The sequence below is a fragment of the Vigna umbellata genome, chromosome 5 (genome assembly GCF_029865625.1).
Source record: "Vigna umbellata cultivar VRB3 chromosome 5, Vumbellata_1.0, whole genome shotgun sequence".
Taxonomy (NCBI): Eukaryota; Viridiplantae; Streptophyta; class Magnoliopsida; order Fabales; family Fabaceae; genus Vigna; species Vigna umbellata.
Genome location: NC_142169.1, coordinates 32,969,211 through 33,040,710, shown reverse-complemented (window position 1 = coordinate 33,040,710; position 71,500 = coordinate 32,969,211). Strand labels below are relative to the sequence as shown.

The following is a 71,500-nucleotide window of genomic DNA, read 5'->3' as shown; positions in this document are numbered from 1 at the left end:
AAAGGTTTTTTTTTTTTTATGCTGTAATTGTTTTCTGTTTTTACACAAAATAAATATTATTCAAGCAAATTAATTTCAAATACAGTCACCGTAATTTTTCTTTTACTTTCAAGCACTGCTGATTTGGTTGCATGCAACCCAAATTAAGAGCATATAGAAAGTAAAAACTCAAATTAAAAATGCGCATAATGTACAATAACATGTTTAACTCAAATTGATTGGTGCAATTTGGAAATAACCCTTATTTTAGTGTGATAATATATCAAAACCATAGTGATAGAGAAACCTAGAAAGAAGTAGCAATCTTAAAATGGAGACACTTTCTGGGAAGGCAGCACCTGAGAGGGTTGATTTGCTAAGAAAGGGGTTAGAATGGAACACTCGTAGAAGCTTTTGGAACTATCCTCCTCGTGATATATGCAATGGGACATGCTAAATTAGGTTTAATGAATTGTCTTTTTTTATCAATTTCTTGTGTTTCGGAAAAAGACATTTTTCATTTTGTTTATTGTTTTACTTGTGTATTAGTAGTTTATATAAGTCAAAAAACTGTATTTTTTAAAGAAAATGAACAAAAAAGAGATAAAAAAGTATTGTAATATTTATTGTATTTTTAAAAAAGAAAGTATAAAGAGAGATAATTGATATGGGTATTTGGCCCATTCCTCGAAAAGAGAATAATAAATGCAAAGGGCCCGAAGCATACAGTGGTTGTTTGGCAGAAGAGAAATGGAAGTGGTGATGTGAGAGGTGAGGAAATGATTTTGTAATCGATTGCTTTATGATTGATGAAGATTGAAAAAGTGTGCAATTGACAGTGAGATAGAGATAGAAAGAGAGAGACAATAGTGGGGTGGAAAAAGTTCCTTTTTTTTTAATCCAAACAAAGCTCTTCCATTTTACCTTTCACTTTTTCAACTCTGACATATCAAGAAAAGTGATCAGAGAAGGGAGCAATTAATTATGAGGTTATCATGACTCTATGATCAACATTGCAGGCCATGCATCGTGTAGTTGGCTCCTTTAAATGCACCACCCTTCTTTCTTCCATATTTGCCACTAAAGGACACCATGCTCTCTGCTTTCTATTTACATTTTCTTTTTTCTATAAACTCTTTACTTTTACCACTTTATTAACAAATCATATTACTGTAAAAATTTCTTAGACTTGGTAAAAATCATTCAAACAAACATTGGATGCACAACTCCCAACTCTCATACCTTTTCCTTTTCTCTTTTATTTTCTACTAATAATATATTTCTTTCGCTTTTCAAGATTCAAACGTAAAAACAAATCAGACTTGCATTAAGTAAAAGGTATCTGACAAACAAGTGTGTTTGTTTGCCCGTTACTTTCAAGGAACATGAATCCCTCCTTTCCCTTCTACGTTCCTGTCTTCAAGAGTCAACACAAAAACGTTCACGGAACAAAAGAAAAAACAAACACCCTCCAGAAAAGAAAGATATATATATAGCCATAGTTTTTAAAAGTTTTGTATAGATTGTAAATTTCATTACTCGTTTGAATTTCTTTTAGGGATGTCCACTGTTTTTTAGTTCATCTCTTTTGTTCTATACCTGAGGTCACATTCACGAGGTGCAAAGAAAGTCGCATTTCCTATTCTTTTCTTTCCACATTTGGAACTGATAATTTGCAATCCGAGTCTGATACGAGACACTTTCTTAAACCATCATTTACACATCGTTTACTGCTACAAAGATTAACATTAATCATCACTTTCATCATTAAAATTTGTATGATTTCAAAATTTATATAACAGTTTACTAATGTTTCAAGAGTGAAAAAAGGTGTGCAAGAAAAGTGGTGTCTGTGACAGATTTTGTCATGCTAACTCAGTGTCTTACATTGGTTTAAAATTGCGTGGTTAACAGAAACAGGAGCATGCCCAGCAAAATAAAACGCAGTTATGCAATGTTTAACCACCTTAGGAGAACATTTTGCACTTATTTAATCAGCATCCATGCATTTAGAGGTAGTTTTTGAAGCTACATATGTATAAAGTTATGTTGGATATAGTTTTGTACTTACAGTAAAAAACTGTGGTTTGTATATGTTGGGAAGAGGAATGGGAAAAATGTGAGCTGAGTTCAGTTATGTGTCATCTGGGATTTGTCCTAGGGGTGGATGGGACTGCTTACAACATGAAACAAAAGGTTACTAGTTTTGATCTGTCATTAAGGTTGACACCATAGTAGTAGCTCTTCTCTTGGAACTTGGAACTTGGAACTTGGGTTTCATAGCTTCCTCTTCCAACTCTTTGTCCTTTTTCTTTAATGCATTGCACTTCACTTGTTTCTGATACTTGGAAATTATTTTAACTAAGTCTCCAGATTTAAGTACATTCCATGATGCACCCTTTGATGTGGTCCTTTATGGCATACTGGTTTACATTTCAGAAGAATTTAAATTAACAAACTTTAAAGATATGTTGATGGGGACCAAGATGGGGTGGTCCAATATTTTTGTTGGACTGTGATCCAACAAAATTAACGGACTTGGAATATTTCTCGTAGAAGGTTTGTTGAGGCAGCCACAGTTATGCATAGTAAGTTCTATCTATATTGCAGGTTGATCTTAAATAGAGTGAGATTTGTCCTTGGTAATAGAATATACCAATTAGGGGTATATATCTAATAAAATGCCTATGGACAGTGTCATGACCTTCAAGTTGTTGGGAAATTAAAGATGAACAATGAACAATACTACCATGTTAGGTAAAGTGAGGGACTACAATGCATGGACACAGATCAGAGAGAATGGAATAAGGCATAAAGCAATTGACCCAACTCTGTTACATATTTGTTTTATAGGGTGTAGGAACTATAGGGTATACCACAAGAAATGGTCCTCAATAGAAACCCTATTACTAGGTCAGGTTTTGGTCATAAGAAACCACCCTGATCAGTCCTTCTCACCATAATTGCATTTTTTGTTTTTCTAGGAATCTACCACTTTTAATTCATTTCCTTTCCAACGTGTCTCACTTTCATAATTATCTCTTCAATTATTCAACTACTAATGAGGTGCACCAATAACCAAATCAAAATAAACTATATATATATTACTACAGATGAAAAAAAACTTGACCATATTACCGTGAATAAAACTCACTGATCGAAAGAAAATAATGTCCGTACATGAAACATGTTTTTCCGTTCTAACCTTTGTGTTCTACAGCAACACAGTACTGAGTATGGTAAATCAAACAGCTTTGAACTTCGAAGAAATTAAGAATGTGTCCTTTTAGAATTCAGAGACACTTGTAGGAACACTAATTTCGATTTTGGTATTTTATACCCTTCAAACAACCTTTGCATTCTAGCTTCCAGTTACCTGGCCCAGAAAGAATTGATAACTGGATACAATTTATGGCTACGTATATGATTTCTTCGTAGGCCTATGAGTCCAAGAAATAAAGGGTATTTCTTGCATACCCCATTAAACTCTTCCTACACCTCCTTTTTCCACTTCCTGATGAAAAAACACTTCAGAAATCTGAAAAAAGAGCTGCACGTGAGGTTTTTTGGTTGAGTGAAAGTCAAACCCAATTAATAAGAAAAATACCTTAAATGGTACATTTTTTATTTGAATTCAAAACATACAACAAAATAATGGTTATTTCCATTCCATTGTGTTAATTGTTTTTGAAAATTTTAATATTATAGGTACTTGTTTCTACTTTGTTAATTTTTAAATTTGTAATGGAAATAAGATTTTTCTATTGAAAATAAATTTATGGAAACAAAAATTTGTTTCTGTTGTGTTAAATTTAATCAATGGAAACATTTCCATAGGATACTTTTTTAACTAATTACCAAAAAGGATAGCTTAGTGTTTAAACAGTAACTTTCCAGTGGCAATAGCAGGGCCCATGAACTTTTAATGTTGGATCTTTATTTAGTGAAAAGTAGAAACTGGACAAAAAAAAGAGCAGTGTTGCTCTCTCCACCACCACACCTTTCTTTCTACACCTCCCCAATTTTTTTTAATTCCAATTATATCCTGAGATTAAAATTTTTTACTTTTACTATTTTACTACTTTAATTTATTTCAAACCTAGTTCTCATACTTTACTCCCTGCACCCAATCTTTCCATCTCTCATTTTCGTTTAACAATTTGTCTTCCGTTTTACTCTGCAACCCCATTTGTCTTCTCCGTTTCACTTCTCCTCCTCCATTTCTTTCTTCTTCATTTTCCTTACATTATTAAAATACACTAAAAATATATTCAAAAATAATAAATCAAAACATTTAAATTAAATTATTAAAATATTTCCAAAATAAAGAATAAACTAATCAAACAAACCCTAAAATAAAAAAGTAACCTTTAAATGGAGGTGACATCCTTCAACGGATGTCAACATCTGGTTAAGGAAAAACGGATGTCGACATCCGTTTTTACCTTAAATGGATGTCGACATCCGTTGAAGGATGTCACCTTCGTTTAAAGGTTACATTTTTTATTTTATGGTTTTATTTGAAGGTTTATTCGAATATGCATCTGGAGGAAGCAACACACGCACTGCACCACTCCACACACACTGCACCACGAGAGCGACACTGCTTGATAATTCTTTCCACTACCACCAACCTTTGCAACTTGTAGTATCTCATAGCTACGAAAGAAAGAGAGGAAGAAATATAATGTTAAAATGAAAGAAAAATATTTTTCTCATGTACGAGGGACTATAATAGATTATTAGTGGAATAGGTTGTGAATGGGTAAAATTAAAAAATAATAACCCTAAAAATAAAATTTTACTTAGGAGCAAAATAGTAAAAGGGAGGTGGAGTGAAAAAGGTGTGGTGGTGGAGGGAGGAACACCCAAAAAAGAGTTAGGAAGTTTCTTTCCACACCTCCATAAATTTCTCCCTGTACCTCTTGTAAAAAAAATTCTACTTTTCTGTTTTTAAATTGTACAATTTTAAAATTATTTTTAGAAGTAAAAAATGACTTTTATACTATGTAATTTAAAAACATTTATTTTTTTGAAAAAATAATTTCAAATTGTATAATCTAAAAGCAAAAAAATCACTTACAAATTATGTAATCCAATTTTTTTAACCCTCTTGAACTTTTGGAAGTCATTTTTTTCTTCTAAATTTAAAATTATTTTTGGCTTTCAAATTCTAGAATAGAATTAAAAAAAAAACGATTTTAAATTACACTATCCATTTTTTTTATTAACTTTTAAATTACACAATTAAAAAAGATAACATATTTTTTTTACATATATTGATGCAGGGGAAAATTTATGAACGTAAAGGGAGAAATTTGTAGAGCAGAAAGAAAAAAAAGGTGAAGGTTGCAATAAGGTGAGAATTGGACTATACCAAAGTATTATAGATTTCTTAAAAAATATTATGTAAAATATCTTTTAATATTAAAATAATTACTTATGAAACGACATTTTTTTATTATCAGATCTCCCTTCTTTTATTACAAAGGAGTTATATTAGATTCCTTTCATAAAATCAAATTATAGTTTTAAAAATAAGAGACTAAGTAAAATAACGTGATATTTATTATCTAACATAATTAAAATATTATTGTTGTTTTGATGTTAAGTATGTGGAGATTGTACTATTAAAATTAATTATCATATTTAAAGTAATGTGATATTTAAAGATTGTAATATTTAAATTAATTATCCTATCTTAACTCTTTTCCAAGACACAAAATCGTGTTGAAACTTGTAATCTCGTAATAAGGAAGATATGGTGATTGAACAAAACTATCTCCACAATATTATATATGTGAAGTAACTAATTCCACGTTGCTCACATATATATATATATATATATATATATACACACACACACGGGGTTTGCTAAGACGTGTATCCCTGTTTTTTCAGTTGATACATTTTATCAATGTGTACTGGATTTTAGTACACAAAAATACGATCTCTTCAATTTTACCATTTTCATTAACCTTTCTAATTTCATCATTATTTGTATATGTTAAAAACCCTGCAACCAATTCTTTCGGATGTCATTATGTTTGTGAAAATTAGATAAAATTATATATTACAAAAATTATAAAATAAAAACTCATTATAAAATATTTTTTTTTAAGAAATTGTTTAACAACGAGTGTTTCTGAGTCAGTTACCAATTCCTTCATTATACTTATGAAAATTAGATAAAATTAGATAAGACAAAAATTATAAAATGAAAACTCATTATAAAATCATTTTTTTATATTTCCTATCTTTTCCAAGTCAATTATCAATTTCTTTATGTTTGTGAAAATTGGATAAGACAAAAATTACAAAATAAAAATTCGTTATAAAATTATTTTTTGTAGATTGTTTAAGATTTATCTTTGTAAAAAGTTATTATCGTTATTTTATATATAATCCAAAAACCACGCTAATTATCTAAAATAAAGTTTTCAAAATTTCCCAACCCAATAGAGTGAAGGGGAAAAGAAGGTCTATTCAATCCATAGCTTGGATTTCCCAGCAGGCACGGTGATTCTGATTGTTGTTATCCTCAAAGGCTTCAGCTTTGGTCCTCCCCTCTCAACAACCTCATCAATTTCGGTGTAACACTTCTGCTCTCATCCTCGCACTTTCACAATTTTACTACATTTCTAAAAAAATTATGTTTTGTCTCGATTCTTGATTTGGCTGATGAAATATGTGGATTGGGTTCACTTATGTTTTGGGTCTGATTTTGATTTTGCGTTTGCGGGGTTATGCTTCCCAGCGGAGCAAGTATTGTGGTGCACTAATTTTGTTCGATGGAATGTCTCACTGAACTAATGTTTTTTTAATGGCTGACCCTTCACTTTGGAATACTTAACCCCTTTCTAACTTCTGTTTTCTTTTAATATTCTAGCTTCGGTATTGTTCTCTGTGGCTGCTTATGCTTGTTTGAGCTACGTGCTTCTTTACCTATTGAATCACAACTTACGTGTGTGTTGAAAGCATCGTGCTCTGTTAGTTTATGTTGGGAATTTCATGTTTTTGCTTGGAATTAGGGAGAGTAGTCGAAAGAAACCTGATTCAAAGAAAAGGAGGATTTTCCTCCTCTTCCTTGGGTCCATGTTAATGTTATTTGGATCATGCTTGGTCCGTTTTGTGTAGTTTTATTCTTTTATTGTTTATTATCATTAAGACAAGAGTATAAACTTAGTCAAGTAAAATGGTTTGGGGGAAATTTAGTGACACTTTTTGACTTGATTTGATGATCATTTCCTTCACAGGAGCTGTCTGTCCTTTTGCCGTGCCAGATTTTAGTGTACTGTTATTGTGGCTTGTTTTTGTTATTAAATTTCAATTTTTTATTAACTTGTGAGTTTGTTGTTGACATTGTAGTTTTTGTTAATAGCTCTACATAATGCATGGATGGAAATTTTCATGCAATCTGATTACAAACAAAAATATTTTTCTTATTGACAAGCATATAGAAAATTTTGTCATAGAACTGAATTTTTAGGAAAACAAATTCTCTTATACCACTGTTTGTGAGAATGTATTGACATTTTGATTCTTTTTCCTAATTGCTAATGTTGAAAAAGGTTCGTTCATGTATTTTGGTCCTTGATCAAACCATACATATAACTCGGTATTAAAAAGTTGTTTTTATCCGTGATCAATTTTCCAACACTCAAACATTTCTATAGATGATTCACTTAAGTTTATACTTATTTTCTTTTCTTGCAGTTAGCACTTAATGTCCTGTTATTGTAGGGACGTAAGTCTTGCTAAACATGATATGTTCAAGGCTAAGTAGGAGAACTCATCCCTTGCCATATCTTAGGGCACTGCAAACCAACTCTCTTGAATCCAGGTTATACTATGTTGCACCAATTCCTATGGTTTTGTTATTTTTATCTCAGGTTATAGATTAATTTTCTAATGGTAATGGGGATTATTTGAAACATGTTTGTCATAGAATGAAATAAGTTATATTTTACTACTTAAGCATCCTTCTCAAACCAATTGTTCTCTCCAATTAGTTTTTGCCTCTCTAAAATCTGACTTCCAGAAAGAAATTAGTTTATACTTTAATCACTTATTTGTAGATGATTTTGTTTTTTATACAGATGCCTATCTATCCTTTCTAAAAGAACAAGTTACAGGTTCATTAATCCTAAAACCAGCTTCCAACACAATTTCTCTTGTAATATTCCGGTATCAAAGTTTAACCAAGAATTGTACCATCTGAGTTACCGTTCTTCAGCTCTTGCTTCACAGAATGTTGGAAAGTCATGTTCCATTCCTGGTTTGCGACACTTCTCATCTCATGCATCCAAAGAGCAGAAATCACAAAAAATGCTTTTATACTTGACGGGCTTAGTTTTTGCTATGGTTGGCTGCACGTATGCTGCAGTTCCCCTTTACAGGAGATTCTGCCAAGCCACTGGCTACGGGGGAACTGTCACCCGGCGTGAGGTGTGTCTGTGTTGGTTTTCAATGGCTTTGAATATTCATCAAAACTTGGTATTTTTTTCTTATTTTAACTGGTAATTATGAAATTTCACATTTTTACAGACGGTTGAAGAAAAGATTGCTCGACATGATAGCAATAATACAGTCTCCACAAGGTTTTATTTTTTTTTTCTTATTGGATGTTACCTTTTTACCATCACTCATCATAGGATTAGTGTTTTCTTCAGGTTCATGGTTATTAGAAATAGCTGTTGAATTCCCCAGCACTTTTGAAAGAAAAAAAAAATCATCATTTCACTGTTCCTAATATGGTGGTTCAAATTATTGGAGCTGCTTTGTGTTCCTTCATTTATACTGGGAATATGTATGCGATAGTACTTAGACAAAAGACTAAGCAAAGGAAGGTTAAGATAAAAATATATTTATTCAGCTGTTGTACATGAAGATTTCTCCATAGAACTTGCCTATTATGTGTACCATAACAGTAGTACCTCTAGTGCTCTTTTGACATGTCATGGGAAATTGTATGTAATGGTTCAATAAGAGCTATGCTTATGAGGAATTATTCAATACTCCTCATTTTGGAAGCTAGCTTTTTTGCAGTCATAACTGATAATTTTTTTTTTGTTCAGGGAAATAGTGGTGCAGTTCAATGCTGATGTTGCTGATGGGATGCAATGGAAGTTTATTCCCACACAGAGAGAGGTCAATATAACTTACCCTCTTGTACCTTAAAAAAAATATTGCTTTCCATCACACAGGATTTATTTACTTACATGTGAAAGTATTGTTTGTGATTGTGGTCAATTTATTTCCTGGAGCTGTTAGTTTTATTTATATTAGTCATCTAATTTAAGAATGGCAACTCAAAGAACTACTAATAACGAAGTCAAGTTAAAGTCTGAGCTTTTGTTTGAAAAGCCAGGTTATCATAGTTTAAATATGTGGGGTAGAAGTGGTATTTTTAAATCTAAATCTAGTTGTATGCTTACTTAAACACTTTCACATTTGCTGCGTTTGACTGCTCGATAGTGTTTCATGTCATTAAAAAAGTTGAATGTTGTAGTACACATCCCCTGGAACACTCGGGGAATCGGAGAATGAAAAAATAAGAACTAAAATGTGGCATTGTTCATTTATTGTACCAGGTTAGGGTCAAGCCCGGTGAAAGTGCCCTCGCATTTTATACTGCGGAAAACAAAAGTTCTACTCCAATAACAGGTGTTTCTACGTATAATGTGACTCCAATGAAGGTACTAACTATTGATGAATACTCTGTTCTATTCATAACAAACGATGTCCGTGAACTTTGATACTTTAAAATTTTGGAAGTTTATGATATGAATATCACTATGATTAAAACCTTGGCATATGGCTAAGAACTTAATATCTTTTGAAGTCTTCCTGTTGCAAGTCTTTTTTTTTTTTTAAATCTCTTTTATGCTTTACTTATTGAAGAATGTTGTTTTTGTTTCTTCCATTTTCTCTCCTTCCTAGTCCTCCAAAATAGTATTTTGAAAAAATTTCCGATTATAAATTTTCTTATTCAGGCTGCAGTGTACTTCAATAAAATACAATGCTTCTGCTTTGAAGAGCAGCGACTTCTTCCCGGAGAGCAGATTGACATGCCTGTAAGTGTTTTCGAATTGAACTCCACTTTGTGCATAATGCACTTACATCTAAATTCTATGCTGCTTGGACAATGTAGGTATTTTTTTATATTGACCCGGAATTTGAGACGGATCCTAAAATGAATGGTATCAATAACATCATGTTATCATATACCTTCTTCAAGGTTCCTGAGGAATAAGACCAACATGAATGTTCACGTGAAATTCAAATAAAATCTCCTTCCAATTCAAAGTACAAAGAGGCAGAGCACATTGATGAAGCTTGAGTTTTCGTTACTTATGATAACCTTGTGATCAAGTTTTGAAGGTTCAAGGTACAATGCCATGACATCAGTGAATTATGCTGATTTTCTGGTGCTTCTAAGTTAAAACAGCATTTGGAGTACCTCCTGAAGTTAGCCATTTAGATTAATTATTTTGCTTTAAAAGTTATTGAAATTCATGTTGGCAAAAAAGGTATGTTAGAATAACGTGTATGGTCAATGGAAACTAGGAAGGTTTGAGTTTTGGTGTAAGTCTAATGAGGCATTTATTTTATACTTTTATAAAACTCAATTATTTATAGATGATTATAGAGTTTGTTTCTTTTCGAAAATGTTCTAAAATAATTATTTTCTTGAACAGTGCTAGAAACAAATCTCTTAACTATTAGTTAATACTTATTTAAAACCACAAAATCGTTAGTATGACTAGTTAAGTAATAAGACTCCGCAATTTTTTAAAATAAACTTTAGTTCAAGTGTAAGTTAAATAGTAAAGAAAATATTATTATTTAGATTGTGGGGTCAAGGTCAACATTCATGATTGTATTGTGTTGTTTGAAGTCCAAATGTTGTCCAATAAATGGTCTTTTGTGTGATCAAATTAGTTTGATGGTACTTGCAAAAGGTATTTGAATAACAAAGTTAGAACGTTTGATAGATAACAATTAATGCAATAGTTAATACAAGTAATTTATCTTATTTCAAATCTTTATATATAGATTTTGTGATAAACTTTTGATTAAAGTTGGCTTAATTACATCTAATTGTGACTAATTATATTTTATTCTTAATTTAATTAATTTTAAGGTTAATCTATTTGAGATTATTCATCTCAATCTATTCAACTCAAGGTTGAATAATTTGTTTAGTGATCAGCCAAGCTCGATTTGTTATCTACGCTAATTTTGACTCATCCGAACTAATTCATGGTCAACTAACCTATTTGGTGACCGATCAGACGTAGTGTTCTGTTCACCCTGATTATTGGTATCTGGGTTAGTATGGTTGGTCGGCCTGATTAGTGAAAGGCCGGACTTGGTGGCTTGTGCTTTAGGTTGTGGGATGTCTCTCTAAACTAGTGTATGATCAATCGGTCTTTTTGGTGTTCGATTGAGTTCGTCGATTAGTTTTCCAAGCTGTAAGTTAATTATTTGAGTTTATTCATGACTAGCCTGATTGTTTAGTGATTGACCAAACTTGTTAGTTAATTACCTAGACTATAGTTGATTATCTAAAGGGTAGCTGACTAAATAATCATACATTATAATTATAAACCATTTCACTTCATCAATTTTCAATTCAACAAAGGGTAATCAAACTATAGATATAAGTATAACAATTGTCTACTTACATGAGCACGGGTAATTTTGCTTTATTATGTTATTAATATTACATGTAGTCTAGGTTTACAAATGAAAAAAAGAAAACTGCTTTGACCATAACACATAATATAAACATTTTATTAGTCAACTATTTTATAACGAAGGAGATGGTATTTACTTTTTCTTTTTTATTTATTTAAATCAATGTTACGATTAAATATACAGTTAGAAACAGCGGTAAAATTTTGGTAAATGTTCTGCAGCAAGAAAAATCCCTTTTTTCTTTCTATTTGTATTAGGATAAAATTTAAGTGCAGTATTTTAATATGCTCTTCCCCGTTTTAATATCTTTACTAGTTCTAATGCGCTCTTTGTTGTAATTTATTTTAATAAAACGTTAAGTTAATTTAAATACTTATCTGAATAATTGTTTTTAAGCTCCACTTTTTAACTCTGTTACATTTTTGTAAGTTCTATTTTAACCCGTGAAAATATATCATTTAGTTCATCCTTAATGGTTGAAATTTGGAACTGAATATAGCACTGACAAAAAAAAAATACTCCATCCTGTTATTTGATGGAAAAAAGAAATCCCATTGGGCTCGGTTTTCCTTTCGGCATCTTCTTCCTCGCCTTCATAATTTCTTCTTGCACTCTTATACGAAAATTTCAATTTTATCCTCTTTTCATTTTAAGTTCTGAAACGCACAATTGAGATACGTTTCGAAATTTATAATCGAAAATGCAAAAGTTGTATTCCAGATCATACATTCCAAAATACAAAAATATTGTGTTTTGAATTATATAATTTAAAGTGCATTTTTTATTTTGTATTTAGATTTCACAGTCTGAAACATCTTTTTAATAAAGAAGAAGGTGAAGAGTAGTCCCAAGAAATTGTCTCTTATTCTCCTTTTCCCAAAGGGAACCAATGCAAAAATAACCAAATAGTTAATTTTCTATATTTTAATAAAAATTAATTCAAGTTAGTTTTCTTGTTTTTTTTTTTGTTTTATAACTTTTAATCATTTTTTACGTATTATTTAACATAAATATTTTTTATACGTAATTTTTTTTAAAATGTGGGGTTGAAAAATAAAAGTCAAATCTTGTGGGGATGGATTCTCAAGATTCCTACTGAATTTAGTATCAAAATTTCATCATTAGAAAAAGATATAAATGACCTTTTGGAAATGCAGTCACCCACCCATACCCCACCACCATGTTATCTATCTCAAAACCTATTAAAGTTTATCAAATTAGTTTGAGAGATAAGATTCTCAATATTTTATCTTGTCCATCAAATATACTTTACAAACTATTGATTTACTTTCATTATTTGAGTGGAAAGAAAAATAAAATAAAATTCTGAACTTATCAGATCATTAAAATCAATCTGTTTGAGAACAGAGTATGTGTTTTTTTAGAACTAGTTTTTTTTTTCTTAGTCTTAAAAACTCAGTTACAGTGATTAATTAAGGTTACATATTTAATTAATTATAATAAAACTTAACATAATATAAAAACTTTCCTGTTTAGATTAACTTAATAGCTTAAGGAGAATGTGCACGTTATTATATATTTTTTTATATTTATTTAATTCCAACGGAATATAAAAGGAACCTTCATAACATAAGATTTAGTTTTCGTCTTATTACATTATAATTATAACATGTCGATCATATGAATCTGAGTACATTATGCTTAATCTCTTACAACATAACTTTGTTTTACAAAGGAATAGAAATAATTATGTGTGATTGAATATAAAAACATGTGCGTTGAAATTAATTTGTATAGTAAGTCATACATGAAATGAAACGTGTTATGGTTTGGAGAACTTCATTATGACATGTAGGCTCTCCAATTACTTATAACAATTCAGTGTTTCATTTTTTTTGCTTTCTTTCCTTTCTTTAAGGACAAATATAACAAATAACTGCTTTTTTTTTTCAACGTTTGATTTTATTCTTTAGTAAAAGCTGGAAGTTAATGTATGTAACATCCCAAATTCTCACATTGGATAATTCATAATTTATATATTGTAACATTACATTTACGGTAACATCCCGTAATCTCACCCTTTAAAATTTCCTAGTTGATATAAGTCTATACATGTAAAAATGTTCTAATTATAGTTCTTCTACTTCTCCCTTCCTTGGCACTGAGTGAGGCAACATTCCTTCATCTGCTCCCGTATAACGAATTATACGATCATCGCACATACCCAAACACAAACAAGTAGGGTGAGCTAACATGCAACCAATCATTTATGAAACATGCATGCAAACCTCATATAATAATTATGTCATACATACTCATACCATCATACAACAATCACATCATACAAACACAAACAAGTAGGGTGAGCTAACATGCAACAAATCATTTATAAAACATATATAATTACCTTGATATAAACATCATATAATAATTATGTTCGACACTCTCATACCACAATTCCTATTAGACACTCGTCTCACAATACCCAATAGACACCACAATACCCAATAGACACTCATCCGGATGATACGTTGATGAGCGGTCACGGGAAGTTATGCACTTGTAATGACTTCTACTTCTTTTTTTTAATATACTTTCAAAATACTTCATACCATTTACAAGGTTAATCCCCTCACTATGTCCAAAACCGGCACATAGACCAGGACCTCCTGCTCCTCTCACCACATAATTCATCCCTCTCTACTTGAGACTAGATGATTATTAGAGTATCAGGATAACCTCCAACTACGGGACCCTCAACATCAACATATACACAAATACCATAACATTTATTTAATCTCTCCACAAGACTCATACCATACTAATATTCCTCAACTCACATTATACCCTTACAAAATCTCCCCATACTACCCATAACATGTTCAGATGCATAAATTCAAATGCAGTATAATAAAATGCAATTATCACAATTATAATTCATAATTCCATATCTACCACAAAAATGAATTCATCAGACATTTCCATTCCAACAAGATATATTGCACAATATTTTAATAGTACAAAATCTGTTCAATAAGATTTAAGTTAAAAACTTGTCGAGTAGACTTCCAGGAAAGAGAGGTGCGTCACAATGGACAACTTAAGTACCAAATCTTTCCTTAGCCAAAGTGTTCCTCAACTAGTTTTTAACAAATTTCTTATTTACAGATTCAAAACAACAGCATATAATATTAACACCGAATTTCAATATAGATAAACATACAGTAAGCATTAACAGTATTCATACATAATTTCAAGATATGAATAGTAATAAAACAATACTAAGTCATAATATAAAAGCATAGAAATACTAAATCATAATATAAAAGCATAGAAAAGTTAGCTCCCCTACCTCTATTCCAGACGTCTCTTGCTCTGAATTTATTTCTCCGAAACCTTTCAGAACCTCTACCCTTCTTGCAACTAAAAATTTCTCTCTAACTTTCTCTCACTTGATTTCTCTTCTCTTGGTGCAGAATAATCTTCCCTCCCATGGTTATTTATAGTAAAAAAAATTTACTATTCATTAATATTTTAATATTATTTATTATTTTAATATTATTTAAAAATAATATTTCAATCATTTTCTCACCAAATCTGATCCTAATTTCTACCTACTACTTTCTTCCATGCTAAGAAATCCAAATGCTGAAAATTTATTTTTACTATTCACTTTTTACTATTTACTATTTACTTTTTACTATTTACTATTTACTTTTTACTATTCAATTTTTTAAAAAAGTTTACTAAATAAGTTACCAAAAATTTGAACCTCTCCTTCTAAAATTACTATAATTTTATATCCAAAATTTACATTTTTCTATCCATTAAAATTATTATTACTAATAAAATACTAAAATTTACTACTATAAATATATATATATATATATATATATATAGATTTTTTTTATGGGTCTTACATTCTCCCCAACAACAAAAATTTTCGTCCTCGAAAATTCAAAAATAAAAATTTTTAATTTAATACTCATCTGAACGCATTCAACTAGAAAAGTCTCACACTCATAACCTGAATCATTTCTCTACTTATTTTGTGCATAAAATTTCTAGCATCTCAAATTGAAATGTACTCACAAAAATTAAAATCATAAACCTTCCAAACACTCTTACTTTAGCCCTATCACAACCATCATTAAACCTTCCTCACTAGTCTCAAAATAATCTATTAATGTTTTAAAAGAACTCATCACTCATAAACTATAAATCACAAGATTAGAGAAAACTTTTCATTCCTACTATAATCAGAAAGTGATTCTCCTTAGAGATCCTTATTTAAGACTTCCATGACGCTCTAAAACTCTAAGAATCATTCTTTTTCCGTAACAACTTTCCATTATATTTTCTCAACACAGTTTCCACTCCTAGAAATCGTACGCCTCCAAAAGCCACTTATGTTTACCAAAATTTTATACTAGATTGCTCCACCTTACCCTATACTTCTATTTTCCGTAAAATTTCTAATTACTCTGATGATTACACGGAGTCCAAAACACTATTACTAAACAATTCATCCTTATGTTTTCTTTTCTATACCCATTTAACAAGGACTTGTCCAAAAATAATACTTATATTGAGTATGCTTTATAACATCCATAGAAACTATTCCACACTTAAGATTATGCATCATTTCCTTCACTCGTCCTTGATGAACTTATCTGATTCTCGATAATATTGCATTCACCCTTAACTACACTTAATGTTCAACAATCAACTCACAATTCTTGAAGACCATAAACTTCTAAAAACATATTGTAACATGACCAAACTATCCTTTCGATCATACCCTAGACTGCAATATCTATCCTTCACTTGCATTGGTCAGACATCCCTAAAATACTCATCCTCATCCTTTACATCACCATTGAGGTTTGAATACTACCACATAACTATACCTGATGAAATTTCTCCAATCACAACCTACAACTTCTTAATTATTCCAAATTCCCTAATCACATTGCAACCCTCCTTTTTATCTATTTCCAAACTCTTCTTCTTCCTTATCTTGTCATGTTCATAATAATATCAATTCAACCTACACTACCTCAACTAACTTTAATATTCCAAAATCAATAAAATTTACAACCATAAATCATGACATTTTAATCCTATCATAAAAATACCAAATATTTGCATAAGCCGAAAGCCAAAATTTTCGTACCTGGATTTTCTCCACTACTCCTCATACCAAATTCACATATTCTCAAATCTTATCTCTAATGCATTTACTGAAAAAAATCTAACCATCTCCTTTTAATCATCCATTTAGCTTAGAATCCTTCCAATACTTCATTCTTCTCTAAAGACCTCGTGTTCTCTTAACTTATAAATTTCTCCTCCTATTAAACTTTCTCTCAATCCTCTTTATGCCTTATACAACTTCTTATTTACTCTTCTTCGTCTAATATTTGATTTATTCTTAATCTACTTCAGTATTCCTATCCCTTTTTATTTTAAACTTTATCTTCAAATCTTCCACCATTTTCTTTCTTCAGATTCCAATCATCGCTGATACATCAATCCATGTTACCAATCTCACACAATGCCACTCTGTTTCTCATCAATACTTCCTTCTCTTCTGACTTCTAACGTTACTGATATACTAAACCAAACTGATTTCTCAAACCTTGCTACATTCATGCTTATCCAAAGCTTCTCTTAATCTAGCCTTTGAACTCAACTCCTTTTTGTGAAACTTAAGATATCTCATCTATTAATTTGTTCTAGAAACTTCTAAAAAATTTACTTCTAAACACCAACATCTTCACTCATCCTTTGAAACTTAAACTCTAATATTATATCTCCTATCAAGGCTTTAACTAATTCTAATATCTTTCCTTAAACCCTCAGAATTAAGAAAGAAAAATCATCTATGGTAAAAGTCATGGTAATTAGACACAATACTCTACTATCTAGATTTAGAGGAAATGGTAAATTATACCATTTAGACTCAATTCTTCACAGAGAAGACACGGAAGACCCACAACACAGAGGTCATCCTAAGGACGAACTGCTCTGATACCATTAATGTAACATCCCAAATTCTCACATTGGATAATTCATAATTTATATATTGTAACATTACATTTACGGTAACATCCCGTAATCTCACCCTTTAAAATTTCCTAGTTGATATAAGTCTATACATGTAAAAATGTTCTAATTATAGTTCTTCTACTTCTCCCTTCCTTGGCACTGAGTGAGGCAACATTCCTTCATCTGCTCCCGTATAACGAATTATACGATCATCGCACATACCCAAACACAAACAAGTAGGGTGAGCTAACATGCAACCAATCATTTATGAAACATGCATGCAAACCTCATATAATAATTATGTCATACATACTCATACCATCATACAACAATCACATCATACAAACACAAACAAGTAGGGTGAGCTAACATGCAACAAATCATTTATAAAACATATATAATTACCTTGATATAAACATCATATAATAATTATGTTCGACACTCTCATACCACAATTCCTATTAGACACTCGTCTCACAATACCCAATAGACACCACAATACCCAATAGACACTCATCCGGATGATACGTTGATGAGCGGTCACGGGAAGTTATGCACTTGTAATGACTTCTACTTCTTTTTTTTTAATATACTTTCAAAATACTTCATACCATTTACAAGGTTAATCCCCTCACTATGTCCAAAACCGGCACATAGACCAGGACCTCCTGCTCCTCTCACCACATAATTCATCCCTCTCTACTTGAGACTAGATGATTATTAGAGTATCAGGATAACCTCCAACTACGGGACCCTCAACATCAACATATACACAAATACCATAACATTTATTTAATCTCTCCACAAGACTCATACCATACTAATATTCCTCAACTCACATTATACCCTTACAAAATCTCCCCATACTACCCATAACATGTTCAGATGCATAAATTCAAATGCAGTATAATAAAATGCAATTATCACAATTATAATTCATAATTCCATATCTACCACAAAAATGAATTCATCAGACATTTCCATTCCAACAAGATATATTGCACAATATTTTAATAGTACAAAATCTGTTCAATAAGATTTAAGTTAAAAACTTGTCGAGTAGACTTCCAGGAAAGAGAGGTGCGTCACAATGGACAACTTAAGTACCAAATCTTTCCTTAGCCAAAGTGTTCCTCAACTAGTTTTTAACAAATTTCTTATTTACAGATTCAAAACAACAGCATATAATATTAACACCGAATTTCAATATAGATAAACATACAGTAAGCATTAACAGTATTCATACATAATTTCAAGATATGAATAGTAATAAAACAATACTAAGTCATAATATAAAAGCATAGAAATACTAAATCATAATATAAAAGCATAGAAAAGTTAGCTCCCCTACCTCTATTCCAGACGTCTCTTGCTCTGAATTTATTTCTCCGAAACCTTTCAGAACCTCTACCCTTCTTGCAACTAAAAATTTCTCTCTAACTTTCTCTCACTTGATTTCTCTTCTCTTGGTGCAGAATAATCTTCCCTCCCATGGTTATTTATAGTAAAAAAAATTTACTATTCATTAATATTTTAATATTATTTATTATTTTAATATTATTTAAAAATAATATTTCAATCATTTTCTCACCAAATCTGATCCTAATTTCTACCTACTACTTTCTTCCATGCTAAGAAATCCAAATGCTGAAAATTTATTTTTACTATTCACTTTTTACTATTTACTATTTACTTTTTACTATTTACTATTTACTTTTTACTATTCAATTTTTAAAAAAGTTTACTAAATAAGTTACCAAAAATTTGAACCTCTCCTTCTAAAATTACTATAATTTTATATCCAAAATTTACATTTTTCTATCCATTAAAATTATTATTACTAATAAAATACTAAAATTTACTACTATAAATATATATATATATATATATATATATATAGATTTTTTTTATGGGTCTTACAATGTCAACCAATAATTTAATTAGGACATTTGTTTTATTTGATTCTTTTTGATAAATTTATTGAAAAGTAATTTTATGATTATTTTTTAATACAATAAAAGTTAGTTTCTTAACCAAAAAAGAGTATATATGAAGTTAAAGAAAAAATCAAAAAATAGTAACGAACTAAAAATTATCAAATTCACAAAAAGGGTTGTTTTTCAAAGAAATTTATGAATTTTAACTACTTTAACAACTGTACCCTTAAAATTATAAACATTTTTCCTAAAAGAAAACACACTGAAATATTACAAAATAACATTTTCTAACCATATCATAAAATAATAAAATATATTGAGTTGGTTAAAGATAAAACTAATTTATAATATACAATATTCGATGTATGATAAGAAAATTATTTGCTGATGTATGATAGATTTCTTATACCGGTTAAAAAAATATCAATTTTGAAACTGACATAAATACAGTTGGTATAAAAAGTTTTCACTTTCTATGTCAATTACAGTACAACATGCATAGAAAGTCTTACTTCTAATTTTATCTCAAATTCTCCATGAAAGCCTAATTCCATCGTCAGAGGCACCCTAGCCTTATGTTCATTGTCGCTATCATTCATTCCTTGCTCTATTTCCTCTGCCTCTTCGTTTACATCCATGAGATTTGTGTTGTCACTATACATTTTTTCACTTTCAATCTCATCACGCACTTTTTCGCCAAAGAGGTTTGGGATTCTGATGCCGACATAATTGTCACTCATTCACTTTCTATGTCACTTATGAGGTATAATTATAGGTATGGCAACGGATCGGGTCGGGTACGGGTAGTGCCTATCCGCAACTCGACTCGCCGGATAAAACTGTACTTGCTACTCGACCTGCTACCTGCGCATATACCCATTTAAAAAATAGGTATTTTAAAACCCGCGAGTACCCGCAAAAAATAAAAAAATATATTTAATACATTTTTAAATAAAATTTAAATAAAATTACAAAAGAAAAATATAATATAATATTGACTAAATTAAATATAAATTAAAATTTAATTTTAATTAAATTTAACTTAATAAAATATAATTTTATTTTATTTTTAATTAAATCTAATTAAAATATATATAAATTGTTTTTTTAATTTTTTGCGAATAACGGATACCCGCAGAGCGGGTAATATACTACTCATACCCGACCCGTTTAGAAACGGATATTAAAATACTTGCTACCCACGGATAATAAATACTCGCAAATAATAACTACCCGTCACAGATTTTACCCGCAGATACCCGTAAGATAAAATTGTCATCCCTAAATATAACTTATGAAATTATCACCGCGCCTTCTAATGATAATCAAGGTAGAAAGTATTTTATTACGTTTATTGTGTCAACCGATTATAGTAATAATTGACATAAAAATTTTATCATATTTATAATTTTGACACTCTATTACTTATTATGAAAAGTAAATTATAATTAGCATAATAAGTCATCGCAATAAATTATTTTCCACTAATAATTTAAGTTTAAATTTGTTTTCTAATATAATGTTAAAATATATCTTTAAAAAAAATCGTCGGCCACTCATGTTATCCGTTACGGATTGCTATTAAAATACTCAAAATTATTTAATTTCAAGTAGATATTATTATACTTAATTTTTGTTTTCATATAATTGTTATTTATTATGTTATTGATCTTTTAAAAGTCGAAGACACAGTAATAAATATAGTTCCAAATATTCTAATATGTGTATATATTATATTAAAAATAAATACATATAATACATTTCACTATATTAAATGAATGTCATAATTTTAACAAACTTGAAAAAGATGTATGGCATTTTTATTGAGTAGACTAACTATTGATAACTACCGGACGCTAGCTTCGCTTCTTTCTCTCATTCCTTTGTTTTTCCCTAACACACCTTTTCCAACCCTTTCAATAAAAGAAGAGAAGGTGATGAACTTTACAGCTATGCATGCCTCACTCCACCAAAAGATGACAACTTCGTCTGCGTGTGAGAATAAAGCACTCGTGTCATGTTTCTGAAAAATAATTAAAAAAAAGAAATAAAACAAAATTTTCAAATACAATTTGAACGATTCTTAATCATCTTTGCATGCTTTCAGTTCAACCATTAACTATTCTTCACTATATATATCATTCCAGATGTGAAAGACCAACAAACTATTGGCCATATTGCAGTATTAACTCACTCATCAACCAACCACATTTCATACGTTCTGTATTCACGCACTCAATATATATGCATTATGAGATTAACTCTCACATTAAACTAGACCCATACTTAGTAAACATATACTTCTTTACCTTCTACGTTATTTTATTTAAAATTAAGTTAAATTTAAAATTCCTCAAAACCTAAATCTACCTACGTTACGTTACATACTAATAACATATATGTTTATTGTATGACCATTCATTAAACGTTTTCACAACAGATTTTCCAAAATTCAAAAGATGTCATCAAAGTTGATCCTTCGGTGAACATTTTTATAGTTAATCGATTGATAATTACATATTAAAATTATTATCATAAATCCAACATGTTTAACAAGTAAAAACAGATAAAACATGTTTATATTCATCTGCTCGACTTAAACTCAATATCAAAAAAATTAATAAATAAGAAAGTGCGAAGGATGAGCTATCGGATATATATATATATATATCGGAATCAATATCATTTATGAAATTTGAAGTAGTTAGCATCGGTTATATGTATAGTGGAAATATTCCTTGATGTGGCAGTGGAGTGTGAAGGGTAGTTGAGACTTTGTGGTGATGTTGAGTTAAGATTAATGTGTTTTGTAGTGTGAATTGAAAAGAAAGAGTGCATTAATTTGTTAAAGTGAGAAGACATTATGATGGGAAGCTTGAAGTGGAAGCATGTTATGGGTGGCTTGTAGTAGGTTGATTTTCCATTCATAAACCTAACGAATTGGATGACATTCTGCTTACCCTTCACCTTCACAAAACCAAACTCTATTCTTCCTTTGGCCCCGTTGACGACTTCAAGAAGAAACATCTGAAAACTTTCTCTCAACAACCTTTTATTCTTCCATTGCTCTCTCAGCTTTCATCCTCACGTGCAAATCAAAACCTCTTCCTCCAACTCTCTCCATCGGATAACACTTCAACTTCAAATCTAAAGAACCAAATATCGATCCACTATATACACAGACCAATACTGATAATATAGAATAACCTTTTATATTAAATCATAAATTATTTAATTCCAGAAAACTACATTTTAGATCTTCAAATATCTTTAATATTTTTTTTTCGTCAATCCCGTTTTCCCAGATTTATCGTTTTGTTTTTTTTATTCTCTTATCTTTTATGATGGTCAATTGTGAAAAAACCTTATATCTTAAATTTCTTTTATTAATTTTAGTAATAAACGTCTACTAAATTGGTTACGGAGAATATCTATTTTATTATAATTTTCTATACACATTTCTAAAATTTTATTAAATCATATTTATATTTATTATTATTTTTTAATAAGTAACATAATTGAATTAATTTATTAATTAATTTCAACAATTCTGTCATAAAATATGTGTGCATTGTTTTACATGAGAGGTAGTAGTTTGTGTTTTTTTTATTAAGTAGTCTAAGTTTTGAAATTTTATGTGTTTTTCAGTATGAAATAAACAACATTTAGATAATAATAATGTGTATGTATATTGTGCGTTTGGAGTCCTGTAAATGTAATATATAGTGGTATTGATCTAGATTTATAATTTCTCTACTTTAAAATGTTAAATGGATATGTATTGATTGTGGAAAATGTTCTACATTATTAACTAGTTTAAGATAATCATTCATATGATTTTTAAGATCGTTACTGTGAAAATTTCCAAACTTGTTATGATAAGTTTAATATAAATATTTTTATATTATTAGCCAATTAAAATATTTGTAATATTGTGTTTGTTTACAATGATTTATTATTAGAAAAGATTTTTGGAGATGGATTTGTGTAGTGTTGTCAAAATGAGTTGTAATTCACAAGCTAACCCGACCCACCACAGGTTTGAGTCCGGTTGGGTTTCAAAAAAAATATAATTTTTTTTTATGCGGGTTAGTTTTCAAACTAGCTCACTTAGAACCCGACTCACTACGCGGGTTGAACCCGTGGTGAGCCAGGTTGGCTCACTAACCCACCTAATTTGATTTAATTATTTATTATTAGTTAACATTTTTTTATTATATTGTAGATGGATAAAAAAAGATGTTTCAAGAGAAAAATATTATAGATTTATGTATTCAAGACTCTAATATTATAAATGGACAAGTGAAATTTATTTGGATTATGCTTGTTTTTGGATTATGCTTGAATTTTATGATATTTTTTTTTATTTTGAATTGTGTTTGGAGTTTGAGATCATTTTAGAGTGAAATTTATTTAGATTTGAATTACAAAAAATTATACATTTTTTTTAATTTAAAAAAAAAATTATAATTAAGTGAGTTAATGAGCCAACTTCTTTAATCCACCAACCCGTGGTGGGTCGGGTCGAGTTCAAATTTTTTCAGCTTTCTAATAAATGAGTTGGGTTGGGTTGGCTCACTAAGTGACCAATACGTGATGAGTCGGACTGGGTCGAACCGGATTACCAGTTTTGACAGTTCTAGATTTGTGGATGATTGTGGTGATTATGTCTAAATATGTGAGAATGACAGAGAACCGATTTGCGATATTATATTCTCTCACGTCATCTTGTTTGAGTTGAGAAGATTTCTAAGTAAAAACTGAATTTTAATAATATTATCCTTGATCTTTAAGGAAGAAGAAAGTGTGATATGTGAAACTCCAAAGGTGGAGGAATCAATTATGAGATGTTCAAATAAGTTCTTGAACAACTGATCATGGAAACCAGTACATTGAAGAATCAGTTTTATTACATCATTTACAAACTTCTACAAATTTCATCTCCAAATTTATTTACTTTCATCTTCAAATTTCTTATTATCTCTATATTCACTCAAATTCATCTCTTCACTCCTTCTCATATCCTTCTTCTAAAAAAACACACCCTAAGGATGGGTTCACTTGTAAAGATTAATGTGAGAAAAAAATAAATGAATAGATTTAGATGAATTAGAGAGTAAAATTTATATTATTTTTTTAAGAGATTTAAAGGTGAATGTTAGTGAATTTGAGAATAAAGTTTATAAAATTTTGTAAATGATTTGATTAATATGATAGATTAAATTTTAAGTCTAATTTAATTTTATAAAACTAATTTTTTAAAATGAGATTTATCCCACTTCAATTTTATTTTATTTTTAGTAGACGTTAGATTTCCTACCTACTTTCTTACTTTAATAACATCAAACATAAAAATTGAAACGATAATGATATAATAGGTTTCATTCTCAACTAAATAAACACTTATGACTTTAATACAAATATTTGATCGTTTTGACAGTAGATGCAAATAGGAATTTAGCCGTTTTCTTAGCTCCCAGTAATATATATTCTATGTTTGTCAAAAATTGACTATATCCTGTAAAAAAATCATCTATAAGTAACTTCGTATTAGTCTCTACAGTTTTCAAGGACATATAATATATTTGAGCACCTTCTTTTACTTATAATTCTAAGTATAAGAGTACATGGATAATATATAATAAAATTTCATTATAATATAGTTTACATTGTCATATCATAAATTGTCATAAAAGAATTGTATTTCTTTAAACTGACATATTTAATGAAAAATATGACATATTTGTGTGTGGTCACGTACTTCGAACAAGTTTTCAAAAGCAGACGAAATAGAAATGCAAAACTTAGATTAACGACAAAGCATTGAAAAGCATAACAGGAATTGAAAAGACTGCGAATGCAATTGTACAATATTGATCCATGATGATGTCTACCCAATCAAAGATTTATTTAAACAAGTTAAGAGAGAATAATAATGCACATGAATTGACTATTATATCTATTTTCTCTAAATTCATGAATTGACATTTGTTCATTGAATCTGAGTGACACGAGGATTAACTAATTGATTAAGAATATATAGAGTGTAACTCAAGTTGTCCGAACGTTAATTAACCATCGACAATATCACAACAGCAGAATTTAACATTAATAATTTCAACATATAAATAATTGCCTATTTTTGTCGTTTTCTCCTTCAGCAGCACTAACGTTTCTATAATTATGAAACGTTCTTTAAACAGCATAACGCATTAAACTTCTTGAAACGGTAACTACTATTTTAATCATCTTAATCACAAAACAAATATCAAGTTTATATTTTCAAATCATAAAGTTAACAAAAGCTTAAGTTCTTTCTATACACCATCAATACTTTTAAAAAGAATTACTCTAAAAGTTAACAAATTTATTAACCAACTAAAATTTCTTTACACTGTTAATCCATAAAGTATTCACATAACTGATGAAGAAAGAATGGATTAAGGTATGTAATAGACTAATTAAGATTGAGATGATGATAGCATGAAGGATTAAGTGAAAGAGAAGTAATGTGAAGGTCTTAGATAGAAGGGTGTGTGTCTTAGGTTGGTTTGACCTTACGGCTTCAACAAGAAACATTTGAAAAGGGGCTATTAACAAACCTTTTTATCATCACTCAATCACATCTATTTTCTTACTTTAAATGTCTTGTATACAACTCTAAATATATAAAACATGTTACACACATTTTTAAGTCTAAATTCAATTGCACATTTTACATTTATTTACAATGCTTAAATTAGGTTAAACTAAATTTACAAATCTAAATATATTTCTCTTTATCTATATATGTCAAACAAGTTTTGATGCTTACGTTGTGCTTTAAAATTAAGATGTGAATATAGTTCAAAAATACCAGGATAGAAAATCAGGTTATTTTATTCTAAAAGAAGTTCATACCATCTATAACTCAATAAGTTTATCACAAGTAACAAACTGATGAAATTATTCTTGTTTAATAAGTATCTCGAGTTTAAACTTTCTCTCTCTCTATATATATATATATATATATACTTGCATTAACTGTTAAAAAATTGTCTTTATGCAGTCTTGTACCAAAAAAATAACAGATATAAACCCTGTATGTTATTGTAAAAAAGCGAAAATAAAATGCATTTGTATTTTCCTCCTTATTTTTATTTTTTTGGTGCTGAGCTCCCATTTTTTTTTATATACTGTCAAGAAAATTAGATAGCAATGACATATTTTTTTATATACTGTCAAGTTAATAGTTATTTTTTTTCTTTCCTTACATTACAATTGATTATGGTTTTGCCAACTTGATACGCAGTACTTAAACATGCAGATCCTAAACTATGCTTTTTTAGTATACAACATTACATGACTAAAGTGACATTAACAACTATAATATCGAGGACGTATTTTTCCAATTAACTAGCAGACAGCTCAGAGCTCTCAACATGATCAAAACATACTTGTAAAACTTAATTAAGATTGATTAATGTGAAGCAGGGATTATCCCTCACTTAAGCCAAGTGGAAATTTGAAGGAACGTGGCAAGTTTTGACAAATATATGGCTGAGAGGGAGGTTTAATCAGAAAGTTTGGTACAAGAAAACATGCAAATCCTAGAGCATGTTGGTGATGTAGCAACAGAAAATAAAATTTTCAGACAGTTACCAACCTCCAAACTTCTTCTTTTTCACTCTTTATATAGTCCTCTGAGTTCATAAACGGCTACACACTCATCCCACTAAGTTAATCATGGAGAAAGCAAGCACTAAATCTGCTTTGAAGGTTGGGAAGCTTAGTTTCATTTGTTGTTTTGTTCTTTCCCTCAATAACATGTCCTAACTGTTTCACTGTTGTTTTTTCCATTTTCCTTAATTTTCCATGCAAAAGTTTGTGAAGAACACTTCTCAGTCTGCAGCTCAATGGAGCAGTACTAATTCTAGAGGAATGGTGAGATTATGCCTAGCTTTTCCCTCACATACATGAGTTCAGATTCTCTGCTGGATTTTTTAGTGCTAACCTATGCTAAACATTAAAAATATATTAATGTATTTTGAAGGCATAGCAGAAAAACAACACAAAACAACCTAACGGAGAATTCAAACTCTACCTTATATATATAAACCGTAAAAGGGCCCTCCTTATTTTATTCACATTTAGTTTAGTCCCTTAAAAGATCCATGCATGTAACGGATGTTTTGGGTTTAATGTTTAGATTTCTTCATTTTGCAGGACTTAGAGAAATCATTGAAGATAGTTTTTTCTGTACTTGTTTAGTTGTTTTGTTTCAGTTCACCTTAAGGTTGAAAGTATTATGAAACAACTACATCACCTTTGAGTGACAATGAAAAAGAAAAGAGATAAGAGAAATTTCATTTAAGCAACATCTCTTGAATACTTAGATAACAGTGATACTACGTTTTGTGTTATTGTCATTGCTCTTAACAGTCACTCATATACCAAATCATAATTTACATAAAATGCAGTTTAGACATGCATGCATATGATAACTTTTCTCACAAGATACTAATATTCTGTTTAGCATAAAAAAGTGAATATCCTATTTCACCTTTTCAATATTATCATTGAACTTGTCTCAACTACCCCATCCACCCAACAAGTTTATCCATACAACTTTATACTTGTTAACAATTATTGAATTCTTGATTAATTAAATCACATTATCTCCCGAAATTTTGAAAAAAATATTATAGCTATAAACCAATGAGAGATTTTCCCGACAAAAAGAAAAAAACAAGAAACCATCATTTACCAGCTAATTATCCACCTAAAAGATGATAATACTGACTCGACAGAAATATAATATGCACCATGTAACTAAACGAGTTTTCTCTTATTTTTCGAAGTCATAATATTTTTTTTTTTCCATTTCATACTTTTCAATTATGTTTTTCTTTACATCGATCTCAAAATATAAAGAAAGTATCCCTTTTTCGCATGGTCATGAAAATGAAGTTTAATGGTATTTCTCAGTTTAAAGGTAGTTCATAAGCATTTGCACACATGGACTACGTATGTGTTTAGACATATTGGACCACTTTTTTTCCTTTTCTCACTGAGATGATTAATTCATGAAGCACGCAATTCCATAACTCGGAACAAGTGCGTCACCCCCACAGTGGCCCCAGAATGATCACGCGAGTTTTGTCTACTAATGTTATAATTATTATCCTTTTTACTTTCTTCTTCGTTATTCTATGAATGATTGGTTGTTTAAAAACCCCTCTACCTTATTATACATGAATCATGATGGCCACCTAAATAGACATAATGGGATGTTTCAATGTGCTCAAAGACAAGTTCTATGACAAGACTAAAGTAACTAACATGGTATATATGCACGATTTAGTACGTAAGTTTCTGCAGTATATATATGTGCAAATTTCTAATATCAAATTTGGTGAGCTATTTTTCTCTCTGTGTAGGCTTCAAGAAGGTCACCACCCAAAGAAAGTAACATGGTATGATATACACACACACACGTGGTAGCACGTAAATTTCTGCAGTATATATATGTCAAGTTCTTAGTTCTAATTTTGTGAGCCATTTTTCTCTGTGATGTCTAGGCTTCAAGAAGGTCTCCACCCAAAGAAAGCACATTGGTATGTAATATATGAGTTAATATATATATATATATATGTGTGTAAATTTCTTCTTCCAAATCTGGTGAGCAATTTTTGTCTGTCTAGGCTCCACCAAAGTCTCCACCAAGGTCTCCACCCAAAGAAAATACTAAGCCACAGGAATTCAAACTCCACACTCAAGAAAGAGCTGTCAAGCGTGCAATGTTCAATTATGCTGTAAGATAATGTGAACAATCAGTGCTGAAGTTAGGAATTAGCTTTATGTGATTATTGATGAATGTGGTTTTGCAATCATGCACAGGTGACAACAAAATTCTATATCATGGAGCTGCAAAAGAAACAAGAGGAGAGGCTGCAAAAGGTAGGCACATAAATAAGCTACTTGAGTTTATTTATAAGAACGAGAGTAACATTTGAGAAAAGTTCATATATGAAATTAATTCAGTTGATATGGAGCAGTTGATTGAAGAGGAAGAGGTTCGTTTGCTAAGGAAGGAAATGGTTCCAAGAGCTCAATTGATGCCTTATTTTGATAAGCCATTCTTCCCACAAAGGTAAAGTGCAACCATCAAATTTTCTAGGATGATAAAATGAAAAGTAATTATAGGTGGAAAGTGTGGGAAGGAAAGGTTGATATATATATATAGAGAGAGAGAGAGAATTGGAACAAAAATATAATGTTTAATAAAGAGTGATGGCTTAAAATCATTTACACTATATGCATAAAGATTAAAAGAAGGATTAAGAGCTTAATAGTAATGGAAAATTTGAAGAGATAGATATAAAATTGGACATGCAGATCAAGCAGCAGGAGTGTTCCAAGAGAATCGTGCCTCCACATGATGAGCAGCAAGTGCTGGAGCTGCAGCGTTGGCAATGAAATTTACAGCTTGCACCACTATGGTCACCAAGCTCTCAAACCCATCAAGTAGAAGCTTTGTGGGAAAGAGCATGTAAAATGTATTCATCTTTGAATGTCATGCATGTTGTACACTATCCTTAGGAAACTTAGAGTTTTGTACCATACCATGCCCCCACAACCTAGCTCCTTCATTAGGCTTCTGGAGATGTTTTGATGATGTTTTCTTTCTCATAAAATAAAGATCAATCATGTACTTTTGTTGTTGTGTCTTGATCTTGATTGGTATTTCCATATACCAATGTCAATGTACCAATATTTTCACATTCCAATGCCTTGTACTTTTTGGAAATCAATAGAATACAATTATCATTTTGCATCTGAATCTATATCTTAAGGAATAATGATAAATTTATAAGTAGTTAGTATGAAGCAATCTTTCAACTTAGTAACATTTAATTAAATTATTTATCATCCCATTATTTCTAACAGTATATTTCACCTTTGAAATCATCCTCAATGGTATGTGTGAACTGTCAAGTGGCTAATTTGAAACTCAACTAACTAAGGTATATTTTAAGTGTGTTTTCTGTCTTTTTGTGTCTATTTTTTTATTTAATATAACGTATATGATATTTATAAGTTAGATATAGTTTAAAAACCTATTTAAAAATTTAATATATAATGACATTTTTAAATATTATCATAATTTAGTAATCTTCTCATGTCATTATATTCTAAGAACATTTATTACTTATTAAAAAATAACAATAGTTGGCTAGTATAATTTTGTATCTATTTAAAATTTTCTTGTAATTATCACTCTTATAAAACTAAGTTATAAATGCTCTATATAGTGTAAAAATAATGAATTTTAAAAGTAGAATTACTTACTCTTCATAAAAAAATTAAGATATGTGCAAATGACATAGTATTAGATACTAATTTCAATACAAAACGACTTTTAAAAGGTCCCATAAAATACCTTTCATGCGAAACAAGCTCTCAAGAGTTCAGCTTCATTTCTTCATTGTTTTTCTCCTCTGAATCAAAATTGTCACCATTAAAGCTTTCATGGAAAGGCCGAGTAACAAGTTTTCTATAACACTCAACGATGGCCCCATGACCCAGAAGCGAGAGGAAAATTCATATTCGCACTTCCTATTTATTATTTGAACCCCCACTTTTCGCTTTTATTGTATTTTTTTTGGTGAAAATATTACTGGCAGTTTCTATAACTACGAACACAGTTTCAAAAAAATTTAGCTGTTTTTAAAAGTTAAAAAATAATTAACTTTTTCTTTCTAATATATTTATCAAATCTATTATTGTCTTTTTCTTCTAGAATAATGTATTTATGGAAAAATAAATTATTTTAAAATTAAGATATTTTATTACTGTTCTGAAAACACAACAGAAATTATGTTCAAAAGGAATGTGAAACAAAAATGGACATTGTGTTAAGTTTTTAGAAAAAAGTAGTAGAATTTGGGATTCAAAGTATATAATAAAAATAACTTTTTTGTTGTGTGATTTTTTAAAATTGATACAATAAAATTAAGTTTTGATTGAAATAATTTTTCAGAAAAAATAAATGCAACCAAACATATTTATACTTCTATATCGCATTTATTTCTCTCTACTTTATCTTATCATGTCATTTGTTAAAACTTATTTATTGTAATAATGTTTAAGTTTAATTAATTTTTAAGTAAGTATAACACTAAGGCATTTTTAATTAATTTTTTTTGTTACTTTCTTAGTGAGTATTTAAATGTTTTATATTTTTTAATTAATTCTTTTGTTGGTTAATTTTTTTTCATTAACTTAGTGTTTAAGTTAGTTTGTTTGGATATCTCACTTACTTACTACTGTCGCAAATGTGAGATTATGTAAATAATATAAAAATGATATTATAGTTAATATAAAAAACATGAATTACTTTTATTATTCTTATTGAAAACGTATTATATAGCACGGTTTTGTCAGAATACTATATTTATAATCCAACACATTTTTAATGAAAATGATAAAAATCTTTTATTATTTTATATTAATTACAATAATTTTTTAATATTAATCACAAAATCTCACTTAATTAACCATCTCATCACCAATCATCACCAGTTAACTAAAACAATTCAAATAACAAAAATAATTAAATACTAGAAACTTATTCGAAAAATATTAAAAAAAATAATCACATTAATTTAAAAGAAAATATCAAGTTAAGAACTTTACAAAAAAAAATCAACAAAATTATTTTCTATCATTTTCAACTATTGATTAAGTCATTTCTTTATAATTCAATTTAATTAAGTCATGACCGAATATTAAAAAAAAAATATTATATTTATCATTATTATTTTTCTTTGTAAGGTAGTTCAATGTCACTATGTAACAAAAGTATATAAAAATATAAGAGAGAACAAGAAAATGATAAAACTAAATTAAGTTACAAACTAAGTTGGAAAGGATGAATAAATATACTCATACTTATAGAATAGAAAGAAAAGCATTTTTGTGAAGAAAAAAATTTGAAAATAAATGTTAATGTATAATGAGAAAAATTAGAAAGAAAATAAATATTTTAAAAAATAATTGCAAATAAATATAAGGTGAATGAATTTTGTTCAATTATTAGTTCAATTGAGGAATATAAAATGATACACCACAAAACTAAAATCAAATACAAAAAAAATTATATGATATTGAACAAATAATCACATTTGTTAATAAATGAATTTTATGTTATTGATAAAGTTTACACTCGTTTATAAACTCTAAAATGATATACAAAAATCAATATGACCAAACATTTTCATGTTTGTTGTGCTTCATTGCAAACCTTCATGGTTATTTTGTCTTCAAACAACAGACTCAAATATGCCTTTGTTAGTGGCCTTATGGTTTAGATTATTTCCAAAAATCATTCCTCCATATCCATATTGTTGAACAACTAGCACAGACGAGCGTGAACCAAAATTATTTGACACCAAAATGTCTCCTATGACTCCAAGTTCCAAGCACTCACACCACTCTAGCAAATCTGTGAATACCTTAGAGTTCCTACAATTCCCTTGTCCAACTATGTAAAGATCACAACCAAATTTTTCTATTTCATTGAGGACTATAGGAATATCTTCACCATTATGAACATCAATCTCTGAGTAAGATATTGAATCATTATTGTTAACTGCTGTAAGTCTGAATGTGTTTATATATTCATCATCTAACTCCTTTTGCTTATCTGTGTCTATAACTACAGATAATATCTCTTGTGTTTCATCATGAACAGAGGCATCTACTTCTGCTGCTTCACCTAATAGAAGTATTCGAACCACTGAGAGTTCTGTTCCTGGACGTCCTACCATCCTCCATGCAATGGCCAATGCTTCACGATCATCAGGACCACCAACAAAGACCATGCGAACATGAAGGTTCATTTTGGGAACTAACCCAAAATCACGGTCAATAAATATTCCCACAGAGCAGGGAGCACCTTGCATTACATTTTGGTTTATATCTTTGTATACAACATTGGTTACTTCTAAAGTACCTTCTAAAGTTAATTGTTTGTGAAATGGAAGAAGAATTAAGCTTGTGCGTTTCTCATCTGCTGAGTGGTATATGTCCTCATGAATAGTTGCATATGCTGACACCACATTTAAGGTCTCAACTCTAATAGCGTCATATGCCTCTCCAAGAGCATCAAATGCATTGTGAATGCTTTCTAACTCTTCTTGAGACCTGGTTAAGTTTTGTTCTCCAGGTTGGTTGCTAGGCTTCCCTATATGTGCAGCAACTAGGGCAGCAGCACGTCCAGTAAGTTCAACAAGGTACAAGGCAAAAACATGCACAGGGGAAACTCTCATGGCATTAAAACATTCAATTATGTTAATCATGTTTGCAACTTGGCGAGTATTATGGATACATGTTATAAGTCGAAGCTCTGAATCAATCCTTAGTTTTTGTATGGTCTTTAGCTTATTTTGTTCAAATCTCTTTCTTGGTTTGAAAATGGCATTGATGACGGGAGACACAATTATGGTCATTAGAAGAACAGCAGAAGTTATAACAGCATAGGTAGGTACAGAAAATATCTGCAATAACACATCACAAGAACTTATGGATTATACTGTAATTTCATATTTAAGAAACTAAAAGTAATTGAATACAATGTTTTTAAATAGATCAATACCGTTCTATCCCAAGCAATGTTCAACATTATTAATGCCATGGCGCCTTTATTGTTCAAAATCAAGCCCAAAGTCAAACCATCTCGGATACGCATACCGGAGAATAAAGTAACAAATAAAGTGCTTAAAATCTTTAGAGCACATAACAAGAATATAATCATAATTATAAAGGGCCAATTTTCATGGAAGAAAATTGCAATCAGCATAAGTTTCATCCCAGTCCCAGTAAAGAATAGGGGTACTAAAAAGCCGGCAACAAAATCATCTGAAATTGACATAACCATTTCAGCAAATTTCCCATGAGGTAAAATTAGTCCAAAAACAAAAGCCCCAACAATGGCATGTGCACCGAGAAAATCTGAAATGCATGAACAAGCTAAAACACCCATGAATATAAATAGCAATTGGTTATCATTCCATTCATCTTTGTCTGCCTTGCGATCAATAAACCATTGAATGACTGGACGTACCACAAAGATGCACACAACAATAAAGATTATCGTGCATGGCACAGTGTAGATAGCTCCTTTACCATTAATTGAAAATGGAACAAATAAAGTGAAAAGAATCCAACTATAGGTGTCACCAATCATAGAGGCTGTTAAGGCCGCTTTTCCAAGACCAGTATAGAGGAGCTTAAGCTCAGAAAGTGTGTGTGCTACCACAGGAAAACTTGTAACAGTAAGAATTAAAGTCCAAAGTATATAAGCCTTATTTGTACTTTCCTCAAGGGGAAACATCATAATATGTCCGTAAACTTTTCGAAACAAACCATATAACCATGGTGCAATGAGCATGGGAAAGATGATCCCAGCAATTGCGATGCTTGCAGCTTTCCTTTTCACGTGTAGGATGGTAGTTAAGTTCATCTCTAATCCACTAAGGAATGCATAATAAATAAGACCAATGTGCGAAAGGACCTCGACATTAACAACCCCGTTTACCGGAAAAATGAACTCAAAAATGAGCGTGAATCTTCCAAGTAATGGTGGTGTTAGTAGGAAACCAACCTACACAATTATAATTTAGAATGTCCACACATTACATTGTTAGAAAGCCACGTATAAGAAATTTTGAGATAATTTTCATAAATAAAATGACTTTTTATTTACTTACAGCGATTTGTGAAATGAGACGAGTTTGATGTAAAGGTTTGTAGATTATGGAAAAGATACGAGATAACCCAACAACAAAAGCAATTTGAATGGCCAAAATAGGGAGCTCTGTTTTCAGGACTTTGTCAGTTTTCCAAAATTGATTAGAATTAACTATAGACACATTGTAACATGCTGGTATTGTGTCCGTCATTGTTCCTTTGATTTTGTATGTAATACACTACTCTCAATGTTTCTTCAACTATGATGCTTTCAACCTTTATATATTTTTCTTTTATGGTATATAACAACATCATACCTCATCAACAACATAAATTCCATCTATACATATCTATCTATAGTATCACGTGTCTTATGATCTGTGTCATTTTCTGTTGAACACAATAAATAGTCAAAATCTTCTATAGTTATTATTTTATACAACTACATTATTAATATTTTTTAAAATATTTAAATTTTAAATATCTCTATTTAATGTTTTGTGATCATTGTCTAGAGAAAATGGGTTGTAGATACATCATTTTATTTTCCTATTGATAGCTTATGTGGTTATATATTTTCCCTCATATAAAAAGAGCATGCAAGAATTAGTTTCTTATACGCTGGAAAAATTCAAGTAAATCATTTTTAAAACAGACATGCAACCTCTCATTCATTCAAAGGCAATAACATGCATTTTTGTTTATGTTGAAAAATAAACTAAAATATACAAACTTGACTTTTGTAAAAAAATTGACATGAAACTAATAATGTTACTATTTCAAGTCAAGTATTACTTTAGACTTACAATATTTTCGTACTTTGAAAAAATAAAAAGTGCATATTCCAACCAATTGGATTAAAATGGGTCACATTCATGAGTCAAAAATATTTGTTTACCCAAACTTCATTATAATTAAATTTATAGATTTTTACAAATCTAATCACTTTCTATATTTGACATTGTCAATTTATAAAACTTTATAAGCGTAAATTGAATTCTCTTAAAAAATCTTACAATTAAATTAATCAGATTTTTATGAAAAAAATATAAATTTTATTGATGTTAATTTAAATGGGTCATCCTGGAGATAAGATAAAAAATGTAATGATTTGGTCAAAAGTCTAAACAAATTGGTTGTTGCCAAAGTTTGAGACAATTTGAACCAATTAAATATCGACACGAGTTAGTCCTGGCTAAATATGATGATGGGTCGGGTCAAGCACAGATGGTTTTTATTCGCTACCCGGTCCATAACAAAAAATTCACTTAGTACTTGTCACATTACCTGTCAGATATCCATTTAAAAAATAGTCAGGTATTTCAAAACTCGCGAGTATCCCGTGGATACATGAGGATATTTAAAAAATGATATTTTATAATTTTTTAAAATAAAATTTAAAATATATATATATATATATTATGTATAATATAATATAAATTAATTAATTATAAATATAAACTTAATTTTAATTAAATTTAACCTAATAAAAAATTTAATTTTAATTTTAATTAAATTTAACCTAATAAAATATATTTTTAATTTTTTGCAGATAATGGATACTCGTTGGTAAGGGTAGTGTGATACCACATCCAACTCATTTATAAACGGATATTAAAATACTCACTACCAAATGATAAATACATGTGTATACCAACTATCTGTCGCAGATTTTACCTGCGGATATCTATGGGCATGTGTATTTTTGTCATCCCTAGTCCCGACCAAAGATTGAATTAAGTTAACACAAGCTAAATGACAATTCAAGCCAAAGGTTGAGAGGAATAATCAATAATCAAAGTTTTAGCCAAGTTGACATAGGTTGAAGGTCAAATTGAGGTGTCCAAGTTAAAAGTCGATTCAAGTCAGCACAAAGTCAATATGAGCTAATCCATTAAATTTAATGTTTATGTATATGGGTAAAAAAAATTAAATTATGTATAAAGTCGTGACACAAGTTCACCTGTAATCGATTACACTCTTTCTGTAATCGATTACAAGAAGTGTAAATGGACATAAATTCTCTTATAATCTACCAAGGCTGTGTAATAACAAAAATGACTTATGTAATCGACTAGAGGCTTCTGATAATCAATTATCAGAGGGTATGAGTGTTGAAACAATGAGTTTCTTTTGTGTTGATTACATTCAGAAACTTATTCACCATATCAATTAATTACTATTAATTATAATTAGAAACATAATTAATACTGTCAATTATAATTAGAAACACAATCAATACTATCAAATATATTTATTTAATTATATTTAAAAATATATAATCAAGAATAATTTTAATAACATAATATTAATAATTATTGTGAATAATTAATTAATTGACAAAATTAAAAAACAAATATAATTTAATTAAAAATATAATTAATACTATCAATTATAATTAGAAACATAATTAATACTATCAAATATATTTATTTCATAATATTTAAAAACATATAATCAAGAATAATTTTGATAACAGAATTTTAATAATTATTTTGTACAATTAATTAATTGACAAAATTAAAAAACAAATATAATTTAATTAGAAACATAATTAATATTATTAATTATAATTAGAAACATAACTAATACTATCAAATATATTTATTTTATTATATTTAAATACATTTAATCAAGAATAACAAGATAGATATGGTGAATAAGTTTCTGAATGTAATTAATCAAGAACCATAAACAATATACATGGTCAACGACTAAAAAAAACTCATTGTTTCAACATTCAAATCCTCTGGTAATCGATTACAAGAATCGATTTTTCTATTACACAGATTGGTAAGTGACTACCAAAGAGTTTATGTCCATTTACACTTCCTGTAATCGATTACAGAAAGAATGTAATTGATTACAAGTGAACTCGTGCCCCTGCACGATTTTAGCACTGTGTAATTGATTACATGGTAATCGATTATCAAAGCCTAAAAACATTTTGGAAGTATACAACTTCAGCTTTAACGGTTATGTCAAGATCAAATCGTACAGGAGGGAACAACTTTCTTATTTGAAGTCGCATGGACTCCACAAGTTATCCAAATGCATAATTTAAATATCTTTTTTCTATATACGTGAATCTCACTCCATTTTTGCCTATACGTAAAAAAAAAACCCTTTTTTAATCAGTCAATTGAAATTGCATATTTGTCAATTTTTCTATTTGTTCACAATTAAGTTTGTTATTTTTACTGTATGATTTTAATTTAGATTAAAAGGAAAAATAATAAGGTACGTGCATCTTTTATATTTTAATTTTTTTTTTTTCATGAAATGCCTAAGCATTCTATATACCTATCAAGATAAAGAAATAGTTATTCCTGATTTTTTTTTTTAATTCTAGACACAAACTACTATTCTACATCCTAGTACACAATAAAACATGAAAGACAGACACTTTACAAAATAACTCAGCCAAGCAGCTTAAAACTGGGCCTTAGCAACCTTTGTACCCATCATATAGAGCCCATGAAGCTGATGAGCACTTTTTTTTATTCTGTTGGTTTCTATAAAAATTTGGGTGATTTCTTTATGTACTCTCATAATTTCAACATATATTCTCATAAAATTTTTTATCCAAAATTTACAATTTAAAATATAATATTTTGTATTCTGGATGGTATATTCTGATATATAAACTAAAAAAATTATTTTCAGTGTATAATTAAAAATATAAAGATATTTTGAATTATATAACTTAAAATATATTTTTTTTATATTTCAGTGTGCTTTTTTAGATACAAAAATTATACATATTTTATATTTCAAAGTACAAAATAAAAAATTCATATTCCAAATTGTATGTTCTGAAGTTTAAAATTTATATTCCAAATTAGACATGGAGGTGCAAGATAAAACTATAGATGTACATGAAGAAATTATTAAAAGTTATTCTTTCATTTGTTCTAAGAAAATTAAGGTTTCATTAACATAATATAATATGTTGTGTCTATAAAAACGTTCTTTTTTAAAAGAAGAAAAAAATTATCAAGAAAGAAAATGTTATCCAAAATTTTTATGAGGAGAAATGTTGATATTTTATTGTGTAATGAATAAATACGTTTGAATTCATTTATGTTTTAACAAAGAATTTTGTATTCATAGATATTGGTATAGGTATAAATAATATGTTATTTTTTTAATTAGGTATGAGGATATATATATATATATATATATATATATATATATATATTCACTTTATTTCTATGTAAATTACTAAAGTATTGATAATTGATTAAGTAATCATATATATACATATATTATTAAGAGAATATTTTCTTAATTTTTAGTTTTTTTTATTACATATTTTTCTCTCTCTCTTTTGATTGTTTGTATTGTTATATATTCAACTTCAATGTACTTTTTTCCTTTCACAAGTTACACATTTTTTCCTTGTAAAATTATGTTCAAATAGTTTATGATAAATTTCAATGAATTAAATAGTTTTTAGATCTCACGTTTGATTTTTTTTTGTTTATTGTTTATCTCTTTTCATGTGAGAATATTTGATTCTTAATTTTAAGTGTTTAATTGCATAAACTCTTTATTTATAAGGTAATATAAAAAAGTTTTTTTATTTTATTTGAAATTTTTAATTGCATAAACCCTTCATTTGTGAGGTAATATAAATAATTAATCTTCTTTACTTTCTTATATCATTATTTTTGTTTTATTTAAAGAATTTTTGTTTTACTAAAATAATTATTATCTCTCAGTGTTTCACTGTTTAGATATTTGAAAAGTTTTTATGCAATTTTGTTTAATAATGTATCAAATCATATCTAAGGCACGTATCTTTATCAATTTTATTTCTTTTCAGTATTTTTATGATGTAAAATCATCTTTTTTATTATTTTTTATATATGTAGTTATTTTTATTTTTAATTTATTCTTATAAGTATAATTTGTATACCACAATTTTACAAACACATTTCATTTACTATAATATAATAAATGATGAGGTCAAATCATATTTAAGATACTTTTATTATCCCTAGTCTCAACCAATTTTATTCAAAGTTATTATGATGAGAAATGTTGATATTTTACTGTGTAATAGATAAACAGGTTTGATCCATGTTTTTGACAACAAAATCTTGTATTGACTTGATATTGGTATAAATATAAATAATATGTGATTTTTTTTAATTAGATATAGGAATGGAGATGAATACGTGATTTTTTAAGTTTTAAGTGGTTTTAATCACATAAACTCTTCAAGGTAATATAAAAATTTGATCTCCTTTACTTGCTTAGATAATTTACTTTTGTTTTATTTGAAAAACTTTTGTTTCACTAAAATAATTCATTATATCTCTTGAGTGTTTAGAGATTTAGAAAGTTTTTATGTAATTTTGTTTAATAATGTATCAAATCATATATAAGGCACATATTTTTATCAATTCTACTTCTTTTCAATATTTTTATGATGTAAAATCCTCTTTTTTATTGTTTTTATATATTTTGTTATTTTTATTTTCTAACTCATTCTTATAAGTGTAATTTGTTCACCACAATTCTATAAAAGACATTTCATTTACTATAATATAATCCTTTAATTTTGTTTTCGTGAATCTTGTTTATCATAATTAAAAACATAAAAAAAAATCTACATCTAAATTCAAATTATTATTAGTTTAATATTTTTTTATTGTGAGATTTTGTTGAAGTAGTATAATGTTTTTTAATATGTAAAAAAAAAAGATTTGATTACAATTTAAAGAAAAATAATAATAAAAGACATTTGAAATATTTTAAAACTTGAATATATTTTCTTTTAGTTTTGAAAAATATTTTTAAATTTTATCAATTTTTCTTCATTAACATTTGAAAAAAAATAGACATTTTAATTTTCATGAAATTTTATTTATTTGTAATTGTCTTATAATACAATAATTGTTTCATTTTTATTCGTACTTTAATTTAAAATTTATATAATTATAATTTTTATTTAAATATTTGACATTTTTTATAAAAATAATTAATTAATAAAAAAAAAATTATATTCATTACATATAAAAATAAGATATGAGGATGATATTTTATTAGGAAGATGTTAAGATAATAAAACTTGTTTTCTTTCCATTATTATCTATAATAGATGCATGCTTCCCGATCTTATTTAATTATTGATAGACATATTTTTTCTTTTGTCCTTTGATGAGATAAATCAATTTCAGCGCTAACAATATAAAATATGAAATCTTCTTGTAATAATAAAAGTCTTAAAATCATAATTTTCTCTCTCTTCTTGTATAGTTTTTTTTTCCTTTGTGCACAAATTATTATAACACAATCATCTATATAAATAGCAGTGCTCATTTCCATAGGACATTTCAGGATAAGAAAATAATAAATGGAAGATTCTTTATTTCCTTTATGCATTGTCTTTTAAGTCAAAATGTCAAATTGATATTTATTTCCTTATCTACTTTTTCTTTCCTGTTATTTTCGCCCTTTCTCTTCCTCACATCTTCACATGAAAATCACTGCAAAACCAACCACTCTCTCTACTCCTGCAGTGGTTACTAATATAACCACCTACCTTACCAACTTAAACTATTCAAGAAAAATAACGAGATGAATGAAATATTCAAGAAAAATAAATGCAATAAAAAAAAAGTAAAGAGATGAACATCAGTATTTAAGGAAAAGAAATAGAAAGTATTTAAGAATATATCCTATAAAAAGGAATAGATAAAAGAAAAAAATAAGGCTGAACTAGGAGAAGGTGCAAAAGCCAAAGCATTAGGCGTGGCTTCATTTGTGTTCCTTGTCTTACAGAGAAGAGGGATGAAAAGAAAACTACACTAAAGAAAAAGAAGTAAACGAATAAGGAAAAGAAGATTGTGATGCATGCTTTGAAAAACTATGCCAAAGAAAAAGATATATAGCAAATTAGAAAAGCAGATAGTGATGCTTTGAATCTCCTTTGCCAATAGCCTACTATTCTTCACTTTGTTTCCATTTTCCAACTCTTGTTCAACTATTTTCTTTTTTTTGGTACAGTGGTTAGTTCAACTTTGTACAGCCATAATATATTCAAGTTTAATTTTCTGTGGTTGCTTAACTTGCTTCCTCTTGTAAACCAACAGCTCTAATATCTAAATATTGAAAAACATTTTCAAAGAGTTGAAATTAAAAGAACTCAACCTGTCTCTCTTTAGGCGCTTCTAACTTTTGTGCAGTCAACATTGGAACATGGACAAAGAATTAAAGATGCATGATCTCAAAGAAGCCTTGAGATCAAGTGACCTTTTAATCTTTTTTCTAGATGCATCACCTTTTAATCCTTTATGATGTCACGTTATTGTTGGTCTTGTTCTAGCATCCACCACAGGAAAGGTGCATATTTTGGAGGTGACCAAAAGCATGTTTCAGTGTTTTTTTTTGTTTGTTTTGTTTTGGTGATTAAAGGAGCTTCCTGAATAGAACGAGACCAAAAATTTGATGAACTTGCAGTCACATTGCATAATCAACACTCAAATTAATGTGGCCCATTTATTATTTTGATTTGCATTGACTAATGTATGGTTAGGTAGGTGGGTATTTTCAGAGTTTACAAGGGCCCCATGACAATAATTTAAAGTGAAACACAGTAGTCCTTTTGTTCACTTGTATGAATGTTGTATACAAGAGGAACTTGATGCTGAGTACTACCACCCTCAATACTTTGTCTTCTCACTGCCTTGCCTCCATGGAATTGGACATTGGAGTCACTCACTCAGATCTGAGTCTTGGTATTTATGCCATCCTTTTCTGTTTCCTTTTTTGGACTACAAAGAATGCTGTTACTGGCTACCACTACTAGTTCTAATTGTTTCTGATCTTATTTGCTTATTATGACCCTATGTTGTTGTTGCTGCTGCAGCAGAGTCCTGGTTTGCAGCTGAAACTTCAACTGGGTACCTTGAAGATGTTATTGCAGGTTGGGGTATTTGGTGCAAGCAGCACAACTTACCATCCTACTCTCAAGATCAAAAGGTTAACTATGTATGTCTGGTTTCGTGTTCTCTACTTTTTTCTCAACAGTTACTCCCAAGCTTTTGTAGTCAAAGTGTTTGAAAGATGTTCACTTATTGATCACAGAAAACCCAATATTTGGTTGATCAGAAAGACTTGTTTCCAGCATTCTCTTCAACAGCTGAAATCCTCCATGGTATGCCTTCTTTTCATCTTCAAACTTGAGAGATTTTGCAAATGACTTCAGTGATAATTTTCATGGCTATTATTCTCTACTCTGTTCTTTTTTTCTTTCACAACCCTACAACTTGGCTAGAGATTATATGTGCATAAAAAAGGAGTTTAGATTTTGCAATAAATTACCACCAGCATATCCTTTCATTTTTTTTCCCTATAACTTCGCTTCTAGTTTTGGCAGCAGTGATAGCAATTGAAACATACCCACCACTGACATGCAAATTATTTATTTACAGACAATAACAACGTCGGCACTATGAAGCTACCATCGTTGGAAAATGATAAACATGGAGCTGCAATGAAGCATGATTCTGCTCAGGGGAGCTATCCATCTAGAGAGTCAGATGAAAGTGATGCTTCTGTCATAAGTACCACATGCTCTTTTGAGTTTAATTTCTAAAACACAATGCAGATAATTTTACACTCTTAATTGATCAGAAATATAGAAAATAAGATAGTAATTGGAAAATTAAAAACTTATCATACATAATACTTTGAGATTAGATAACAACAACATACATAATCTTTCACTCTTCTCTTGTTTGAACAGAAAAAAGATGATTTACTTAATTTAGTACTCCATACCTTTTACTATGGCACTCATAAGGTGTCCTTTTGTCCTCGTTCTTATTCAGGGGGTCACCGGAAGAAAATAGCTTATCCATTTGAGTTGGTGAAGCCAGGAGGAGTTGAAGGGGAAACGACCCTGAAAGATATAAATCACCAGATGCTGATGAGTCCATCAAAGCCAATTCCACACCCTGTGGGAGACTCTCTCACTCATTCATGCATTTCAAATCGTGCCTTTGGTATTTCAGGTAAAGCAGTGGCAGCCCTTACAAGGATTCAAACTCAGGGTAGAGGATCTATCACCATTATCAGAACCAAAGGTTGATCTCAACCGAAGTGGAACCTCACTGTTGTATAATATCTTAGATTTTGTGTTATACTCCTCCTAGTCATCGTTTCATAGTCTATACCATAGTTTGCAACCATGTACTAAAAAAACAAAAAAGAAGGGTTTACGAGGCATAATGTTAATTTGAAATTTTGAATGGTGAATTGATATATATGATAGAATAGGGTATTGTATATCATTGGCTTCGTATTTGGATTTCAAAACCTAATTCATGGATCGACCAACTAAGGAACTAGGTGACGGATGAGTAGGTCATTAGTCCAATCGCGCATGTATAACAATTAATTGTCTAATAAATATCATAAAATAATAACCCAAATTTGAATTTTATCCGTAAAATAATTGACTATTCAGTTGGACCGACCGGTTTGATATGGTTTCAGGAATTATGCCACCATTAACATAATTTAATTATGGGAAAAAAAATCTATCATTTTTAGAAATATTATATATGGAGCCACCTAGATATATGTCTCGATTACGAATGTCAATCATGCTAAGGAAATTTTGTGGCAACCTTCTCGTCTTGTGTCGACGTTGAATCTCTGCTGTTAAAGATTCTCAATTATGATTTTGTATGGTATCTATTCAAGAAATAAAGTAAAGCAAAGCACTAAAGGTGTTGGATTGCAGGAGTTGTACAGTAAACGTCGATAACTTTACTGTATATAGTAGACACCTGGATCTTTCTGTGCCTTTTATGGTAATTTACCTTCCTATGAAACTTGTTAAATTTATAAATCAAAATCCTTGGTGAAAACATTACGATTGCATGGTGATTCCTTGGTGGAGGTAATTTATATTAATAATGCAATTAGTTTTAGATCACCACAACAAAAGATAAAATGAAGATATTATGTTTGACAAAAATAGAAGTACTTGCACCAAGGCACAATAATTAAATTTTTAGTATTTTCTAACGTTTATGAAAATTCTTTCAAACTAATTAATTTTTAGTAATTTCTCACCTGAGAGAGAGAGAGAGAGAGAGAGAGAGAGAGAGAGAACTATAATAGTAGTGCAAGAAGATGATTAAGTGACTTGCGCTCAATGATGAAGGAAAACAGATGCTCTGAAGTTATCATACACAATAGAAAAATCAATATATGTAAAGAAAAAGTAAATTAAATAAAATAACTTTTAAGTCTTATTTTATATTTAATGCAATCACTTGCGAGTGTCACTACAAAAAAGTAGGGCATTACCGAAGGCCAGAAGCCCTCGGTAAAAGCCACAGGCCGTCGATAATGGGTGTTTACCGAAGGCTTATCGACGGCCAAAAATCCTTCGGTAAATCCCTTGTCGCTAACAATTACCGAGGGCTTTCGCCCTTCGGTAATTACCGAGGGCCAAAAGCCTTCGGTAATTACCGAGGGTCAAAAGCCTTCGGTAATTACCGAAGGGCTGAAGCCTTCGGTAATGACCAAACGAGGGTATTTACCGAAGGGCAGAAGCCTTCGGTAATGACCAACAGTGGGCATTTACCGAAGGGCAAAAGCCTTCGGTAAATTGCAGAGCAGCTTTCACAGAAATGGCATTTCTTGTGCAACCCAGAACTGTATATCAAATTTCAATTACAAACAGACCTGCCTATAAGTTTTCAAGCACATACAAACATGCATAATGTGCATCTCAAAGATGCAATCAATTATCTACTTCATCCTTATAGTTACTCATTTTAAGTCTTACCCTGTATTAAAAGAAATTTTCAAGGGTGTTGTCATGGTCTTTTTCCAAGAGGGAATTTCGGTTGAAGGGTGGGGAACAAGGTGTGGAGATTATATATAAGGTGGGGAATTTAGGTCTTGCTTATTTTCATATTGATATCCTAGCATTAAGAAAGTAGTTCTATATTCGTTGTCAAAATTTGTTTAATACAAAGTAAGAATTCAAAACAGCTAACATCTATTTTATTAGAATGAGTTCCTAATACTTGGTGCTCTTCATCCATAAGAACAGAAATTAAACCATGAAAGTCTCTATTTTAAGAATTGTGATAGATACTCAATAATAACAAGAGCCTAGGTGAAGAGGAAAGAAAGGAAGTGATTAAGGACAATCATGAGTAAGGAGTAAAGTGTAGAGGAAGAGTAAGGAAGGTCTGAAGTTTGCAAAGGTTACTAAACCAAGACATAGAATGAGCAGAAGGCAAGCAAAAATAAGCAAGAACAGTGAGACTCAGGAGGAAGCTAAGCAGCTGACCTAGTCACTGTAATGCCTCATTTCTCACTTCAATCAGCGATCTGTGGGTTAAGTTCCAGTTTCCTGTATTACTTAATGGATTTTAATGATTATTCTTTTGGACTCAAGTCCACAAAGAGAGGCCAATAACAAAATAGCCTATTAGGTACAAAAAGTAGTAATTTGAGGTTCATAGGATTAGTTATGTGTACAGTGATATAAAGAGTAAAGAAACCTTATTGTCTGCTCCCACACCCCCTCTTGCAAAGGAAAGAAAGATAAAACATTTTCCATTACTTATAAGAGCATAATATTTGAAACCTGTGAACTAGAAACAGTTTAAGTGTATCCTCATTTCTAATACATTAAATTCCAGAGTATAAGCAAGTGTGCATCGTAATGTAATTATACAGCTCTAAAACAGAACATACCTTCCAAGTGAAATCAAATGAGTAAATGCTATTGCAAACTTGATTGGCTTGAAGAAAACAACCATACACTGTAACATAGGAGAGAGAAATGTCATTTATTAGTGCTTATTCTTGTCTGTCAAAATAAATGAGTTATTATACATTAAAGTAGAAAGAATAACAGTTGTAAGTCAAGTTTTCAGAAAGGAAGTGAAAATAACTATATTCCCATCAAAGTTTTCATAAAAAAGGCAAGAGAAGCCATTACCCTCATTATCAGTTTTTGATTTAAGTAAAAGAAGCCAAAAGAATAGGAGTTTCTTGCTGATTCTCTATAACTATAATATAATGATGAACACATTTCAATGGCATTGTTGCTGCCTTGGGTTTTGACTCTACTGGTCCAATGTTACAGTTATACTGGACATAGAAACATTATCAACATTCACAGGGGTATAAGGTGCATCATTATCCACTTCATATTATATATATTGATATATATATATATATATATATATATATATATATATAATATCATGGTGGCTAATATTACTTGACTGTCATATGCAGAGATTTCTAGACCAAGAAAATGAGACTTGTAGTCCACCATTTCAAATCATAATAATATGGTAGTGAAAGTGGATTTAAAAAGCAAGAAACAAATTAGAAGTTGCAATGTCAATTCACTCATTCACTTCCATTTTAAAGCCAATTTTGATGGTTTAAGAGATGATTATGCATTTAGGCATAAAAATGAGCATTTCAATACTGCACACAACTTTAAAATGGAAAAATAAACTTGCTAAAACTTTGCTTATGCACAAACACAACCAGATTCAACAAATCATTCCACACATTGCCAAATATGCATGAAAATGTTACCAAAACTACACTAGAATTCAGAATTCAGTGAAATTAAATGAAGACAACACTTGCAATGACTCTAACAACTCCTAAAACACTTGATATAACTGTAGAGAATCAACTGGAAGCATTTAAACACCTAAGACACAAGCAATGATATGAAACACAGTGAAAAGATTGATCAAAAAAGCAATAATAGCACCTTGTTTCAGGATTTATTACCAACTCAACTATGGTTTTTGCAGTTTTGTGATTAATACAGGTTTCTATTAATTGGAAAATGTTTAATATCATTATACAAACTTGCACATTGCTTAATAAACAAAACAGTTACACTGAAACAGATTTATGAGATTGCACCAGATTTATTCCATTTTGTGCATAATTTTTGAAACAGATTAATGTTTTAAGTGATGTAGCACATATAATCAAGGCTAGACATTGTCTCATTCCCTTATATCATTCATAAATGACTACCAATGCACTGCAACTAGAGAAAAGAATGAAACCTTAGCTGGAAAAAATATTCTGCACTACAAAAGGTCCCTAGTTTGGTGGTTTGATACTAAAAAACATATGCAACTGATTTAAACACACAACTGAATGTTCAGGTAACTTTATTTGATGATTTTAATTGTCTTTAAACTCTAAAATGAGTTATAAACAGCTTGTAACTCAAAATCACCACTCCACTTCTATTTTAACTCAAAAAGTGATGGTTTTCACCTTGTTAAATGTCCTTGCAATGGCCAGTTCGAGTTTCATCATGCATAGTTGTTGTTTTCAAGCTTAGTTTAGTGTATTTACACTTTCTACAGTCATTTGCATTGATAGCTACCTGTTTCAATCATTATAACTTACAATGAGGTGTGTAGTTGTTTAATTTGCTACATTATTAGTTGTTATAAGATCAAATTTTGGAATCTACTATTTCTATGCCAAATAATACCTCAAAAGACTTTGTTTTGATGATTTAAAGTTGTTGTAAAATTCTAATTTGACTTATAACCAATGTTGTGCAGTTTCACAACTCAAAACCTGAATTTACAGGTCATTTTTTCTAGTGAAAGTTGAATCCAACTCTGATTTTTGAATTAGTGCATTTGTAATTGCTTTGGGTTGTAACAAAAGCTAGGTTGTGATTTGAATTGAAACATGTGAAAAAGAAACATTATACAGTTGCTAAAAGGCATTTACTCCAATGGTTTCATCCTGAGCACACTATTTTTGGCAAAAAATTATTGATTGTAATGCTTTAGACAAGTGTATTTCATACATTCATACATGTTTGAAGTGCTAACAATAAGAAATTATCACTGAATCTCAAAAAGACTAGTTCAGTTGATCATTTTGCTAGTTTTATCATTGTTTATGTTTTTTGTAGAGCTTTGCACCGTGCTTTAGTCTTTGAGTGGTTTTAGGTCACTTCATATCTCCTACTTGATAGTCTGCAGCTAGGTCTAGTTGATTAGGACCTTCTTATGCATTTAATTGAACCACCCACCCTTGACTCTGTTGTTTCTCCATTCTGCAACAATTATTAGTGAAATTTTCTGTATTTATGGGAACTGCCACTATCAATTGTTGATTCTATGTGTTTCTGTGTTGTTTCAATGTTTGTGTACACTCATAATTAGATGTTGTCAATTTTGTTTCTATTAGAGAAGGATGGATTTACGTGGCCACCCAATTTACAAGTCCTAAAGCTAACTTCAAACAGTTTCTCCAATGATTTTCTGTCATCTCTAAGTGGGCTTCAACGTCTCAAATCGCTTGATTTTAGATCAAACCGATTAAACGGATTGCTCGATATAAGTGGCTAGTATGACTATTTTTTTTTATGGTGATTGGACTTAGACTTAGACCTATAATTTGTAACCTACAAGTCCTACTAAGTACACTTTAAACCATTCAAATAATATCAAACTTCATTTCTAATAAACACTTTTAAATAAATAAAAATAATATAAGCTCTGCACCCATACAATTATTTTAAAATGAAATCATTTTATTGATTTTATAACACTCTTAATTGTAAGATACTTGTTTGGAATATGAAAGAAATTGGCTTTGAATGGAATTGTACTGGTGCTAACAACAACAAATGAAATAAGGGGTTTGGAAGCAGTGGAAAGATTGAAATAGTTTCGACCATCAGACTTTGTGGTTTTTCATCAACTTCATGTGACACACACTTACAATGTTACATACTTAGCATATTTCATCACAACCAGATTTAGAAAACTTTATATATTGGTCAGTGTTACTATCTCCTTCCCTCCTTTTCAATTTTTTATCATAAAGTTTTAACACATGTAAACCTCAGTGTTGCAGGTGGATTTCAATGTTTTTTAAAGCTTCATTCCTTTGCTTCTTATATATGACAAGTTCTATGTGGTTGAAAGTTCAAACTCTATATCAGGACTATTGGACCATCCATGTTTGAAGCAGAGGCTCTTGGTTTAGGAGCTATGTATGAAACCGAGACTATTTGTTTACCTAAGCCATATAAGGTGACTTGCTGCTAGGACTTGTAGTTTGGACCGCTACCTACTGGTGGTTCTTTCATCATCATGGAATTCATACAATTTGGTGCATCTTGAGGTTATCATGTCAAAAACCTAGAAATTACTTCTGATTACGAAAGTTATAGTATCAACCATTTACAATATATAACATGATGTGTACGTTGATTGGAAGTAGGTCAAGGGGAAGTTAGAGGTTGAAAGCTTCACTTCGTAGTTGAAGTTTAGAGCACACAGTTGCACGCATTAAAAGCAAAGGCAACAAACCAATAAAATTTCTCAATCAAACAACATCATACACTACTGCCACAAGAACATCAAACAGATTCAACAACATTGTAACTCATAATGAATTATTAAAAGCACAACTTACCTCAACCAAGAAAGCACATGACGATGGCAAGCCTTCTACAGCACGACAGCCACACAAGACCACAACGACCCTCTAAGGAAGTCCCTCCACCTACTTCCTTCAACTTCTGAGCACACTGTCCTGAGGTCGCCACAAGCTAATCGTCACGCCGCGACCACCACCTTCGAACAGCCCCCTCGGAATAATGTACTCCCTCAACCACCACCCTCCTCACCGGCCCTATCCTAGCGTCGACACAACAATTGCAGCAAAAAAGGGGTTAATTTTGATTTCAGAACGAAAGAGGAAGTTGCTTGGGGGTTCAGAGGTGAGACACCAAAAATTGGGGGAAAGCTTCTGTGGAAACTAAAATTTGCAGAATGGGAGAGGGAAATCCCAAATTTTCAATTCATTAGGTCGATGCTTATACCGACGGCCTATGGGACCTTCGGTAAACTTAAAAAGCCTTCGGTAATCAACCACTTCCATGACCGTCGGTACATCCTTCGGTAAATTAAATTTACCGAAGGCCACAGAGGCCGTCGGTATTATTCCTTCGGAAATTAACGATTTTCCTGTAGTGTGTATTAAGACTGAAACAAAGAGAGATGAGTTCAGTTTTGAAGCACTTTTGATGTAAATTCATTAAATTTAAAAGCTATATTCACAAACACGTAAAGGAAGTTAACTTAAGTTAGGATATACAATAGACATTTACACTTACACACAGCAACGATTAGCAGTCTACCAGTAGTCCATACAAGAACACGAACCATGTTCAAAATGGTGAAAGCGCTTCCTGTCTCGAATAACTATCTTTCGCTCATACATTTTTGCGATTAATTTCATTGAGGAATGACAATCTTCACAAATTCTCAAATTTTTCACAATACAAAGTGATGTCTTCGGGGGTGTACTAATTAAGCCAAAAGCAACAGCAATCTTCTCACTATGGTAGTGCAGCACGATTTCTTTGTTTTTCTCATCCATCTTGAGCAACACTTGTGTGGTATCTGGCATATGACCTTCCAAGCTCAACTTGTTTGAAATTTCCTTCAACATTGAGTGTATGTCTTTGGCTCTAGGATGGGAATCATCCTCAACAAGGAACTCATGAGTAACACCATCAATTTCAATCCAGCTACATCCAGGGTCTTTTCTTATATCCATGTCTTTCATCATTAACCTCACCTCTGCAACTCCATCCCAATTCCCTGATGAGGCATACATGTTGGAGAGAGCCACATATGCCCCACTGTCATGAGGAGCCAATTGCATTAAAACCTCCGCAACACGCGTACCTATTTCGATATTTTTATGCATCTTACAAGCACCAAGTAAAGCCTTCCATATGACATCGTCTGGCTTCATTGGCATGCTCAATATAAGCTGTTCTGCTTCTTCAAGATAACCAGCACGACCCAGAAGATCAACCATGCACCCATAGTGTTCAATTTTAGGCTCTAATCCAACCCTATTAACCATGTCATTAAAAAATGATCTTCCCTTGTCCACTAAGCCTGCATGGCTACAAGCACTTAAGATGGCTATGTACGTAACATCACTCGGGGATATTCCACATTTTTCCATCCTCGACAAATAATTAAACACATCATTGGCTTTACCATGCATGGCAAGACCACTAATAACAACATTCCATGTTATAACATTGTTTTGAGGTAGCTCCTCAAATACCAGAATGGCCTTCTCAATGCTCCCACACTTGGCGTACATATCAACCAGAGCCGAACCAAGCACATCATCAATCCGGATCTTATTCTTCTCTGCATATAAATGCACCCATTTCCCCAACTCAAGCGCTCCAAGACGCGAAATCGCAGGTAGCACACTGATCAAAGTGACCCGGTTCGGCGACATGTCTCCCATCTGCGTCATCCTACGAAACACTTCTATGGCCTCTCTATAAAATCCATTTTGAGCATACCCAGAAATCATCACATTCCAAGAAACCACACTCCTTTGAGCCATCCTGTCAAACAAGTCCCTAGCAGTCTTAAGGTTCCCAACTCTTACATACCCATCAACCATCACATTGCATAGAACCACATTAAACTCTCCCCTCCTCTCCTCTCTCACCAACCTCCTCACATCATCAACACCCTCAACATTCCTATAAAACAAAACATGAGCATCGTCCATACTCCCACACATCACGTACATCCTTAGCAAATTAGTGACAACAAATTCATCGTTCACCAATCCAAACTTAAGAACTAACCCATGAACCTGTTTCCCTTCTTCGAACCTGGCCATGACTGCGCACGCCTTCAGAACAGATGGGAAAGTGAACCGGTTAGGCTCCACCGTTGCCTCGGTCACCATTTGGCAGAAAACAAAGAAGGCGTCCAAGAGCCTATCTTGGGTTTCAGCAAGTGCTCTTATCACAGTGTTCCAAGCAAAGCAATTCCTGTTAGGCATTTGGTCGAACACTGAGAGGGCATAACCAATATCACGAAAATCAGACGTGGCACTGAGCCTAAGAATCTCTGTTGCTATTGTGGTGTCACGGGTTCGTGCTGTTTTGACAAAAAACGCATGCACTTGCTTCAATTCTCGCATGCTTTTGCATGTCCTGATTTGTGGGACACCAATATGTGGATCATGACATGCTGTATTGGTCTGAAACATAAAAGCATTCATCTGTGAGCAAAATTTATCTTTTCATCCAGAACAGGCGTGAATTTCAGTATCTTGCTTATGTGCATATCTCCATCTTAACAGAAGAAAACTCTCCCTTTCTAATAGAATTGTGAATGTTTGGTTTGGAGATTGGATACTCAAAGATAAGATGAAAGAAGCTTAAATACAACTTTTGTCCTTTTATTTTTGTTTAATCATTTAGAATATTCTATTTCAGATTTTCTCAATTAAGTCTTCGTATCGTAAGATATTTCAATTAGTGAAAAATTGAATTAAGTGAGGACTTGTGTTAATTTGGATAGACGGCAAGTCCTCAATTTTATATATCATTGTTTTAATCTTATTTTATTTTGAGATTTTATTCTATTTCAGTTTAATATTTTTTAAAATAAAGTAATTTTGTTTTTTTAAACTAAAACAAAATTTAACTGTTTTTTGTTGTACAAATATTTTAATTAAATATTTTTAACAAGATTAAATAAATTTAAAGGCATTTTGAACTGACTTTTTTGACACTACTAAAATTGATGCAAAAATATGTTTATGAATGAAATAAAAAATCACTTTGCTTATTTGATCAGAAATAAGATCACTTAACCACTCAAAAACACCTATGACTAATTATACACATTACAACCAACAATTTGCAAACTAAGAGTATAAACAAGTCTCAATTAACTCAAAAATGGGTCTTAAACCTTCATTTTCATCACATACCTTCTCCTTTTGATTCTTACTTGTTAAAACCCTTAAAATGGACTAAGATAACATAAAAAAACTCAACCTACAATTCTACCTAGTTTCCACTTCTCAAATCAACGTCATATTTTTGGCTAACTAAGATCCTAAACAAGTTTAAAACGACCATAAAAACATATTTCAAACATCAGTTATAACTCCAAAATTGTTTCTCTAAAAATTTACATACCAAAATCTCAAATTAGACTAAAAATAGCTCCTGGAACAATTACTTTTTACCAACTTATATCCTACATCAATTTTGCACGTAATTATACTCCAATACAGTAGCATCAAATGTTCAAACCAATACCACTTCTCAGACACACACAATATACATCAATATATAAGCATCACTCACAATCATCTCAACTATAGCATATTCAACAAAGATGATTTCTTATAACATCTCAAACACAAATTCATACATCTTAAAACAAAATTGAATGAAACATTAGCTCCCCTTACATGATGAAAAGCTTAAACTGCTATAATAGCCCCAAAACCCCTACCTCAACTCAAATCGTTTTAACGGTACCTATAGACCACAAAAATATGATCATAATAGGTTCTTAAGATCATTGATTGACAAGAAATTGGAAAAGGAGGTTGAATGACACATGCATCATACCTACATGTATGGCTCAAACATAAAATCAAAGAAAAAAAATTAGTAGAAACTAACTTATTCTATAGAAAAAACTGATCATATAAGGAGTTAGAAATTAAGGAATATAAAGTCTAGAAGAAAGATTTTAAAGAAATTATACATATTTTTTATAATAAGATATGTTCCTGATCTTATAATAAATTAATTATTAATATATAAGATTATCATCAAAATTTTGAAGAGAGTTTTTAATATTGTAAAACCAGTAAATATAAGCCTAAATGATAATAACATAGAAATCTTCAAATATAATATTCTGATTATAAAAATAAAAATATTTTTATTTTGAAAAAAAGTTTTTATTAATAATTGAACAAAATATTGATGAAAATGTCTTACTATACTAAACTAAAAGTAAAAAATCTCTTAAAAATGACTTAGTAGAACTTATAAGATGTACATGTTCTTTTGATTTCAAAAGACATTATTCTTAAAATATTTTTTATTAATATATTATGTTATTTGATTTTCTCAATAACAAGGAAATATGATTATGTATATTTTTTTCATTTTTATTTTTTTAACTTTTTCAATTCATTCATCAACTCGTTATTTTAAAAGTGAGTTAACCAGTAAAAAAAATAAAATTAAATCAGCTCACTCAAACAAAATGAAAAGTACTTTAAATTTTTAATGAAACGATTTTCTAATAAAAATTAAATAAAAAATATACTAATTTAAGTTGAAGTTAAAACTTAATTAAATAAAATAAATAAAATAAATTTTTGTAGGATACTAGGCAAATCTCACCAGCAGCATCTTAAGCCCAGCCCAGATCGTTAAATCCTCACTCACTCAAATATCACAACCTAACCGCCGCAAGCACCTCCTCCACAAGCAAAACTTCCTCCGACCAGACATACCCAAGCCACCATCCCATTCAAGGTGCATTATTTTCTCCCCAAAAGCGCACACTGACCTGAATTCAGAATGAAGCTCGACGTGGATGTGTTGAGATATCTCTACAAAGATGATTTTAGGGTTCTCACCGCCGTTGAATTGGGCATGCGGAATGTGCGTTTTTCTCTCTTCCTATCCTACGCCATTTTTTTTTATAATTTCAATTTAAATATCATATGTTTTGAACTTTTGAGTTCAAATTAACGAAATTACCCCCCGGCTGCAGCATGAAATCGTACCCACGGAACTCATCGATCGAATTGCGCGTCTCAAGTACCTCTCAATATTCTTCCGCTCTCAGTCGCTTTACTATGTTTTTTTCTTCCACTCTTGTCACTAATTTTTATGTTAATGTTTGTAGGCATGGAGGCACGTACAAAGTTTTGAAGAATTTGCTCAAGCACAAGTTGCTGCATCATGACTCTTCTAAATGTTGGTACCTTCTAGTCTGTTTATTATTATTCGTATTAACAAAGAATACTTATGATCATATTTTCTTTTGAATGACCTTCTAATCTGTGTGAGCTTAATTTGATTTTAGATGATGGATTCCGCCTTACCTATCTTGGTTATGATTTTCTTGCCATTAAAACTATGGTGAACAAAGGAGTGTTTGTTGCTGTTGGTCGCCAAATCGGTGTTGGAAAGGAATCTGGTATTGTATTTAATGCTCTTCTAATATTGTGGTCTTCATTCAATCATATTTCATAAGTTTTTTTTTTCCTAATTACGTTGGCATTTGTGCCCTGCTAGATATATTTGAGGTTGCCCGTGAAGATGGAACTGTTCTAGCCATGAAGTTGCATAGACTTGGTAGAGTCTCTTTTAGAGCTGTCAAATCTAAGCGTGACTACTTGAGACATCGAAGTAGTTATAATTGGCTCTATTTGTCTCGCCTTGCTGCCCTTAAAGAATTTGCTTTCATGAAGGTTTTACCTTCCCCCCCTTTCGGCTATACATTTGCTGTATATTTGAATTATTTTATTGTTTTTTGATTCTCTAGTCACTGACACACGTGGTCTGCATGAGCAGGCTCTGGAAACCCATGGCTTTCCTGTTCCAAATGCTGTAGAGCACAATAGACATTGTGTAGTCATGTCACTTGTCCAAGGTTATTCTCTGTAGGTATCCTTCATTACTTGTGCTATTATTAATTTTTTTTCTTGTGTTTCTTTTTCTTAAGCTGGTTTTATTGTTTCTCGTCTTTCTTTCACCTTTTTTTGCTGATTTTGGTAAACAATTGCTTGATTTGTCTATTTGGTTTTTCAAATGCAGTGTTCAGGTGAAGCAGTTGCAAAATCCAGAGACAGTTTTTGAGACAATCATTGGTTTAGTTGTTCGGTTGGCTGAGCGTGGCCTTATCCATTGTGATTTCAATGAATTCAATATCATGGTATGCTTTGACTGGTTTGCATAATGATCAAAGAGGATTCTCAATTTTTGTTGGTTTTCTAATCTAATTTACACTTTGAATTCCATTCACTGTAGATTGACGATGACGAAAAAATTACCATGATTGATTTTCCTCAAATGGTATCCGTGTCACATCGTAATGCACAGATGTAAGGGTCTCCTTTTGTGATAGTTTTGGTCATGATTTTCTTTTGACTTGTTATCACACTTCTTAGCCACCCTGTCATTTTTCCATGTTTTCTTTTGTTATTTCTTATGTAGTTTACAAAATTTGCAGGTCATTTCGCATTCTGATCAAACTTATTAAGAATTTAAAGGGCTAATATATAGTGTTCAAGAAACTATTATTCTTCCATAGTTCAACCTGCTTCGTCCCTGAAAAAGAATCTTTTTATAATTTAGTCATGTGTCTTTAAATTTGAGGTATAAATTCAACATGTTAAGCCTTATAATACGATTTTTAGATTTATTATGACATCTCTTTTCAATTTATGAAGTATAATATGCTAATAGAACTTTTCTCATTTTTTTTAGGATACCCTTATATAAGTTCTGTTATCATACGAAAGTAGTATGTGAAAATAAGTAGTATATTAGTTTCATACTTCTTAAGTTTTAAAATCAATATTCATAGTAAAAATAAGATTTTGAAAATTTGCAAATAGTAAAAAGGTGCTGAAGTTATATGTCCAAGTGTGTCATATTAGTGGAAAAGCAGAGTATATTTTATTTCTAGTTTAACCATATATTATTTATCCTTATTTCAGGTACTTTGACCGTGATGTTGAATGCATCTTTAAATTTTTCAGGAAAAGGTAGGTTGTTATTTTAAATCATGTATTTGTCAACTTTAGGGATGCTTTTGCATATCGCTTTTAATATTTTGTTGTCTTTATTATTCAAATGATGTTAGGGAAAAATATAAATGATATTCTCACATAACTTGCCCGAACTGCAGAGTTAATTTCAGTAAAGTAGCAAGTAATTAGGTATGTCTGTTATTACAAGTTAGCATACCTTGTTAGAAAGTGCATTTAGTGAAAAATATAACGGACATGGTCAAAGGACCTGGACTCACGATTCTTACACTATGTTTGGAAGGGATGAAAGTGGGAGAAAATAAATAGAGAGGAAAACAACACACAAGTATCCTTTTTCTCTGTTTGTTTGGAGAGAAAGTGAAAGAAAAATGAGAAGAGTTGACTGCTACGAATAACAATTTAGACTTTACTTTCCTTTTACTTCCTTCACTACCAAACACCAGGCTAGTTTCTATCCTTTTAAGTCTGTCTTCCACTCTCTTGTGCTTTCATTAAATAAGGAGTTTCCTTAAGGTCGTACATGTTGGGAAATTTTTTGAATTTATGCTCTTGAATCTTTTCCGTCTGACTTGCATTTATATATAACCTATATGCAATCTGTATCTTTTTACTATAAACTATCCTTTTATGCAGATGTATTTATGTGATTCTTTTTTCCTGTATTTTTTAGTATAATTTTAATATTCTTCATTTTCCATTTGGTTTTTGGTATCTTATCCCTATCTCATTTTCATCTCCTGTTTTTACTGCATGGCTGATAGATCTTTGGTTTCTGAACTTGTTGAAAGGTTTTTGGATATAGTATTTGGCTGGTAAAATAATCATCTTCATATCATTCCGTCTTGTCTGTTTCAGGTTCAATCTTTCTTTTGAAGAAAGCTTAGATGATATGGACGGTTCTGATGAGGGAAGAGATGGAGCTGGAAAACCCTGTTTTTCTGCGATAGAAAGAAGTTCTGGTTTTCTAGATAGGGAGCTTGCTGCCAGTGGCTTTACTAGAAAGGATGAAGAAGATATTCAAAGGGTACAGTGTTTTTCTTGTTCTTTGAGACGGGGAAGAAAATATAGGGATCATTTTTCAAAAGGCACCATAACTTTGCTTCTATATTTTCCACCTCTTTTGGCTTACTGCTGACACCCAGCATGGACCACCATTTTGCCTCTGGTGAAGCATAAAATTGTCTGCTTTTAGTTATTTTGCGTAGATTGGTAAGCTTTCATTTTTGTATTTGGTTCCGCCTCAAACGTATTCAAATCTCTATGTGCAGTTCATTGAAGGAAAGGCAGAGAGTGATACGAATTCAGAGGGTGAAGAGGTTGACTTAGAAGACCTGAATGAAGCAGGCACTATTGATGGTAATTCTTCTGACTTGTTGGAACAGGTAATGCCATAAAACAGATACAAACCATGTAAAAATGGGCTGTTATTTATTTTATTTCAATAAAATCACATATAAAAGATGTACATGTAAAGAGAGGTAAAACAGTAGTTAGCACAAGCTGACATAAAACAAATAGGCTTACCTGCAGGGGAGATTAACAGTGGGAATCTGAGCTATGAATCGGGGAGTTGAGAAAGTTGTATCCCAATAAAGAAGTGACTTCATAACAAAAGCACTACAAGGAACAACATAGCAAATCTAAGAACTGAGATGTGCTCTTGATAATGAGCATTTTGTTCAAAACATAAACTTTAATATAGCATAGGCAGCTGATAACTCATTATAATTAAAACTATAGCATAGATAGCGAGTATGTATGATTTATGCTGAAGGAAGATTATGGGTATTTGTTTAGCAGATCCATGCTGAAAAACTTAGGAACAATGCTAAACATTCTGTACTGGGGATGGTTGAACTTGAAAATTTTCATTGTTCTGAAATTATCATTAAATATAGTATATAAGTGAACTGTGATATCTAAATTCGAATATCCAGTATTTGGTCTACTTATAGTTTGTCAATTGACTAGCGGGCTTATTTACGCTGCCATATTTTTTTCTGCTTATTTCATTAGTTGTGTAAGTCTAATTCTGCAATGATGGTTGAAGGATTGTTATTTTGTTTTAATCAGAATGAGGGATATGAAAGTCAGTGGATAGAGAAGACTTGTGAAGCACGTGAAAGCAGTGGATCTGAAAAGGAAGATGCAAATGACAATGTGAGCAATGTTTTATTTTATCGGGTGGTTATCTCAATGCTATGTTTGTACTGTTTCCTTTTGCTCTTCATAATATTCAATTCAAAGAATTTATAGTCTTAAACGCTGATCCATGATGATTTTTTTGGGAAATAGCTTGTATATGTCTGGCTTGTTAACAAGAAATGTTATGCATATCCTCTTCTAGAGTAGAGTTATAGTGCATTTCTTCTCTAACCTTGATGTCGTATTTTCTCAACCATAGGCTCATTTTGTTAACGTAAATTTGCTAGTGACGTAGTGTAGAACATTATTTCCTTGTATTGCTTCCTTTTTTTATATTATTCAAGTTTATATATATAGCATGTTATTTGGCCATTGCATGAAAGCCTCAATAGTGGTAATTTTGATTCACAGGAGGAAAACAATGAAGAAGTCACGGAAAATGAAGCTGAACTCGTTAAGAGCTTGAATAAGCAAAGACGACGTGCTGTGGCAGCAGTTCGTAAGGGACATAAGACTATTGGAGGCAGAAATTCCTACAAAGACAAAGGTGGTAGGTCATCTCACAATTCTAAAATCCAGAAACAGTTGAGCAGCTGGTGAAATATGTAGGAACCAAAACACCTGTGATGTTCAATGGTGCCATTCATGAGACACCTTAAAGTTTTGGTAGGATATTGTAGACGACATTTGTCTGGTCAAACTTTCATAGGTAAAGTTCAGAAATATAGGTTATGATCGACCCATCCTCTGTGAAATACTGTTATTTGGAATGAAAATTTTGCCATTCTCTATCAGAAACTTGTCACATTAGCATATTTTTTGTGGACTTAATTATTCTCTGCTACTGCCTAGAGTTTCATGTCTATACTATTAATCATTCTAGTCTTTTCTTTTTCGGCAGTTTTTTTAAGTTGTTCTATTGTTACTTGGGAATTGATTCTAAATTTATTTCTATATTAAAAGTTGCGTGAAAAAAAAAATGTATGATTAACAAGAGAAAGGAAATTATCGGTGTGTTTGAAAGAAGACAATGTAATACTTAAATGTTATTGTCTCTCAAATCATACTTTATGTAATCGTTTTTTTATTAATATTAAAGTATTTTTTTTAATAAAAAATGGAAAAATTAGTTCTGGGCCAATGTCCAAACTATCCCCTGATATACCATGCAAGTATCAATCATCACTTCAGAAATGGTGATTTCCATATTTTCCAACTCAGTTCTCCTTGAGAATTTTTTTCCCAACCTGTTTCATAAAAATTTTCCATGCAGCAGATTTTTATTTAATTAAAAGAACATATTACCATGAAAATGTTAGAATTATGTTCCAAAATATTCAATTCCCAGATCTTAAAATTATAAAACTATAAAATTATAAAATTGTAAAATTAAAAATTATAAAATAATAAAAATATAAAATTATGCAATTACAAAATCATAAAGTTATAAAATGATAAAAATATTAAATTATAAAATCATAAAATTATAAGTATCTTACAAATTATTTAACAGTAATAACTCTAAACATTTATTATATAAGTTTGGTTTTGCAAAAATAGTTGGTTATTTACATTAAGATTTAAATTTATTGTGAAATATTTTATTGTTGCTAACTTACACTAGTTTATTTTTATGGTTGTTTTATAAATATAACACTGGTTAAATGAGTGAAGATGACCTACACTTTTTGTAGGTATTATTTGAACCTGTGTATAAGACACGGACTTATCATTAATTCTATAATCTATTTAAATGTGGTGAGTGCAAGACGCAATATTTAGAAACTTTAAGCTGCACTTAATTGATTATAATTACAAGATAAAATATATAGTTCTTTTCTAAAAATTTGATTGACTGAATTGTGAGATTTTTTATTTTTTTAAGAGAATTCAACTGAAACCTAGAAGCTGTTGTAAATTGACAGTGTAAAATATTGAAAGTGATTACATTGTAAAAATCTATAAATTTTAATTATAATGAAGTTTGGATAAAAGAATTAATTTTGACTATTTCAATTCAGTGGGTTCAAACATGTACTTCCTAATTTTTTAAACAGGAAAGTGTCTAGTCTAATGTAATAGTTTATTTGAAATAATTGCATTGTTGGTTCATGTGAAAAAAATTCATTAAAGTCAAAGTTGTAAATTTTAGTTTTATTTTTCAACATAAAAATTGCATGTTATTACCTTTGTATGCACGAGATGTTGCATGCTTGTTTTAAAAATGATTTACTCGATTTTTTTTTTCCAACTTACAAAATACTCATTCTTTGTATGTTCTTTTATAACCAAATAAGCTATCAATAGAAAATTAGTGTGTATTTACAACACAGTTTTTCTAAACAATGATAACTAATTTTTAACAAAAAAATATCAAATTAAGATATTTAAAATTTAAATATTTTATAAAATATTAATAAAGTAGTTGTATCAAATTATAATGCAGTTATGTAACTATAAAAGACTTTGACTATTTGTTATGTTCAACAAAAAGATCATAAAAGATGTGTTTAACAAAAAGATGACACTAATTATAAGATAAGTGACACCATAAATAGATATGTGTAGGTGAAATTTATGTTCTTGATGGGTATTTTGTTGTTACTACCGGTAATGTGTTTTAACCTTAAGTTCTGTTAGTAAAAGAAAAAAAGATATAAAGATTGAAAATATCATAGTAGAAGAAATATTCAGAGTAAGTGTATCAAATACAAAATCGAAGAAACAATGACGGACACACTACCTGCATGTTACAACGTATTTATAGTTAATCGTAATCAATTTTGGAAAACTGATAAAGTCTTGCAAACAGAGCTTCCTATTCTAGCCATTCAAATTGCTTTTGTTGCTGTGTTATCTCGTCTCTTTTCCATAATTTACAAACCTCTACATCAAACTCGTCTCATTTCACAAATATCTGTAAGTAAATAAAAAGTTATTTTGTTTATTAAAATTATCTCAAAATTTCTTATAAGTGACATTCTAATAATCTAATGTGTCAACATTCTAAATTATAATTATGTAGGTTGGTTTCCTACTAACACCGCCATTACTTGGAAGATTCACACCCATTTTTGAGTTCATTTTTCCGGTAAACGGGATTGTCAATGTTGAGGTTCTTTCCCATATTGGTCTCATTTATTATGCATTCCTTAGTGGATTGGAGATGAACTTAAATACCATTTTACACATGAAAAAGAAACCTGCAAGCATCACTATTGTTGGGATCATCTTTCCCATGCTTGTTGCACCATGCTTATATGCTTTGTTTCGAAAAGTTTATGGGCATATTATGATGTTTCCCCTTGAGGAAAGTACAAATAATACTTATATACTTTGGACTTTAATTCTCACTGTTACAAGTTTTCCTGTGGTAGCACACACACTTTCTGAGCTTAAGCTCCTTTATACTGGTCTTGGTAAAGCGGCTTTAACAGCAGCCATGATTGGTGACACCTATGGTTGGATTCTTTTCACTTTATTTGTTCCATTTTCAACTAATGGTAAAGGAGCTATCTACACTGTGCCATGCACGATAATCTTCATTGTTGTGTGCATCTTTGTGGTACGTCCAATCATTCAATGGTTTATTGATCGTAAGGCAGACAAAGATGAATGGAATGATAATCAATTGCTTTTTATAATCATGGGGGTTTTAGCTTGCTCATGTATTTCAGATTTTCTTGGTGCACATGCCATTGTTGGAGCTTTTGTTTTTGGATTAATTTTACCTCATGGAAGATTTGCTGAATTGGTCATGTCAATTTCAGATGATTTTGTTGGAGGATTTTTAGTTCCCCTCTTCTTTACTGGAACTGGAATGAGACTTATGTTGGCCTCAATTTTCTCCCAACAAAGTTGGCCCTTTGTAGTTGTGATTATACTCTTATTGTGTGCTCTAAAGATTTTAAGCACTTTAATTGTCACCTTGTTCTTCGGTATGCGTATTCGAGATGGTTTAACCTTGGGCTTAATTTTGAATAATAAAGGTGCCATGGCATTAATAATGCTGAACATTGCTTGGGATAGAATGGTATTGATCTATTTAAAATGTTGTAATAAATTACTTTAGTTTCTTAGATATACAATTGCATTCTAATATGTAAGTTCTTGTGATGAGTTATTGCAGATATTTTCAGTACCTACTTATGCCGTTATAACTTCTGCTGTTCTTCTGATGACCATAGTTGTGTCTCCCGTCATCAATGTTGTCTACAAACCAAGACAAAGATTTGAACAAAACAAGCTAAAGACCATACAAAAACTAAGAGTTGATGCAGAACTTCGAATTATATCATGTGTTCACAATACTCGCCAAGCTACAAGCATGATTAGCATAGTTGAGTGTTTTAATGCCATGAGAGTTTCCCCTATCCATGTTTTTGCCTTGTACCTTGTTGAACTTACTGGACGAACTGCTGCCCTAGTTGCTGCACATATAGGGAAGCCTAACAGCCAACCTGGAGAACAAAACCTAACTAGGTCACAAGAAGAGTTAGAAAGCATTCACAATGCATTTGATGCCCTTGGAGAGGCATATGACGCTATTAGAGTTGAGACCTTAAATGTGGTGTCAGCATATACAACTATTCATGAGGACATATACCACTCAGCAGATGAGAAACGCACAAGCTTAATTCTTCTTCCATTTCATAAACAATTAACTTTAGAAGGTACTCTAGAAGTAACAAGTGTTGTATACAAAGATATAAACCAAAATGTAATGCAAGGTGCTCCATGCTCTGTGGGAATATTTGTTGATCGTGATTTTGGGTTAGTTCCTAAAAGGAACCTTCATGTTCGTGTGGTCTTTGTTGGGGGCCCTGATGATCGTGAAGCTCTGGCCATTGCATGGAGGATGGCAGGATGTTCAGGAACACAACTCTCAGTGGTTCGAATTCTTCTATTGGGTGAAGCGGCAGAAGCAGATGCATCGGTTCATGATGAAGCGCAAGGGATATTATCTGCAGTAATAGATACAGAGAGGCAAAAAGAGTTAGATGATGAGTATATAAGCACATTCAGACTTACCGGGGTTCACAGTAACGATTTAATATCCTACTCAGAGATTGATGTTCGTAGTGGTGAAGATATTCCTGCAATCCTAAATGAGATAGAAAAATTTGGTTGTGATCTTTACATAGTTGGACAAGGAAATTGTAGGAACTCTAAGGTCTTCTCAAATTTGCTGGAGTGGTGTGAGTGCTTAGAACTTGGAGTTATAGGAGACATTTTAGTGTCAAACAATTTTGGTTCACGCTCGTCTGTGCTTGTTGTTCAACAATACGGATATGGAGGAATGGATTTTAGAAATAATCTTAACCAGAAAGACACGAACAATAACAAGTTTGAGTCTGTTGTTTGAAGACATAATAAGTATGGAGATTTACAATGAAACATAATGGATTTATGCAAAAATGTTTGGTGAGGTTGATTGATTTATATTAATTTATAGTATATAAACTAATATAAATTTGATCGATTTAGTAGAGTTAGTTAAATTTAAAATTCACTTATTAGTAAATGAGATTATTTGTTAAATATCATATAATCTCATCCTTAGTTTTATTTTGATGTGGTATCATTTTATATTTATCGGTTAAGCTAATAAACAAACAAAATTTATTTTTGCTTATATTTATTTGCAATTTTTTTTTTTCAAATCTGGTTTTTCTTTCCAATCTTTTTCATTATACATTAATATTCATTTTTAATTTTTATCTTTTTGACAAAGTGTTTTTTTTTTCATTCTTATTCAACTTAGTTTGTATCTTAATTTAGTTTCATTTTTATCATTTTCTTGTTTTCTTTTATATTTTTATATACTCTTTTTACTTAATCACATTAATAGAAAGAAAAATAATAATGATGAACTACCGTGACAACATTTTTTTATTCGATCATGACATACCTAAATTCAAATTAAATTGAATTATAAAAAAAACGACTTAATCAATAGTTGAAAATGATAGAAAATAATTTTGTCGATTTTTTTTCTTCTAATAAAGTACTTGATATTTTCTTTTAAATTAATGTAATTCGAAATTTTAGTATCTTTTAAGTAAGTTTGTACTATTTAATTCTTTTTGTTAAGTGAATTTTTTCTTTGACTAATGGTGTAACACTTAATTGAATAAGTTTTAGTGATTATATGAAAATGTTATTATGATTAAAGTAAAAATATTAATGATTTTTATTATTTCCACCGAAACATGTTGGATTATAAAAATAGTCTCTGCAGTCCGATAAGTTTTTAATAAAACAATAAAAATTATTTATTTTTTATATTAATCACAATATCATTTTTTATATTATTCATCTCACGTTTTATTATAATTATAAGTAAAGTGTGAGGACAAACAAAACACTCACGTCACTAAGATAATGAAAAATTAAACAACAAACAATCAATTAAAAATATAAAACTTTTGAATACTAACTAAAAAAATAACAAAAACTTAATTAAAATACCTTAATTTATCACTTACTTAAAAACTAAATAAAATTAAACATTATTAATATAAATAAGTTTTAACGAGATAAAACAGAGTGAAATAAATGCGATAGAAGTATAAATATTTTTTATTGCATATATTTTTTCTGAAAAATTATTTCAACCAAAACTTAATTTTATTGTATCAATTTTAGAAAATAATACAACAAAAGAGTTATTTTTATTTTATACTCTGAATCCCAATTTTTACTATTTTTTTCTAAAAACTTAACACGATATCCATTTTTTTACATTCCTTTTTAACATACTGTTTCTGTTTTGTTTTCACAACAACAATAAAATATCTAAAATTTTAAAATAATTTATTTTTCCACAAATACATTATTTTAGAAGAAAAAGACAATAGTGGATTTGATAAATATATTAGAAAGAAAACTTTAATTGTTTTCGAACTTTTAAAAACAGCTAAAACTTTTTAAAACTGTGGTAGTAGTAATAGAAACTTGTTTACGTGAGTAATATTTTTCACCAAAAGAAATACAATAAAAGCGAAAGGTAGGGGTTCAAATAATAAATAGGGAGTGGGAATATGAATTTCCCTTTCGCTTCTGGGTCATGGGGCAATGGCCCAACCCATTGTACGTTTCCCTTTCTCAAAAACTCTAATGCTTTTGATTTGATTTTGTTTTAACGTAACCTCGTTCTTCTTCTTGTTTCCTCAGAAGTTCGGTTTCTTCAAAGCGCAAGTTATTTGGGCTAAACGATTGAAGACTGTTAGCCATTAACGAATCGTTGTGAGTGTTATTTATTGTTAATGTTTGTTTGTCACATACAAATTTTCACTACGCTGTGGTATGACTAATTTTGTTTAGGAAATTAAAGGGAATAGGAAGGAAGCTTAACCTTGAACTGCAATGTTACTTAAGAAAATTTGTTCTGTTATACAATCTTTTAAGCATTTTTGTTTGAAGAGATTCGGTCTAGTGGAATGGAGTTGAATGATTTTCCCTAAATTAATTTGGTAGCAGTTTGGGAATTTAGCCGCTAAATTTGGTTTTAGTTGATATTGGTAGTGATCTGAACTTTCATTGACGGCGCTTGTTGAAAATCTATTTAGTTCAGTTTTTCTATCGGTGTAAATTTTCCGTTTGGAGTGTGCATTGTATGAGACTGGAAAAACTGATTGTTCTACCAAGCCAGAGATGTCACTTTTGGTTCTGTAAGCTGTCATATGGTGGGAGGAGAAGATGATGGATTTGACTGGTTGGAGATTTTATATTTATTCTTGATGCTGGTCAAGTGGTCATTATACTATGGAGAGTACAAGGAAGATTTCTTTGATTAGAAAAGTGGAAATTCAAGACTTGAGAAATAGAGTCTTGCACAGGAGCGAGAAGCATGGCAGATATAAGGAAAATGTGTTAGGTGGAAGGGTGATTGTCTCAGGCCAAAAGTTGTGACATTTTTGGGGGCCAAACTTGAATACATTTTTTACAGGGACCAAAATATAAAAACCATGATATTTTTGGGTAGAAATACATATTAAAACCTAGTATACTTGGATTAACCTGAACATTAAATATGAGTGAGCTTTAGTTTTAGTTGCTAGTTCTGTATAATCATAACCGTGTGAAATGTTATTCAATGCAGTAAGAATGTGGTTTTTTCATGGTTAACTGTTGCAGGAATGATTTTGATTTACAATGTATCGATAAATCTTAATCGAAATTTTTGGGTTAATTTTAATTAAATTATTTCTTAAATATGAAATGTTATAAAACGACTAGAGTCATCTATGTTTTCTTTATTTGTTCTACGGTTTTGATAAAAGAGAATCCCTAATAAAATCTGTTTAGTAATTAACGCTTTCTATCCCTGCTCATGTAGAAATTGCTTGTGAATAACTGTAATATGAACAGCTGAACTTGGATTGAATAGGAATTTATTGAAATAATGATTTGTTAAAGAAACAATTCGTTAAAATATTTTATGATTATTAAGTAGTGATGATATTATATGGAATAATGGAACTGTTAGAGTTAGAAGCTTGTCGCAAGGTATATGATGTGCTACAGAAGCTTTTGTAATATGGAACTTACATTAACACGAATTTGTGCCTGGAATATGTCATCACTGCATATGTTATTTTTGCCTAACTGCATTTAAAAGTGGAAGTTTTACTGGTCATCAGGTAGCCTGATGGCGTCTTTGGAAATAAAATCTGGTACATTGATTTCCTTACAAGACCTGCACCCGTCATCTCCATTTTTTAAGCAAGGAGCCTCTCTCAGAATAACTGGAAAGTGAGTTCCACTTTTCAAATTACAATGTATGTGTGACTTTTTTTTAATAAGATGATTCACTGTTGTAATGGTGACAAATTGACAGTGTCAAATAATTTAAGTTAATGTTAAAATTTCGTGTCTTAGTATTTTGTTGCCAATCATGGTGAGTGGAAACACTTCAGGGATTCAACCAGCATTATGTTTGTTTTTTTAAAACCATAGATCTGGTTATGCACATTTAGACGACTTCTAGTAGTGAATGTCATGTGGATACTAGTGAAACTGTTTTTGTAAGAAATGTAATGGCATACTAGCAGGGTGAGCATAGCAGCAATTGGTGCCATGGTTTATAGTGGGAACAGCAATATTGAGATTTCTGGAATGATGGCAGTTTGGGTATGGTAAATTTACTGTCCATCATATGGATGGAAGTTACGTGAGAATGCTAAACTGCCTGAAGATTTTAACCAGCTCCGTAGTAATTGCCATAACTCATGTCTTAGATCTATACATTTCAAATATTAACGATTTCAAAGCTGCTGTAAACATATGACATAGTTTGACTCATCTCCCCAAATCATGCCCTGTAGACTTGGATTGGTGTGACAAGTTTCTATATAAGAAACATATGTTCAGTATCCATTAGAAGATAACAAAATTGCCCTGCAAGTTACTTTTAATTGAATGTAGTTCGTCTGGATTTCATTTTCATCTGTTTTCATTCTCAACATTCCTACAATCTACAATAAAATACATTTTGAATATTAATTGGTAAACACACTTTCTGGTTGTGATTCACTTCTTTAAATTCTACCATTGTTGTAATTCATAGTAGTATTGTATGTTACTAATAACTATTTTGTGAGAATGCATCATCTCTGCATTCATGGATCAGTCTGTGAGTGGCATTTATAAATCTCTTTTATCTTCATGTGGCTGCATAATTGGAGAGTACTACTAACATACAAAATAGGTTTAATTGCATTTCTGGTTTTTCTTGTTTCACCAAAGTTCAGTTTTGGTCCCGCTAGTTCCTGTTGCAATAAAAGCACCTGTAGATTTTAAGTTGATGCAATTATGTTCACTTCTTAGATAGCTGTGGCTTTGCAATAAGGGTCGCATGATATGATTTTTCGGTGACGTGACAATCAGCACAAGACTGACTTGAATTTCATGACTTTGAGAGCAAGTGGGTTCAAAACTGAATTTAGTAATATACTTCCTAATAATTGAAAACAGTTCATACATGTAGAGATATTTAAATTCCTTATCTAATTGTCTATAACTGCACTACTGGTACAACATGGTGTATGATTTCATTCTGACAGAATAAATTGCTCCATTATATATCTTTTGGGGGTTGTTGTCGCCACTTGACAGTGATGACAGTGGAGTGTCAGTCAATAACTTATGTGTAGCCTTCCATAGGTTACGTGAATATTCTATAGAGGCGTGCCTAGCAACGATTATTGATGGCGATGACATTCTAAAAGTTAGTACCGAACATCTGAGGGACCTTAGCTTTCAAGTTGGCTCTGTCTACCAATTCATTGGTGAACTCCTTATCCAACCTGATAATGAGGTATGCTTAGTCAAGATTTGGTAAAAAAAGGCTCACCTCTCCGTTTCTTTGCAAACACACTTACATGCATAATGTGCTTTGTAATACACATTCACCCACAACATGGACAAGGGTCTTTAAGACGATTTGAGCATGCTACTTTTTTCTTTGTTAGGTAGTTTTGCAAGCTCGTGTTGGTAGAAACGTTGATGGGATCGATCTCAATCTTTACCATCAGTCCCTGCTGCTCTTAAGACAGTTTCAAGCCAATCATTTAAGCAATCCAGAAACTATGTAGGATTATTTGCGAGCAGAAGATGCCATGCTAATATGAAAACGCACTCTTCTCATAATATAAAAGAAGATGGAAATTTGCTCTGAAACTGTTGTATAGCAATGTTTGTTCTCACTTAGGGACACTGAATGCATATGCTTTTCTGTGTTTTCAGATAAAGACGTAGTGTCTGCACTCTACAATGTTCTTCATGTGTAAACAGAATCTTAGCAAGTTCATGATGACATTTCGTTTTATTTTTATTCTCTTTCTTTTGGCTGCAAATGGGGCATGACATGAGAGAGTTGTTAAGTATTAATTGGGCTTAGCTGTGCTTTCTTCACGGGGACAATTAGTTCTTCATGTGACGCTATGCAACAAACTTTTGGTCACCCCTGATTTTGCCATCGGAAATTGAGGCAAGGGAGAGGGAAGGGTGGTGGAATATTCAAGGAAACATGAGATATTTAGTGCATCCCATCTCTCTTTTTTATGCTGCATCACTATTCCAAAATCTCTGGCATTTGAATGTTATGGTCGTATGTTTTCCATTTGTGTGGGAAAAATAGTAGTGCCAATTATCTAGTTGGTAGGCCCCGTTACATAAATTTAGTCGTTGCGTTTGACGTTGGAAGGTTATGTTCCATGTGCTACAAAATGTGATGAAAAGGCACAACTTAAACATATCGAGTGTTTACGTTTTAATATCCACCATTCATCTGTAGTGTGGGTGTTGAATTTGCAAATTATGCAATG

At 30.6% G+C, this 71,500-nt stretch overlaps 8 protein-coding genes across 19 annotated transcripts; 6 read left to right on the top strand and 2 right to left on the bottom strand.

Annotated features, from left to right (window-relative positions):
• Positions 1-6,413: 6,413 nt before the first annotated feature.
• LOC124820214 (cytochrome c oxidase assembly protein COX11, mitochondrial-like) lies at positions 6,414-10,624 on the top strand. 6 transcript variants are annotated; one of them, XM_088091369.1, is made up of 8 exons: positions 6,414-6,572; positions 7,696-7,822; positions 8,079-8,427; positions 8,527-8,579; positions 9,057-9,129; positions 9,573-9,677; positions 9,975-10,055; positions 10,133-10,624. In XM_088091369.1, exons 2-8 carry the CDS (start codon positions 7,743-7,745, stop codon positions 10,232-10,234), a joined length of 843 nt encoding a protein of 280 aa, XP_087947495.1. In that variant the 5' UTR covers positions 6,414-6,572; positions 7,696-7,742; the 3' UTR covers positions 10,235-10,624. The 6 variants fall into 6 exon arrangements, with proteins under 6 accessions (XP_087947495.1, XP_087947501.1, XP_087947499.1 ...); XM_088091375.1 differs by having other exon boundaries at positions 6,424-6,570; positions 8,115-8,427; XM_088091373.1 differs by lacking the exon at positions 6,414-6,572 and adding an exon at positions 6,625-6,873 and having other exon boundaries at positions 8,115-8,427.
• A 16,717-nt stretch (positions 10,625-27,341) lies between these two features.
• LOC124834105 (TPX2 (targeting protein for Xklp2) protein family) lies at positions 27,342-30,447 on the top strand. Its single transcript, XM_047308714.2, has 8 exons — positions 27,342-27,389; positions 27,495-27,554; positions 29,051-29,086; positions 29,192-29,227; positions 29,315-29,425; positions 29,511-29,570; positions 29,669-29,763; positions 30,009-30,447. The coding sequence occupies exons 1-8, from the start codon at positions 27,357-27,359 to the stop codon at positions 30,139-30,141; spliced, it is 564 nt and encodes a 187-aa protein (XP_047164670.1). The 5' UTR covers positions 27,342-27,356; the 3' UTR covers positions 30,142-30,447.
• A 2,488-nt stretch (positions 30,448-32,935) lies between these two features.
• Positions 32,936-35,575, bottom strand: LOC124834139 (cation/H(+) antiporter 15-like). Its single transcript, XM_047308761.2, has 3 exons — positions 35,384-35,575; positions 34,270-35,277; positions 32,936-34,171 (listed from the first exon to the last, which is right to left on the bottom strand). The coding sequence occupies exons 1-3, from the start codon at positions 35,573-35,575 to the stop codon at positions 32,936-32,938; spliced, it is 2,436 nt and encodes an 811-aa protein (XP_047164717.2).
• Positions 35,576-42,527: 6,952 nt separating this feature from the next.
• LOC124834126 (uncharacterized) lies at positions 42,528-44,633 on the top strand. Of its 6 annotated transcripts, none has more exons than XM_088092072.1 (5): positions 42,528-43,111; positions 43,246-43,355; positions 43,461-43,530; positions 43,808-43,939; positions 44,207-44,633. In XM_088092072.1, the coding sequence occupies exons 1-5, from the start codon at positions 42,991-42,993 to the stop codon at positions 44,464-44,466; spliced, it is 693 nt and encodes a 230-aa protein (XP_087948198.1). In that variant the 5' UTR covers positions 42,528-42,990; the 3' UTR covers positions 44,467-44,633. The 6 variants fall into 6 exon arrangements, with proteins under 6 accessions (XP_087948198.1, XP_087948197.1, XP_087948196.1 ...); XM_088092071.1 differs by having other exon boundaries at positions 42,536-43,111; positions 43,246-43,364; XM_088092070.1 differs by having other exon boundaries at positions 42,538-43,111; positions 43,243-43,364.
• Positions 44,634-46,944: 2,311 nt separating this feature from the next.
• On the bottom strand, positions 46,945-53,597 carry LOC148198159 (pentatricopeptide repeat-containing protein At5g48910-like). Its single transcript, XM_088092069.1, has 3 exons — positions 51,547-53,597; positions 50,844-51,415; positions 46,945-47,170 (listed from the first exon to the last, which is right to left on the bottom strand). Exon 1 carries the CDS (start codon positions 53,481-53,483, stop codon positions 51,567-51,569), a length of 1,917 nt encoding a protein of 638 aa, XP_087948195.1. The 5' UTR covers positions 53,484-53,597; the 3' UTR covers positions 46,945-47,170; positions 50,844-51,415; positions 51,547-51,566.
• A 2,063-nt stretch (positions 53,598-55,660) lies between these two features.
• On the top strand, positions 55,661-61,033 carry LOC124838966 (serine/threonine-protein kinase rio2-like). Its single transcript, XM_047314697.2, has 13 exons — positions 55,661-55,905; positions 56,018-56,064; positions 56,153-56,223; positions 56,333-56,446; positions 56,545-56,720; positions 56,824-56,912; positions 57,067-57,184; positions 57,280-57,353; positions 57,972-58,019; positions 58,881-59,049; positions 59,294-59,407; positions 60,099-60,185; positions 60,582-61,033. Exons 1-13 carry the CDS (start codon positions 55,822-55,824, stop codon positions 60,768-60,770), a joined length of 1,380 nt encoding a protein of 459 aa, XP_047170653.2. The 5' UTR covers positions 55,661-55,821; the 3' UTR covers positions 60,771-61,033.
• A 1,864-nt stretch (positions 61,034-62,897) lies between these two features.
• LOC124838959 (cation/H(+) antiporter 15-like) lies at positions 62,898-65,535 on the top strand. The gene is made up of 3 exons (XM_047314688.2): positions 62,898-63,089; positions 63,196-64,203; positions 64,300-65,535. Exons 1-3 carry the CDS (start codon positions 62,898-62,900, stop codon positions 65,533-65,535), a joined length of 2,436 nt encoding a protein of 811 aa, XP_047170644.2.
• Positions 65,536-67,313: 1,778 nt separating this feature from the next.
• Positions 67,314-71,007, top strand: MDO1 (telomere-capping, CST complex subunit). Of its 2 annotated transcripts, none has more exons than XM_047314693.2 (4): positions 67,314-67,418; positions 68,816-68,927; positions 70,338-70,491; positions 70,646-71,007. In XM_047314693.2, exons 2-4 carry the CDS (start codon positions 68,824-68,826, stop codon positions 70,766-70,768), a joined length of 381 nt encoding a protein of 126 aa, XP_047170649.2. In that variant the 5' UTR covers positions 67,314-67,418; positions 68,816-68,823; the 3' UTR covers positions 70,769-71,007. The 2 variants fall into 2 exon arrangements, with proteins under 2 accessions (XP_047170649.2, XP_087948309.1); XM_088092183.1 differs by having other exon boundaries at positions 70,290-70,491.
• The last annotated feature ends 493 nt before the right edge of the window (positions 71,008-71,500 follow it).

Coding starts and splice junctions, on each gene's coding strand:
- LOC124838966 (XM_047314697.2), top strand. CDS start 55,822: ATGAAGCTCGACGTGGATGTGTTGAGATATCTCTACAAAGATGATTTT. Junction 56,721..56,823: donor AAGAATTTGCTTTCATGAAG/GTTTTACCTTCC, acceptor CTGCATGAGCAG/GCTCTGGAAACCCATGGCTT. Junction 59,050..59,293: donor ATGAAGAAGATATTCAAAGG/GTACAGTGTTTT, acceptor CTCTATGTGCAG/TTCATTGAAGGAAAGGCAGA.
- LOC124834139 (XM_047308761.2), bottom strand. CDS start 35,575: ATGACGGACACAATACCAGCATGTTACAATGTGTCTATAGTTAATTCT. Junction 35,278..35,383: donor GTCTCATTTCACAAATCGCT/GTAAGTAAATAA, acceptor ATAATTGTGTAG/GTTGGTTTCCTACTAACACC. Junction 34,172..34,269: donor ACATTGCTTGGGATAGAACG/GTATTGATCTAT, acceptor GTGTTATTGCAG/ATATTTTCTGTACCTACCTA.
- LOC148198159 (XM_088092069.1), bottom strand. CDS start 53,483: ATGAATGCTTTTATGTTTCAGACCAATACAGCATGTCATGATCCACAT.
- LOC124834105 (XM_047308714.2), top strand. CDS start 27,357: ATGGAGAAAGCAAGCACTAAATCTGCTTTGAAG. Junction 29,087..29,191: donor CACCCAAAGAAAGTAACATG/GTATGATATACA, acceptor TGTGATGTCTAG/GCTTCAAGAAGGTCTCCACC. Junction 29,426..29,510: donor GTGCAATGTTCAATTATGCT/GTAAGATAATGT, acceptor AATCATGCACAG/GTGACAACAAAATTCTATAT.
- LOC124834126 (XM_088092070.1), top strand. CDS start 42,991: ATGAATGTTGTATACAAGAGGAACTTGATGCTGAGTACTACCACCCTC. Junction 43,531..43,807: donor AACAGCTGAAATCCTCCATG/GTATGCCTTCTT, acceptor ATTTATTTACAG/ACAATAACAACGTCGGCACT. Junction 43,940..44,206: donor AAGTGATGCTTCTGTCATAA/GTACCACATGCT, acceptor GTTCTTATTCAG/GGGGTCACCGGAAGAAAATA.
- LOC124820214 (XM_088091369.1), top strand. CDS start 7,743: ATGATATGTTCAAGGCTAAGTAGGAGAACTCATCCCTTGCCATATCTT. Junction 7,823..8,078: donor ACCAACTCTCTTGAATCCAG/GTTATACTATGT, acceptor TTTTTTATACAG/ATGCCTATCTATCCTTTCTA. Junction 8,580..9,056: donor AATAATACAGTCTCCACAAG/GTTTTATTTTTT, acceptor TTTTTTGTTCAG/GGAAATAGTGGTGCAGTTCA.
- LOC124838959 (XM_047314688.2), top strand. CDS start 62,898: ATGACGGACACACTACCTGCATGTTACAACGTATTTATAGTTAATCGT. Junction 63,090..63,195: donor GTCTCATTTCACAAATATCT/GTAAGTAAATAA, acceptor ATAATTATGTAG/GTTGGTTTCCTACTAACACC. Junction 64,204..64,299: donor ACATTGCTTGGGATAGAATG/GTATTGATCTAT, acceptor GAGTTATTGCAG/ATATTTTCAGTACCTACTTA.
- MDO1 (XM_088092183.1), top strand. CDS start 68,824: ATGGCGTCTTTGGAAATAAAATCTGGTACATTGATTTCCTTACAAGAC. Junction 68,928..70,289: donor TCTCTCAGAATAACTGGAAA/GTGAGTTCCACT, acceptor GCCACTTGACAG/TGATGACAGTGGAGTGTCAG. Junction 70,492..70,645: donor TTATCCAACCTGATAATGAG/GTATGCTTAGTC, acceptor TTTCTTTGTTAG/GTAGTTTTGCAAGCTCGTGT.